Raw genomic sequence first — 71,892 nt, forward strand, 5'->3', positions numbered from 1 at the left:
GACAAGAGTTTCAAAGGAGGCACTGTATTCGAAGAATATCCAGATACCAAGAGAACCAAAAAGTTAATATATAGCATACAGAGTATTACTACAGAACCTTAAAGGCAATTAAATATTCAGTTAAGGCAGGTCTATTAAACCAACATAAAGGCAGTAGTTGGAAAAATCTGGATCCATCATACATTTGACAGATTTCTCCAAAGACTTTTTAACTTCCTGTAGCTTCTGTTGCAGTAGCCCTCCCTTCCCCACTAAGTCCTACTATTTTTACTTAAGGCATGTTCTCCCCTTTGCAAGACAACAAGGCTCCCTTCCAAACCCTTTTTTTTTGGAATGTCACATCAGTAGCTTGTGTCATGAAGCTTCAAAGCCCAACTACATACATATAAACTGTAATGACTTCCAAATGCTCCATCAAGCAGATTCCAGCCATTATACTTGGGTAACAATACTACAGAAGCAGTAGTACTCAGACCTTGAACACAAGGCAGGAATGACGCTCACACTGCCTAAATACATTTTATGTTACCTAAGACTGGACAATTTATAAAGGAAGGGCCTTTATTTAGGTTGTGGTTTTGGAAACTGGAAGTCTAAGATGGTGTGGCTGTATCTGAGAGAGAGAGAGAGAGAGAGAGAGAGAGAGAGAGAGAGAGAGAGAAAAGAGAAGAGAAGAGAAGAGAAGAGAAGAGAAGAGAAGAGAAGAAAGAAGAGAGAAGAGAGAGAGTGCACTGAGAATGCCATATTGCTCTTATAACAACCTGCCTTTGGGGGCTGGGAATATGGCCTAGTGGCAAGAGTGCTTGCCTCGTATACATGAATCCCAGGGTTCAATTCCCCAGCACCACGTATATAGAAAATGGCCAGAAGTGGCACTGTGGCTCAAGTGGCAGAGTGCTAGCCTTGAGCAAAAAGAAGCCAGGGACAGTGCTCAGGCCCTGAGTCCAAGGCCCAGGACTGGAAAAAACAAAACAACAACAACAAAAAAAAACAACCTGCCTTTGCAGTAAAGACTTCATTCCTATGAGAGTGAATCTGTCCCCTAATTATATAATCATCTCTTAGAGGTCCCACTACATCTCAACTCTATGACAATGGGGATCAAATTTTTGATGAGTTTCAAAGGAAGCACTATATTCAAATGATAACCAGATATCAAGAAAAACCAAAGCAACTAATCTGAGAGAGAAAAGGAGATGGTCCAAAATAGCTACAATAATTAGCTCTCATATGTTTGTGGGAACCAATGGCTATTTGTGGCTCTGGCTCTTACAGATGCTTGATTATTGTACTAAGACATAACACTGGATGAGAGAGGTTACTGAGTTGGGGACATTCTTCTTAGATACAGGATTTACTGTCCTGAATAGAAAAACCACGACTCCCCAAAGATATCCAAGTTCTCATCTTTAGAATCTGTGAGTACTAGGTTTCATAGACAAATAAGAATTCAGATTTCTGATGGAATTTATGTAACTAATCAGCCAACCTAAAAATATGGTGATTATCAAGGTGGCTACAATGTAATCACAAAGTCCCTAACAATAGGAGAGGGAAACAGAAGAAAGATCAGAGGAAGAGATGGTAAGATGGGAGACCGGTCAAATAGATGCTGTGTTGCTGGATAGGAAGAGTTGATAAGGGAAACTGCCTCTACCACCAGTAAATCCTAGGAAATATATGTCCAGAAAAGAAAGTAGCCCCAACTTGTAGCCCAGTGCGATCTCTAACCTACGATCAGTGTATGCTTCTTTATTATAGTGGCAATGGCAAACTCTTACATGGTCCTGTAAGGTTCCCAGAGGATGGTGAAACCTACTTCCAGGGTGGTACCTAGAAATATGGACCAAGCGATGGCCAACACCAAACCAAGCCAAGAGCCCTGAATTACTTATGACAGAGATCTAAGGGGACAGAAACATTACAGAGAGAGCACAACGGAGTGCACACATCCTGCAAGGCAAGAGATCCACCTGAGCGTCATTGCACGGTGACTTGATGGCTCCACCAGGACCAAGGAGAGGCCTTGGGGTGAGAGACGTCTGCTGATGAGGTGCGGCACAGAGAAGACCAGGGCACTGCTTCTCCAGAATCCATCGCTGAGGACAGGAGGCTGTTTGGGCATCGGCTGGCAGAGGGCGGGTCGGTACAGCTGACAGCTAACAACAATAGCAAAAACCCGAGAAACCACAAGGATGCTCACAAGCGGATAGACAAGTAAAAATGAGCAGGAATGACTAAGGGAAGTGAAACGTTGCAAATGTGTTCCATTTTCCGTGGAGGTGGCTAGTGTCTCAGGAGAAAAGATTTCGAGCACACCAATGAGTGTATACTGTAATATCCCTCGGTCTTTGTCCATACAGCACTAGGGACATTTACTTGGTGTCATGGAGGAAAGAGGAAGACCTAGGCCATTCAGAGACTTAAACACAGCGCCGGATTTGACACTGCACCTCAAAAACTCTCATCACAGCTCTGGATTAAAGACAAAGAGGAGCGGCGATGAGAGTAACAACGAGTCCTTGCAAAAGCCCAGCTCAAAACTCTCCATGGGTTTTGCAGCCTTACCTGATGAATCGATGAATCATTTTATTTGGTATATTGGCCAGTATTAATAACTTCCGTGATGTCCTTGACCTATGGGGTAAGAGTCAGTAGAGAGGCCCAAATAAAACTTCCTGACTTTGGGATGGCTCCCTACTCCACTTCCATCAAGAAAACAAAACCAATATTGTATCCACAGGCAGAGGGTGGCAATTAGTGCCACTCAAAAATATAAAGATGAAGCACTGACGATTTTCTTATGTTTGTTTCTTTTTTCCTTCCTTCCTTCCTTCCTTCCTTCCTTCCTTCCTTCCTTCCTTCCTTCCTTCTTTCCTTCCTTCCTTCCTTCCTTCCTTCCCTCCTTCCCTCCCTCCCTCCTTCCTTCCTTCCTCCCTCCCTCCCTCCTTTCCTTCTTTCCTCCTTTCCTCTCTCCCTCCCTCCCTCCTTTCCTTCCTTCCTTCCATCCTTTCTTGTTTGTGAGTATACATATGTGTGCACATCACAAGTGTGTGTGTATGTGTGTGTGTGTGTGTGTGTGTGTATGTGTGTATGTGCCAGTCCTGGGCTTCAAACTAGAGACTAGCTGTTGCCCTGAGTTTCTGTGTTCAAGGTTAATCTACCACTTGAGCTACAGCTCCAATTCTGATTTCTTCATGATTAATTGAAGATAAGAATTTCATAGACTTTCCTACCTGGGCTGGCTTTGAACCACAGTCCTCAGTTCTCAGTCTCCTGAGTAGCTAGGATTATAGGCATAAGCCACCATCACCAGGGTCAGGTTTCTAATTAATAGAGAAATTCACTTTGTGCATAGGGACTTCCAAAGCTCAGTTAAACATTTGATTAAAATGTCCTCAGATACATTGGAGGAGGTCGTTGATTTCTATCCAAAATCATGAAAGATCAAAAATACTTTGCATTGAACTGGTACGGACACCAACTGGTTTTAACCAGTTTTCGCAAGGCTGAGTTTACTGCCTTCTTTTGCCACACATTCTATAGAAATATTGACTATTAGATGTCTCATAAAACATGTTATCGCACTCCATTCATAACTTTATGTTGCACATGAAGGATGAGCAAAGGCTGGTTAACCTTATTAAAATGCCTACAGGGAGGGGGCTGGGAATGTGGCTGAGCATGCACGAAGCCCTGGGTTCGATTCCTCAGCACCAATCCATGGAAAAAGCAGGAAGTCTTGCTGTGGCTCAAGTAGTAGAGTGCTAGCCTTGAGCAAAAAGAAGCCAGGGATACAGCTCAGGCCCTGAGTTCAAGCCCCAGGACTGGTAAAAATCAATCAATCAATCAAATGCCTACAAATCAGAAAATAGCTAAGCTTCCAAGAGATTCAGGGCACCACTACCTCACCAAAGTTTTAAAATGTCAGGAACCTTATTTTTCAACATAAGACAAGTCACTGCATCTTTCATCTCGTCCTTTAAGGCAGAAGAGAAGCTTGGCTCCCTACATAGCCCCTCTGTGTTCACAAAGGAACAAAAACGTTAACAGCTATGGTAAATACAAAGATGTTAGTGAACTTTATTCTAAATGGAATTAAAAGAATCAATTGTTTTGTTGACAACAATGACAATGTATTGTGAGGTTTATAACCCAAAGGAATAAAATGTATTTCCAAAAAAAAATAAAGAACACAATAGATGAGAAGAAACAGAAATTCACCATTAAAAGGTTCTTTATTTTTAGTAGTATTACTACCTAGAATACCATCAGCTGGGCAGCTAAAGGCAGAAAAGATTTATCTACCTATCATTTTAGAACCTAGACATCTGAAATCAAAGGTGTTGGCTTCAAAGCCTGTCAGGGAATATTCGTCCTTGCTTCTCCCAGCTTCCTTCTAGTATCTATCTCTGGCCACTCCGCAGCTGTGGTATCTCACTGTCAACATATCATTCAAACTTTTCTTCCTCTGTATGTCTATGACTGTGCATCTCCTCTCCTAAGGAGGGTAGTCATTTGGGGGCTAGGGTCTTCCCTAATGAAGTGCGGCCCCTCTCTTAACTTGTTTACGTCTATAAAGTCCCTGTTTCCAGGGTCTTGAGGGTCTTGATGGACAAAACTCTACCTGAGAGCCCTCAGGAACAGTATAGAGTGATGTTAAAGATGACGTGGTTAAAGGTCCTCCACCTTTTCTAGTCTGGTCTGAGATAAAGGTTCATTGGGTTAGGTAAAAGGATCCTGATTTTCAGGCTTTCTAACCTCTGAGGGCTCTCTCTAAGCTTCTACTCCTCAGACTAAGAACCTGGTTTCTTAGATCAGAAGCTATGAGATGTTCTGGAAGAAATGTGCTCAGTGGGGTTGCCTTGAAACTGGAAGCAGGAGCTCCAAGCTGGCTGCTCCTTTCGAATCTGCTCCAGCGGGCTCCTCCTGGGCCTCCACCCTGAAGCCAACTTAGAATTTTAACTGTAGGACCTGTATTCTTGCCGCAGCCATCTGCCATCTGGCCTTGTAAAAGCCTTTTGGTAGACAACCGTGGAGCTGATCAAGCATAGTGACGCGAAACCATTTGTCTTAGCTTCCTTCGCTCTTACCACACATACCAGAAGACATAGATTCAACAATCGCAGTGTTTCAGCAAGGCTCACGTTGTAAGCATGTGGCAGGATGGGATCAAAAACACGACTCGAGTTTCCTAGCTCCAAATGCTCTGCATTCCGTGTGATCGTTGCCTGTGGCTCCTTCATTTTGCCCTCAGTGTGGCTGGGCTTGGCGCTGGGCAGCTTTGGGAGGTGAAGGTCGGGATGTTAGGCCCTTCGTCAGTAGGATTACCACTCTTGTAAGAGACAGGAGAGGGCGTGTTTTCTGTCTCTGTCTCTCCCTTTCATGTGAGGATATAGCATGAACCAAGCCGGGAAAGCGAGTTGTCCTCAGATACTGTATCTGCCTTCATCTGGGTCCTGGATTTTCCAGGCCTCAGAATTGGGAGAATAATGGTTGCTCTTTGAACCACTGATACTGTAATGTTGTGTAGTCGTAGCTTGATCGTCATCAAGTTTGATCTGCTTCATTAGTGTAATATTTGACTTTTAAAACCTGGCCACTGTGTGTGCAGCTTCTCCTTGAGGAGAAAAGATGATGCAGGTGTTCAAAGGTTCTGTCCAAATCAGGCTGAACCTGCAAACAAGCTCATAGAAAGATGGAAGTACCTCTTCTTGCCTTAGGGACCTTCCTCCCAAGCCCTGTGTATTCCCTTAAGTCTGGAGACGGCTGAAAACATTCTTGGGATGGGTGTGAGAGGGAGGAGAGGGGACTGGCATCGCTCCCATGTTTTAACATTTCCGTCTCTGAATTGAGAGGGATCCAGCGTAGGACGGCTTTGAAGATTGGGATCCCTGGGGTCAAATAGAGGGTTTGCCATTTATTAGCTGGATCACATCCCTCCATTCACTTCATCTCTGAGTCCCACTTTTCTCAGTTATTAAACTTGCTCTCTGCCTTGAAAGGCTCATGTACGCATGAGAGAGGCGTTGGCTTCTGTTTTGCCCTTCTTTCTGTTTCTGAAGTTGGTTCTTTGTTTCGGCTTTGGTTTCCTGCAGTGACACCATGTTGACCTGGGTACAGAAATGACAACAATGCACAAGGGCTGTTCATGAGCCCAATGTGGGGATCAGACTAAAAGTTAGACGTTTTTCTTTGCTGCTGGGATATACCTTTAGGCATTTATACCTAACTATCAATCATAATTGTTGCATATTATTATATACCCCCTCCACCCCCCCCAAGATGGGCTGGGTCCGGGGAAAAGTTCATGGTGAAGAGAGCCTTAGATTGGCACAAGAACTGGATGAGAAGCCCTGGAATTCTGGAGTCCTGGAATTCTGGCCATCGACTCCAGGCTCGCTCTCTCCAGTCACACTCCCTCACCTGCTTCTCTGGGTGACTCTGGTCCTTTCTGGGGCTTTCTGTTTTCAAACACATCATCTTGATTACGTTCACGTGCTGTAATAGAGTAACGTAGACTGCTATTTCTCACAGGTCTAAAATCAAGATGGCGACAGATTGGGTTTGGGGGCTGCAAGTGGGGTGGGGGCAGATCAGGATGGCACCTCTGATTGTGTTTGCACGTGGAGGAAGGGCCCAGGAAGTTTCCTTGAGCCCCTTGTGCAAGGTCACTGAGCTTCTTCATAAGGGTGGAGCTCTTGAACCCCAAGCACTTCTCCCAAGACCCCCACCTCTTAACACCATCATGTTGGGTGTTAGTTTCACCGGAAAATTCAGGATGCATTCAGATGGCAGTACACATGTAGGTGCAAAACCTCTCGCATTCCATCCTGTAGATCTCTACACTAGAACTCCTTACGTACGACTGGTCTGTGGAGGGCTGCCTCCCCTCTTACAGCAGGGAGGGTCTCTCCCTCCCACCTCCCTTGATGGCACCTAATACAAGCTCAGTTCCAGAACCGCTCCCCAGGCAGAAGCTCTCCACCCTGCTCTTGGATGGCTGTAGTGATGGTTCCTATTCCAGCCGGGCCTAGTACTAAGCCCTCAACACCCCTTCATTGTCAACCCTCAGGACACCCTTGGTCCTCATAAAAGCTAAATGATTTTCCAGGTCACAGCTGACATATAAGAAGGGGGATTCGGATCTGAGATCTACGATTTCCCTATGCTTCCAACCTTGCTCCCCATGGCCCAGGCCCCTTTGTCCCATTCCAGGTCCAGACTGACAAGGAAGGGGGTGAAACTGTCTTCCAAAGGACTGGGGGATCAAAGCGTTACACTGGCCAAGTCCTGAGATGTCCAGGGGGCAGGGGAGAGGGTTGATCAAGCTCAGTTCATAGCCATAGGAGATCACTCTTTCAAAAGCCTGGTGTGTGTGTGTGTGTGTGTGTGTGTGTGTGTGTGTGTGTGTGTGTGTGTTTCTCCTAGCAACTCTCTGTGCAAATGTTTGACAGCATAATCCCAACAGGCTTTGTTAGGCAACAGGCGCGTTTCCACTTCATCACAGGCAGGGAAAGAACAACAGCCCTGCATCAGCCCATACACCTTCTAGCAGATGTCACTAACAGGCTCTTGTACAATGGCCGCTTTTGAAAGCTGCGAATCTCAGAATTCTAAGGTGAGAAGGAAATTTAGCAGTGTTGTGAGTCCCCACGGCACGAATGACGTACTCACGGAACACTTACTTAAGGAACACTTCGCGTGGGACAGGAGCTGGGTCACACGCCAATTGCTGGTCAGTCGCTGGGGGTATACAGAGGTGATGTTGTTATCTCTGTGAACTTAGAACACTGGAATAAGCCATGCCCCAGTGGCTCACGCCTGTAATCCTAACTACTCAGGAGTCTGAGATCTGAGGGCAGTGGTTTGAAGTGAGCTCAGGCAGAAAAGTCCACCAGCCTCTGATCTCCCATGAACCAGCAACATGATGGAAGTGGAGCTGTGGCCCGAGTGACCGAGCACCAGCCTTGAGCAAAAAAGCCAAGCAAGAGTGTGAGGTCCTGAGTCCAAGTTCCAGTACTGCCCCCCCCCCCCAAAGAAAGGCAAAAGAGGACTAAACAATGTCCTAAAGCCTTGTCCTCCTGCACATGACAATTCTATCTTTGTAGGGAGTTTGATGGCCCCTTGCACAAGTTGGGAGAGATGGTAATTCCAACGAACTGTACCAGTTCTCACGGTAGGTTCCCTCTTACCTAAGTCGCTTTCCCCCCCAGTTACCTCCCCTCCTAAGACACTTCCTGATAGACCCTGCCAGACTGGGTAGCCATCATGGAAGATGGGATTCCATTCTTCACACCCGTCTCGCTTCTCCATCCACTCTGGATTCAGGATGGCACCTAGCATCAGAGCTGACATGATGCAGGATGGCTGCTATCACTTGGAGAGTCTAGGCCCATCCACTCTGTGCCGCTCAAACGTCAAAGTAGCTGGGTAGACAGCTGCCAGTTATTAGCCTGTGGGTGTCCCCGGAACCTTTTCAAGAAGTTTGTAGCAGATGCCGCTTTCCCCACGAAACCCATGTGGAAGGTGGGAATATATATTCGTGTCTTAGGGAAAACCCAGTTGCTCTGGAGCTATATCACCACGCAGTCTCCGAGAACCCCTGAGCTCTCACAGTACAGCACAAGCTTAGGGCATCAGGGGTGGGGTACAATGATCCTATCCTCTGAAATTTTTCTTTTACCTTGGAGAAACTACACAATCTATTGGCTTTCCTAATCTATTCCCGGGAGGTAACCCATCCCTCCTAAGGTTGCTGGGGTGGTTAATCAGTGAGCTATTATATCTAGATTGGTCAGCACATGCCCAAATATTATGAAAGGCGCTCTTACAAATAACGATCGTGGTTCACCATGATGGAGAGACTGTCTAGGGAAACAGAGGACCTCCTGGCTCACATTTGGTAAACACATACCAGATGGCAAAAAAAAAAAATCATTTTTCCAGATCCCAGCATTTTAGTTAAATACGCACAATTTTATTGATTGAAGAGATTAGGACAAAAACATTAAACCAAATACAGGACAAAGCACCAGAGGCCATAGATCCACCATGCACGTCACCCATCCTTCTCCTACCGGGGTACTTAAAAAATAGGGGGAGAGGGAAGGGAACCACCAAGGTCCTTCTTGACACAGCACCGTCTTCAGAATGTAAAAACCCTCTCTCCTCTCTATCTTCCATTATCAAAATAGAATCCAGGGTAAATCCATGGTTGCCTTGTCTCGTGATTATGAATACGGAAGCTGCCCTCCTGGGGTGGGGGGTGGGGGCTCCAACGAAGCAGGCGTGAAGCATCCAAGAGTCTGCACATACATGCCACGCACTATAATGAAGCACAAATTCAAGTAACATTTACACACTAGAGTCCACGTGACACCTACCCCAAAAACAGGACCATTTCACAAAACATATACAGGCAGTAAAATCCGAACAACTGAGGTACTGGAAACACAAATATTTATGCCAAAGGAGTTCTGTATCATACAGCAATAGAAAAAGCCATAATAATAATAACAATAATAATTAAAAAAAAACATTTTGCCACTCGAGAAATCAAATAAAGCTATCTAGAAAAGCCAAATAATAAAAAAAAGGTTATTTTAGGGACAGAAATACTCCAAACAAGGGAGGGGGGGATTATAAAATGTTAACTACAGCATGTAACATGTTATCCCAAGTCGACCCGTAATTGAAGTACTGGCTTATATTTAATACATCACAATGTGACATTTTCCTTAATAAATAGAGGAGTTCTTGAAAACACAAAGGTGCGTATTGGGATATAGATAACTGTTTGTGTATTTATATCACCCTAGCTTTCAGCTTATTTATCCTTCCCGCTTTTTCTGTCCTAACCAGAGGGCCTTCCAAGCCAAAGGATCATTCTTCGTTAAAGAAAACTAAGTAGCTGCCCTGTATTTTATACATGTGGGACAACCTGCCTGGTTTCACTAGTTTCCTATAAAACAAAGACAAAATGTTTAGTTTTGAGATTAGAACGTCCCCAGGAGCTCACTGCCCTCTTGGGCTTTCCTGGCATGTGAGCCAAGAGGAGAGTTTTTCATCGTTCAAAAGAACAAAGTCAAAAAGGAGCTAGAATTCTCCTTCCGCTTCCCCTTTTAGAGCATGATAATAATGTAATGCATCTGAAAGTTCGACTGCTAATAGCTTCCTGCCACCAGCCAACTGAAATGAAACAGAACCGTCTGTGAATAGTACAGAGTTTTGTCCTGTAGGGAGAAAGCATTCACATGTCATTTCCTAGCCAGGATATTAAATAGTTTATTTGGAAGAAATGTGTTGAAGAGAGAGATTACGAGATACCAACTGAACTTCTCTTTTCTTTTAATTTAGCACCCAGGTTTCCCATCAGTCTGTGTGCACCGAATTATTTTCTAATTATTTTTCAGTAATTGTAGGTGGTTGGCTTGTTTCAAAAACAAACGAACGAAACAAAACAAAACAAAAATCCTCAGCCAATTGTTCCTTCTTCCCTGAATCATAACGAAAGTTAAATGCTAACAGTGCAATGCCAAGATGTGTGTTTGAGGCAGAGTTTCCATTCTATCAAGATCTGCAACTATCTGAACAAAATGAAAAGTGGGGTAGGTGGGAGGGGCCCAACTGGTAAAGGGTTGGGGGAGAGGGAAGGGGAGAGTCTCCCAGGCCACAATCGGGGAAGAGAAGCTTGGGGGGGGGCTCCCACCCAAGAGACCCCAGCCCCTGCCCCGTGACATCTTTCGCCCCAGTGCTACATGTTTAATCAGCAACTTCAAAGTTTTTCTCTTCTGAACCAAGAAACGTACGAGTGCGAGCATCTGTTTGTCTGTCTTGCTGCCCAGCCAGGCCATTGGTGTCCCCAGAAGAACTCCCTTGGTGGGGGCCCTCTCTCACTCCTGGTACCTGCCGAGTCTCCAAGGGCCGTGAGCTCAGTTGAAGAAAGGGTCCAAGTTCTCTTCCATGTTCACATCTGGCACTAGCTGGTCAGACACTTCCTTAGCACCGTATCCCGAATTCGAGACACTAAAATCTGTAGAAAACCAAGGATGGCCCAGGATTTCCTGCGAGGTCAGCCGCTCCGAGGGCTCCCGTCGCAGGATGCTGCGGATGAGGCACTTGGCCTTGGGCGACAGGGTCTCTGGAATGTTGAACTGGCCGCGGCGGATCTTGCTGAAGAGGGAGCTGGGCTCAATGTCATGGAAAGGGTAGCGCCCCACCAACATGGTGTAGAGCATGACGCCCAGGCTCCACACGTCCGCCGCCTTGCCCGAGTAGCTGCCAGTGGTGTTCAAGATCTCTGGGCTGACGTAGGCAGGACAGCCATGCTTGTCGGACAGCGAGTCGTCATCTCCCCGGAGGATGTAGGCATCTTCCAGGCTCTCCAGCTTGACCCGAGTCCTGTAAGGAAGACAAGATGGACGACGTGAGCTCCTAAGGGATGGAAGATGGTCAGCCCATGGAATCCAAAGATTCTTCACTCCCCTCCACCTCCATTCACTCACTCATCATTCACTTGACCAAGATGAACCGGACTCCTTGAGCGTCTTTCAGACACTGTTCCAGAGCTGGACACCCAGGGGGGGGTCACGGGACCTCTGGGGTCTTTTCAGAAAGCTTTCCCATCTACTGGGGAAGTCAACCAAATCTTGACCAACTCAACACACCAGGAACACGACACGACGAAGGAACAAGTGTTAGTCATTCCTCAAAGTCCCACTTTGACATCTGAACTCAGATTCATTTTTATTGCCATGTATTGATTTATTTTTGACAGTATGGAGTTTGAACTCAGGCTCTTACACTTGTCACTTGTTTTGCTTTACATTGCTTTAGTTTTGTTTTTTTTTTAAGATAGGGTTTCGAATTTTTTATGTTACCTTGACAGAGGCTGCAATTACAGATGTGAGCCACCACATCCAGCTTATTTATTGAGAAGGAATCTTTTTTTGTTGTTTTGTTTTTTTTTCTTTTGCCAGTCCTGGGGCTTGCACTCGGGGCCTGGGCACTGTCCCTGGCTTCTTTTCACTCAAGGCTAGCACTCTACCATCTGAGCCACAGCGCCACTTCTGGCTTTTTCTATTTATGTGGTGCTGAGGAATCGAACCCAGGGCTTCATGCATGGAAGGAAAGTACTCTAACACTAAGCTACATTCTCCCAGCCTCTGAGATGGAATCTTGATTAACTTTTTTTGCCCAGGCTGACCTCAAACCTGGATCCTCTAGGTTTCCATCTGCCAAGTCACTGGGATTACAGATGTGAGCCACTGCCCCTTGGCCTTGAACTTAGAGCTAAGCAACCAGGAAACCCACAACATGGTCCAACTCAAACCATTCACCCTGTCCTCAATCTTGCTCCTACAGTCTGAAGATCACCATGATCACTACCAAGAATGTGGATGTCCCTGCATACGCTGGGGAACAGAAGAGGAGGGACTGAACTCTGAGGCTCCCGGCACCATCACCCAGCAAGACCCCATGCTACCACGGGGTAGAATACAAATGAAGTCTGGCTGGATAAAGTCCTTGGGAAATGAGCTGACTTCTTATATTCAGCATACGAAATACACCGTGGAAGAAGCTGAGGACTGAAATGCCGTTAAACTTGAAGGTAACACCGAGGGTTGCCATCAACCATCACGCTAGCTGCTAACTCTCAATCCCGGCACCGCCCGAGGATTCCCGAATTGCCTTCCTTCCACATTGCAGTTCCTGAAATGGATCGCCCAGCCAGAGCATCTCCCCGCACGACTGCTGGCCCTTGGGCCCCACGAACTCAGCCCTCTGTATCCACCACACTCACCAAGGTCTGCTGTCAGGGTCACAAGAGGTGGAGAGATCAGCGGGATACGGACAGCATCCACAAGGCCCTCGGCACTCACAATGTTTTCCCCCTTCAGCTCAGTGGTCCACACCCAGGCCTCCACCCTGCTGAACCCCAAGTGCTTCAGGAGCTTAAGAGTGGGAAAAACACACCAGCCACCGCGCTCCCTAGTCAGAGCTTGGGCCCAAGTCTATCTTCCGCTGTGTGCCCTCCCTCCAGGTGTCACAGCCTTGCGGTGACAGAGTCCAGACTGTGACGAGACACCCAAAGCAACTGGCCAGCCACAGCTGTGGTGGTGAACTGTGACACTGATTCCACGAGCTTGTGGGTAGATGACAGGAACTCCAAAAAGCCAGGAGTGGCTGCTGCTCTGGATTTGTTTCCACTGACACATCTAGGGGATATAGGAGTATGGTTTCTAGGCCAGGCACCATCTCACGCAGCTGTGTGTGTATAGTCCCTAAGCCACTCAACTTCTTCACGTCTCAGCTTTACAGAGGATCCCTGGGAAAGGCAGGCTTTCTTTTATTGTTATTATAAACGATGATGTACAGAGGGGCCACAGTTACATAAATTGGGTAAAGAGTACCTTTCATTTTGGACAGTGTCACCCGGAAGGCCATTTATTTTTGAAGCTTTGATATGCTGACAGATATAGTAGGTATAATTCATCTTAACCATTCGTAAGCACAGCTTACAAATTAGCTCACACACATGACATGAACAAGGCAGTCCTAATGTCCCTGCTAGGCCTAATATCCTGGGATTCTGTAATTCACCACAACAGGTGTTTTCTGCCTCCGGATGCTCACCCATATTCTATTGTAATTGGGAGAGTACACCTTCTCCTCCTGCCCCTGGGTCTAATGCGTTACAAAAATAGGAAGGTCTGCTAATCTGGAATTGAGCTGATTAAAAACAAATCTTTCTTCCTCCTGCTTCCTCTAATCTTGGGTGGCCAGGGGCACTGACCCATCAACCTGGCCAGGTGTCCCAAGAAGAGAGAGAGGGGACTTTGACCCTCAGACCCAAAGGAAGCAAAGGGACTCTGGGCTTTGCTGGGCTGACATGACAGGATCAATGACCCCTTGACCCCTTCTCTGTCTACCTGGCCAATGGTACGTGGAGATGAAGACAGAGAGAGGAATGGAGGGCAGGCTTGCTAAACGATAATACCCAGGATGCCAGCAGGTGAGAAGAAAGTTGCATGGAGTTGCAGGAACTGGAATTGGCCCCTGGTCTGATCAGGGACAAAGCTCGCGCCTCCAGCTCTTTCTGCTCAGGCATGAAGCCTCGTTCCTGTAGATTCCCTCGGGGTTCACAGCTGCAGATTGTGCCGCTCTCCTCTGCACTCAGCCCCACCAGGCAGCAGGGTGCCCTTACACAAAGCGTGACCCCACCTCATTCTAGAGGCTTTGTTTCTGCATCAGATGAGGGGCTCCGAATAGATCCCTTATTGTCCCTCAGCTAGACGTCCCCTCTCTCTAGAGAGGGCTAAGAAGATACGCAGCTACCTAAAGAACTGAAGAATGAAGGAACATCATGATGCCTGTTCTGCGGAAGCTCAGCTGCCCCTGGGCTGATTAACGGGCCCTTTGCCACCATTCCCTGGGAGGCGCCGGGGCAGCCCTGTCTCATGCTGCAGTAGAGCAACCACAGGGACCAGGCCAGCTCAGAGAGCCACGCGCACGCTCAAGTCAGCCCAGAGCTCAAGTTCTGGCTTTGGAAGTTACCAGCGTCCCGGATCATCAACATGCCTGGCTCGGGCCAGGGGCTTACGTGTGTATTCTCTTTCAATGTGGAAGATTCTACGACAAGTACAGGAGTCCATGTGTGGACCAGGAGCCTAAGGCCCGCAGAGGTAAGGCGGCAAGCTGAGAGCGTGGGCACGGCTGACCAGGGCTGGCTGCCCCAGAGCCTGCGCGTGCGTGAGATGGAGCACAGGATACCCGGGACCTTCGGTGGATGAGAATCCTTCCAATGGAGCAGCAGCTGCTCAGGCTGGCTGGAGAGAACCCGGCTTGGGGCAGGACCCAGTTCTACACTTCCCAGCATTCCACGCGGCTCAGGGGAAAGGGAGAAAGAACCCAGGGAAAGGATAAAGAGGAAGTGCAGTGCTCACAGGCTTTCTTCTGACCTGGCCTCCTGCACCTGTTCACGTCACTCAAGAGGCAGGGCTCTGGGTTCTGTCTTGAATCATTGGCCTTCCAGGACGCAAAGCACGTGGAGGAGCGGAGAAGTCAGCCACGCAGCTGGGTGTCCGACCCGAGGGCCTGAAGATTTGCTGTGCAACTGCAGGGCAGCTGCTTTAGAGTTCTGGACACCCTCCCTTTTGGACTGGACTGCCAGATTCCTTCCTAAGGCACGCACGGGGGGGGGGGGGGGAGGGGACTTGAGGGGCAGGAAGTGATACAGGTAGAAAAAGGAACGGAAATGCACGGACAGTCTTATAATGTAACTCTTTTTTTCAGTCCTCCAAAACAATCTGGGGCGCATGCATTTCCCAGGCAAAGGAGTCTCCTTCCATGAAAACCCAGGGGATCGTCTGTGGTCCGAGTCATTCAAGTGTCCCACTAATCATTCACGCATGTGAAATACAATCACGGCATATTTACCCCTCGAGCTGCTCTTGGGACGGTGGGGATACAGCTCAAGACAAGCAAGGTGCCCCCTCATCCTCTTGCTCTTGTGAGGATCAGATGAAATAAGGCCAGATACGATCATGGTGAGGGCCCAGTAGAAAGTGAGAAAATTACACCCATCTCACTATAAAAAATGAGGCTCCATCCCTCAACCCCAACAGTAGAGGCTGGGGACGGGGGCGGGGCAGAGGAGGCTACATCAAGTGCAATGAGAGGCCCAGGCACGGGGAAGTAGAAGTGGTTTGGGACCTTGCCCCCATCTGGGACACACACCCCACTACTACCTCCCCGACCCTGAGATGTTCTTTCCTGGCTGTGTGCCCAGCTCAGCCCTGCATCTCATCTTGTCCCAACTGAGCTCATCAGGATGTGCTTTGCGGACGAGAGATGGAGAAGAAAGATAGATACCCCAGAGTGACCTGAACAGAGAGAGGGAGCGATTAAGGTGCTGGAACGGCTGTCAATGGCAGGCACGGCATCTCTGCACGAGGGAGGCTGGAGCCCAGGGCAGGCGGTTTGGCCGGAGAAGCCACATCCCTGTGTATCTTTTGCAGTCTGTCCCTGGCACAGGAGAGGAACAGCCTGCCTTGCTTTCGACCTGCTGAATGAACACAGTTCCCACGTGGGCAGTCCGTGTTCTCCATGCTGGCAGCCCGGTGCCAGGTCTCTGTCGCCGGATCTCGCCACCAGGTAAAGACGCCAGGACCAGCAGATGTTGACCATCTCCAGGCTCCTTCGGAGCAGCAGGAGGTACCCACATAGTCCCCCCACCCCCACCCCCGGTTCCCTCCACCCAACCCTAGCACAGCCTCCGGAGCTCCCACAACCACGACATCCAACCAGCAGTTGCAACCGCTGTCTCTCATGGCTGTTCTGCTCCCACAAAACAAGAAGGAATAGTTACAGGGCATAAACACAGCCCTTCCTGCTTCCAAATTCCCGACTTTAACATTCTCTTTCATTCTTAAGCGGTCACAAGAAAACACTTCCTATAGGGTATCCTGATGATCACAGTCAACATTCTCCTCTTTAGGAAAAAAAAAAAATCTCTTAACAATAGCAGCATCAATAACTATGTATTAAGAAATTTCGGGATGCTTGGTGTTCTTACAGCCTACTTTCATTCTCCCCGTCTCATAACAAAAGTGAAAGACAAGGATGAATATATAAACATAATCCCTAACATATTCGGAAACCAGTGTCCAGACAGTTAACATCCTAAGCTCACTGAAAATACTGGGAGCAAAATCGCTGTCGGAATTCTTCTTACCCCACAGGGTCTTCTCCAAATATATCCTAGCCCCAGAAATACTTCATGGTCAGAAAAAGGCCTTCAAAGGGTGGGGTCTAAGTAGACGAGGATATGATCTACCATATACATAGGTTTCTGGGGCCTTCCCACATACTGGAAAAAGAAATCGAGCCACAGAAGGCAGATGTGACCGGCCCATGGCTACTTTGCAAGTGAGGGCCAAGCTGCGAAACGATTCTAGGTTTTTACCTCCAATCCCAGCGCGCCATCCACAGTAGCAAAAATAGCACACCCACCACACACGAGGCTTTCAAACCTTTCCGTATTACCCCAGGCTCTTGGCAGGAAGAAAGGAGAAGAGGGTGGGCCAGGGTAGGGCTGAGCTGGGAGTTCAGCCAGACAAAGTGGGCAGGGCAGGGCAGGGACAGGGAAGGGACGGGAAGTACGGCAGCCTGAGGTCATTGAAGGCTGGCCAGGACTGACATCCAGGCAGGCTAAGGGTCAAGGGCAAAGGCAAATCACAGCCAGGTGTGGCCTTGCTCTGGTCTGTTCCTGGAAATGTGCCCTCAGTGGCCAGGCAAGCTAAGCAGACACAAGACCCACTAAGGCAAGTGCTAGAGGGCACCTGGGATAAGAAATATCCATGCCACCAAACAGACCCACAACCTCCCCACTGGGACCAGATAGGCCATGAATGTACACCAGTCACATCATCCCCAACTTGATCCTCAGTTTGATGGGGGTGTTGATCTCAACAGGCACCTGTGAGAGCCACCTCTTCTCCAGACCCTGTGTATTTCAAGGGAGCTGGGAGACAGATTTCAGTGGAGAACACACTGAAGGGTAGAGGGAGACAGGTCTAAGGAGGGGGAGGCCAGATGCTGTCTGGTTCTACATGGCAGAGCAGACCCTCAGCCACACACAGCCTGGGAGGCTGGTTTGATGTACAAGACCAGTGCAGAGACACCCCCCCCCCCCCCAGTAACTTAGAAAATGAACGCTTTGCCAGGAAACAGCACAATTGGGATGAAAAATCCAAGCTGGGTCCAACACACAGGTATTTTCTGCAGGACCATCTGCCCAGAGACAATGAAGCTCCTGCATTGTGGATGCACCTGACACACAAAGGCCACTGGTCCGAGAGGTGAAGCCACCCCACTCCCCAGGAAGACCCCCCCGTGCAAGAGCAATCTGTAGACTGCAGAGATTCTTGACTCCTGTTGCCATGGAAACGGATGGGGAAACCCAAGCAAGGAGGCAATATCATCTGTGCCCATCGTAATCTTCATCAACATTCCACTCACCACCTGCTCCCCGTGCCTGCAAGTGGCTCCCCGAGGATCCCTCCTCCCCAGATCTGTTGACTGGCCTCTCGGAAAAGCGTTGTTACGTTCAGTCCTGGGGCGGAGTAACTCACAGGTGCTGCTGTTCACTACTCAGCCTGATATGGGGTTCAGAAAGCCCCTCTTCAGGCCCCAGTGCTGGGTGATGGCCGGCCTCCCAGGGTGCCTGCCATGAGCATACATGGATCTGAACATTACCCGGGGGGTCAGACCAGACCACCGGAAACCTCGAGGTGGGGCTCGCCCATGGGCTCAGACACATGCCGAGCAAGCCAGGAGCCAGAACACCTGGTGAGCTCTTGGCTGTGCCATTGCCATGTCTGGGACCCCGAGTCAGGCCCTTCCTTCCTGTCCTGGTGGATTTTTTCCTAAAGCTTTTGACTCTCTCACTCATCATGCCATCCGAAGGGTCTCAACGACCCAGTGCTGGAATCAAATCCACTTGTGTCACCCCTGTTCTATCCTTCACACATATTTATTCCCAGAATCACCTGTTTAACCGGTCGCCATTCTCCCGACAAAACCCATCAGTGGCTCCTCCTGGGCTTCAGGTCAAGTTCAAAGTCAGGATGTTTTTCTTGTAGGCTTCACTGCTCCTTCTCAGCACTTACTTCCTTCCTGTCCCCTGGCTTTGTTCACCTTGGTGTCTCCTTCCTGCCTGCCTCTTGGCTTTGCTCGCCTTTTGGGCCCTTCCCTTCTATGGACTGACCAAGGCCATGGACAGGTGCCCAAAACCCACACCAGGCGTGGTCACTCGCCCCGGCCTCCTCTCTACTGCTGGATTGTAACATGACTATCTGCCACCTCATCCAGCCCACTGGCAAGAACTTTCCAACATCGATCACAGCTACCAAGATGGAGGAAGTATTTAGCAAGTGTCTGCAAGACAGCATGACTCCCACCTCAGGCCTCAGACCTCTTCCATTCATCTGGGGTCAGGGGCATCTTGGCCCAACTCTGCAGAAGACAGGCAGTACACACAAAATGTTCACACAGGCTGCTCTCTGTTCTATCACTTAGAGAAACCTCTACGTGCTGGAGAAAGAACCCGGACAATGTGTTTACGCTCACTGCTTCCAAATCCAACAAATCGAAGCCTTTTTCTCTGTAATATTTATGAGAGGCTATGTATTCAGACATGTGTTTTTTTATCAACTGTCACTCATTCACTAAGTACCTGAAACACCAAGACCGTGTAAGGTGTGGGGTTCTAGAAAGACAAACGGAATCCACCCTACAGTTCCATGGAAGAAACAAAATCCATTACGTAAGAGGAAGTAAAAGGGCACAAGAGGGCTGCCCAGGGGATGGGTTCACTGGTGGCCCTGTGCTTGTAGGTTGTAACTGCTCGGAAAATGACAAGGACCCTATTCTTACAAAGTTCGGGGAGCCAGCCCTCTTGATACATACTCCTTGTTGTTAACAGCATGGGAAAATGTCTTCTGAGATATGAGCCCCAGAGATATTTTACCTAGTATCTACCTGCAGATTTGTACCGGAAGCCCACCTAGTGTTTGAGAGCCATCTTGGATACAAAGCCCAGGTCTGCCACTAATTCCTTGTTAAAACTCTGTACCTCAATTTCTTCATCGATAAGCCAGTAGTAACAAGGATCTCTTCCTTACTCACTGGGTTTAAAGCAAATAACTTGAGAGTTACTAAAGGGAAGTTAATTGGATAATGCAAAGCATGTAGTCAGCTGTGTGTGGTGGTAGGCCTAGGTAGTACTTCCTTGATATGGGGGGTAGCGGCTGTGAGAGCCATTTCTGTCTCATTTAGCATGCAGTCTCTACCATCTCATAGTGCCTGTACATAACAGGTGCTAGAAAAACATTCCCTGCATGAATAAATATGAGCCTATGGATTGTTAGGTTAGGAGGCTCAAATCTAGCAGGCAATGCTGAAAGCAGTCATGGAAACTTTGTTTTCAGGACCCGAAAGGCAGTAGGCACAGTAGTGGGAAATTCACATAGGTATTTTTTCTAATTATTTTCAGAGAAGAAGGCTGAGATCACACATATACACAGGGGAATCAAAATCCTTACCATTGTGCCCTGTCGGTTTGCCTAGACCCCCAGACAAGCAAGCCATCAAGTAATTGACAAGTGGTAAACAGTCCAGCCAGAAATCCTACTCAAGGTTACCCATAATTTCACACATTTTTAATCAAGGAACCTTGGAGAAGACTGGCTTTCTCTAGCAGTGATTAGCAAAGCCCTTCCTTAAAAAAAAAAAAAAAAGTATAGATGCATTTACACTCCTAAAACAAAGTCTTAAGTCAATGTCACTTCTGTATAAGTCATTTCGTCAAAATGGCAGTGATGGGTTAATTTCTCACTTGATGAGCAACTTTGAAAATAGCTCTTTGCAAAGGTGTCTCCATGGGGATTCCTAAGTTTTCTGGGCTCCAATTCCAGGCAACGACCTACATTTGAATGATCTCTATTTATCCCTGCCTCTCCCATCCTGCCATGAGCATCCAACCACCGCTGCTCCTGCCCAAAAAAGGGAATCTTCATCAATTCAACAAATGGCAATGCCCATCGTGTTTGAGGCACAGTGAATGAGAGCCAGCCTCGGTCCCCAGGAAGCTCCCAGGCCGGCAGAGGATAGGGACGGGCCAACAACGTACACGAAGACTCGCAGAACAGCAGAACAGATACCACTCAGCAAGGCTGCACGAAGTAGGGGGACCCTTACTCAGCCCCAGAAGCATGGAGGGAGCTAACTGTGACCAACAACTGGCACAGCCGCAAGCACATACATCTTGAAAAAGAAATAGGTACGGCTATGAATGAAAGGAAAGCCGAGTCCGATACCTGCGGCTCCTATACCAGCTATTGGCACTGTGGTGGATACTGCAGCCTCAATGGAGGCAGGGGTAATCTGAAGATCTAAAGACAGAGACAGACCAAAGGGAAGCCTTGACATCTATGGGAGTGGAGGGGCAGACCTCCCCACACAACGCGGAGGGAGTCACAGGAGGCCCCTGAGTCCCTGCCCTTGGTTCTCAGCTCCTACTTTGCAGAAGCAGGGACAGACTTGGCAGAGGAAATGAAACCTGCCTCCTTGGTAAAGAGATAAGAATCGTTTAGCCCAAGAAGAAACATGAAAAGAGGCAAATGTTTCTCAGTCCTCGCGAGGCATTTATTTCTGTGCCTAAAATGTCCACGATGAGCTAGCACGAAGGGGGTAAGTGAGGCCTGAGGGTAGCAAGGCCTTGTACCCAGGCAAGAAAAGCTGCTGGGGCCAAACTAAGTAGGATTTGCTATAGGAAAGAAGTTCCGATGCCTTCCTCAGGCAGCCCAAGTGTGCCACCAGCATTAGAGACGGGAGAGGCAAGGCATGGAAGACGTTAAGGTCAGGGAGCTACCACCTCCCGAGGTTGATCATAGGCCAAGCATTGAATTTACTGGTGTGGATACCTTTCATTTCACGAAGAAGTTCTTCTTGTTATTTTCACTTCAGATAAGGCATTCTGGGCATGGAGGTTAGGAAACCCGCCAAAGGTTAAATTTCCTAACAAATGCAAGAGCAGGGATTGGAATTCAGGTAGCAAATTCGACTCTATGCAAAGTAATGGGCTCTTCTTCCAACCCCAGGCCTTCTCTAAAGGCCTAAACTAAAACGCAGCCCTCCGTCAGCTGACAGAGCAGACAACACCCTTTGGGGATGTAGGCACGCTTTCTGCCTTTTGTCAGATTCAGGGTCCCAGTTTGCAGGCGAGCCCCACTGGTCCTCGCAGATGTGCTTCAGGAACTTCGAGGGCATAGGCTGGGCCAAGGGCACAGTGGTAGTTGAGGCGTCACTTCCCCAGCTGCTGCTACTCAGTGCTGGTGAGTCCTGAGGTTTTCCCTCTTATACAGTCAGCCAAAGAAGAGAAGGGAGGCTCTTCCCTGTAGGAACATCCCCGGGGCCTGAAGAGGAAAGAGCAGCACAAAGTCCACAAGACCACGGCTGATTCAGGCCATCTTCCCTTGCACACATCTGGTCGACCTTCCAGTCTTTCTGAGTCTCAGGCTCCACATCAGATGCACTTGACCTGAATGTTACCCTTTCTTGCATTGACTTAATGATTATCATCAAAGAAAGGCGGATGTGGCCTGAATCTGATCCCCTCAGTACCAGGACACTACCCTTCACAGAAAAGGCTACCAAAAAAAAAAAAAAAAAAAAAAAGAGATTTCATTCCTCACAAACCCTACAAGTCTTGGGCAATGCTCACCCAAACTGAAACTGCTTTGTGTATGACTTCAGGCCCAGTTGCCTCTTAAGGATGCCCAGCTTTGCACTTGAATCACAGAATCATCTCCATTCACACTCACAACCACCTTGGATAAATGTTATGAATAAATTCTGCCTTGAAAAACTGCAGCTCAGAAACATTAAATGACACATCCAAGCAGGTAGCTAATGAATAGTAGAATGAGAGAATCTGAATCCTGACCCTAAGTCAAAGTTGTTTGTTTTTGTTTTTGTTTTAAGTAGAATATGGCTTTTGCTAGCTCAACACAACAGACGGTACACTGCCACTGTGTCTAAACATGACATGGAGTGTCATCTGCATATAATATTTGCAAAGCTACCCAGGAAACCAAACTTAGGGTGCTGACAGTTCCACCAAGAGCGTCCTCCTGGAGGCCCCTCCATGCTGTCACAGATGGTGGGCAATCTACCGCCTAGGCACGTGGAGTCGGCATTTAGGCAGATCTTGTCCTGCACCGTGTAGGGCCCCAGTCACTTCTGCCCTGCAATTCTTTTCCACTCTACCCATCACCCTCCAGATCCAGGGGGAACAAAAAGCACACTACCAACCAAGATAAAGAAGACCGACGTACAGGGGGCATTTCAAGCTCAGTGAAGCAGGATTGCCAAGTGGCTTCAATGCGCTCTTCACAGAGCCCATGGAAAAAGGATTAGAAAGCAGGCGCAAGTTTTCAGGTTTCAGAATTCATTCAGATTTACATCACTGTTTTCCATACTTCGGATGTCAGGAGAGAAAGAAGCCTGAAATCTCCTAAATATGTCCCAATGAACATGAGAGCTGATTGCTCCCAGCAGCCTGGGGACTTCTGCTCTGTGGCTTCCTGCTCTGCTCCCTCCGGAAGACCTGGCCACTTGTGATGTGCAGGCCAATACAAAGGCCCAACAGTGGACTTTGCTGCGGACCTCCACATAGCCAGGAGGCAGAGAGGGTGAGTTGTGTTCTGTGTGACAGACCAGAAGTTTCCCATTCTAGGCTAAAGAGTAACACACAACAAGAAAACTGGCTACTGGACGTTAGCTGCCTTTCACAAAAAGCTGTGACTTAAGAAAAGTTGTTGTAAGTTACAAGGAACCCATCTCGATTGCCCTTGAACACAGACGTGACCAGTCCACACAGACCTCAGCCTTAGGCGAGGCACAGAGAAACCCCCAGTCTGGGAGCAGGAGGGGCTGGCTGTTCTCTGTGGATGGCGGTGTGGGCAAGCAAGGCCTCTGAATCCTCGCCCACTACTCAGACGGGTCTCCTTCATTCTCTCTGATGGATGGCTCCATGGGGCTCTCAGAGAAGCCACCAGGCTGTTCATGCGGCCCCACTGATGATAGCCAGCCTCCCTCACACTCCCTTCTGTCCTTTTCATAGGGTGGCAAACTCTCCTGTAAAGTAAAAGGGATTGAAAAGGCTTTCGTGTGTCTGCTCCAGTGGGCCGCTCTGCTTTCACAGTGGCCTCTGACCTTCCCTTCCAGTTTCCTTTGGAGAGGGTGGTAACTTGTCACAGGACACATATGACCGCACACCTCTAGGAAACCTCAGTTCTTATTTTGAGAGCTTCTTACACCTGGCGATTTCTGCCCTGGGTTCTGGGGACCAAGGACTTTGGCTTTTGCCATCTTTCATGCTATGCATTCTTAGGCGTCTTCTCAGAAAAGGGAAGCGAGGTCTGGCAGAAAAAAGCCCCATGACAGGGACCTGGAGTCTAACTGGTCGCCTTCACTGCCTGCACTGAGGCAGGCACGCTCCATCATGGCTGGCAGGCAGACAAGATGGCTGAAGCATGGGATCTCCGGGATCCACTCCTGCCCGATGTTTCACGATGACAGGACGTCCACACTGCTCTCAGTCACTCTCCAATTACACATTCGTGAAGGAGTGCTATCTCCAGACGTGCCACCCCAGAGCTCAATGATGCTCCTCTTTCTGACAATGCTTTACATAGGCAGGTCCCCGTGAGAGAAAGACTGGGTATTCTGGATTCTCCCAGGTGAATGAATTTCACCTGTGAAGATGAGTTTTCAGCGACATAAACTTCTTGACAGCCAAACCGACTTAGCAGGGAATCCCCTATTCATCCCTGGTGTCACGGAGACTGCCCAACCCTGTACTTCACTGCCATTGCTCCTCAAAGACCCACCAGTACCCCTTCCTCTCGTCTCCAAATTTGCAAGAATTAAATGAGCTCAACGATACACTGCATAGTCAAAGGTCAACAAACGTGACCTCCAGTTGATCTTTGTAGGAGATGTGGTTAAATCTCCAAGGAAGACAGAACACAGAGAGACAAGGACTAAGACCTTCTTCCTCTGCAATCTGCTGTAGCGTGATACACATTCATTCATCATCCCAAAGAAGCACAGACCCCAAGGTTACCATTGGAGAAGAACCTGGAGCCAATCTGGACCACAGACGAATGAGGAGGGTGAGGCACAATGCAAGGCTATAAGGTCACAGAGATTCTTTTTTTTTTTTTTTTTTTTTTTTTTTTCTTTTTTTGGCCAGTCCTGGGCCTTGGACTCCGGGCCTGAGCACTGTCCCTGGCTTCTTCCCGCTCAAGGCTAGCACTCTGCCACTTGAGCCACAGCGCCGCTTCTGGCCGTTTTCTGTATATGTGGTGCTGGGGAATCGAACCTAGGGCCTCGTGTATCCGAGGCAGGCACTCTTGCCACTAGGCTATATCACAGAGATTCTTGAAGATAAAATCGAGATAAGGACTTGGGTCTCCAGGCTCCAAAGGCAGAAGCACTTGCTTGAACTGATGAGCAGGAGAGGTGAGTACATTCCCATGCGCTAAGCTCTTGACAGCCTCAATGTAGCACAGTCAAGTGCAGATCATTACCCATGATCCCCCTCTGTGGGTAAAAATAGGGGAAAATGGCCAATATCTGCAGGTCCAAGAAGCCCAGAAGCCTGCTGTATACGCAGCTGGATTGCAAAAACCCATGACATTCTTCCATTTGGGTTAAGTAACAACAGGCCATTTTCCCTTTTTAATCTTCAAATGCTTGCCAGACATTTACATTACTAATTGGTTCAAACCACAAAGATTTCTCTTTTTGTGTCTTTAAAGCAAGCATCACTGGATTTCTATGAGCAATGGATTGAAAAATATCAAGCCACTAAGCGAGGCAGCCAAGGAAGAGGGATACAGAAAGCTCTGCGCAAAAGCTTCATGGCAGACACTAAAAACACCCACAAGAATCCAGGACCTCAAGTAGCTTCCTCATTGATTCTTGGAGCACACTGAGCAATGAGTATAACTTTGTTGCCCCCATCCCTCTAAAACAGCATATTCTTCAAAGGAAACAAGAGGCCCCATGGAGTTCTACTGGCAAAGTCAGACAGAAGAGAAAGCAAGGCCCCAGCAGGGTGTGAAAAAAAAATGAATTAATGGTTAAACCATCATGGAACCCCAGCGTCCGGTGTTAAACCATCAAGGAACGCCAGCGTCCGGCATCTTGTGCAGTTGTTTCCTGAGCTTTCATCCTCCCCTATAAACCCTTTCTGTAGTTGGGAATGGTGGCTCATCTCTGGGATCTGATTTTCTTGGAAGGTAGAGATTAATCATAGTTCCAGGCCAGCCTAGGCACAGAGGTTTGTGAAACTCCACCCCGATGGCCAGGGGCAGTAGCACGCACCTACTATCCAGGCTAGGGGGATGACAGCGAGTCGCAGTGTCATGAGAGCCACACAGGGAAACACAAGGGGGAGGACTATAGTCCGGGCTGGCTGTGGCCTAAACAAGACCCTATTCTGAAAATAACCAATGTGCATGCAGAAGCACGTACACACACACACACACACACACACACACACACACACACACACAAGGTCCAACATTTTTCACTCTTCGAGTCCTAGTCAGAACTAACACCTCCAACCCTCAGTTTTCACACGATCCAATCCTTACCTCTGGTTAGATTCTATAAATACTTCTTGTTTAGAGGGCCGGCCACTATCTAATTCATCTCAACACTCCCAGTCCAGCAAGCTGTGATTCATTCATACATAATATATGGCTAGGAGGCAGCTGTGGAGGGAATGAATAAAGGACAAACACGTGGCTCTAGGCAATGAGAGTTCTGATGGCACAGAAGCTTCAGAATCCTTCCACTCTTGGTATTCAATTTGCCACACCAGTTGCCAGTCACCTTCAGACTTCACATCAAACCACAGCCTATCTGGGCATGGGCCCTTGCACGTGGCACGCGAGCGCCATGCTTACTTGCTTTCCAAGGGCCTCTTGGGTCTGCCGTAGACTCCTGTTGTCCTCCTTGGTATCGTGCCCCTCCGCTGGACAACAGGCAGCCGGCACTGGTCACTACAGCCTTTTCAGGACAGCACCGGACCCGGTGTCTGTCCAGGCGTGAGCCTCACTTACCTCTCCTCATCCTTAAAGATGAATTTCCGCAGCTTGAGGTCTCGCAGCACCAGGCCCCCGTCGTGGCAGTGGGCCACGGCAGAGGCGATCTGGTAGAACAGTCTGGCCGCCTCCTCTTCCCTCAGCTTCTTGCAGGTGCGAACAAAAGAGTGCATATCTCCATAGCTCCGCTCAAAGAACACATAAGCTTTGGTCTCCCCCAGGAGGATTTCGGTGATTTGGTTGATGTTGCTATGGGCAGACAGGCAAAAGCACGGGGCCAGAGATTCCTGGTAGCAGCTGATCTCAAATACCTGGGTTAGGAGAAACAAAACCAGAGTCAAAGGGGCTCCCTACAAACCAAATCACAGGAAGCTGACGGCCAGCACAGGCTTGGGCTTTTCAGATGGTAGAGAGTAGCATTCTGCACTTAGACGAGGAACAAGGAACGTAACAGCCCAGTCTGCTACCAGCTGCACAATATCCAACAAGTGTCTGGACCTCTCTGAGCCACCGAATCCTGTGTAAAACAGACTAATGAAACTTGGCTCGATGCATTCTGGGAGAAAATGAAGGTCCTATGCACAGGAAAGTTGTATTGTTCTTCCCCTCTAGCCTAATTGCCTGCTTATAGAAAAACCAAAGACTACATCAGGTGACAGAGGTAAACATCTGACTTACTTTCAGAAAACATAAAGAAGAAAAATGCACGTTAACAGACATTATAGAACATACCAGAAACTCATCTATTTAAACTTTGCCTAAGGATTCCCTACATTTAATATGTTCATTTTGCAGATGTGGAAACAGAGGCACCGAGAAGCAGCTCTAACTCCTGCCCCCTGGTGGCAGAGCCAGGAACCAGACCGAGTCCCCGGGTCCGCAGGCTGGCTGCTTTCTTCCCTCCACACGTATCTAACTCAATGAAACCGTTATGCAATGATTTCCTATGAATCAGAATTAGCCTGTGAAATGCCACCTCGCTGCTGCTTAAAAAGAAAATGTATCATCAATATCTTTGGAACAAACCTAAGGGAAATGAACAGTACAGAGAGATCCCGAGGTTGGAAAGGGAAAGCTTTCATTCATTGTTAAGATTTGTACGGAACTAGGAATACTAGTGGCTGCAGATGGCTCAGCCCTGTAATCCTGCACTCAGTGCTCTGGAAGCAAGGACAGAAGGAAGGGCCTGTGCTACATAGAGACCCTATCTTACAAAAAGAAAAGAAAAGAAGGAAGGAAGCAAAGGAAATAAAGAGGTGAGGGAGAGGGTACATGAGGCGGTTTGTTAAAGAGCAAAAAGCAAGCACAATAGAAATAAATGCCCGAGTCTGTCTGTCTCGGTCTCTCTTTAATGATAGTGCTGGGGCTTGAACTCGAGGCCTGGGTGCTTTCTCACTTAAAGGCTGGCACACTCCCACTTGAGGCACAGCTAGCTGCACTTGGAGGATAACTGGCACTAACAGTCTCACAGACGTTCCTGCGTGGGCTGGCTTCAGACCTTGATCCTCAACGTAGCCTCCCCGAGTAGCTAGGATTAGAAGCACAAGCAGCAGCTCTCAAACACTGTGCTTCCCAAGTCACTTAGCGTCAGCAAGGTCAGGGAGTGGCTAAGGAGGTGGGGTGGGGGCTTGGAACAGCAAACCTCACTCATCCTGGCTGGGCCACCTATAATCTAGGTGGCCCACGTCATGTTAGTCTGAGATCCCTTTTCCACCTAGGTGCTGTACTTTCCTTTCATCCTGTTCCTACCCAGAGATCTGAAGGAGAGCTGTGTCCATCTCCGCTGACAACTTTCTCAAATGCGTGCACAATACTACATTTCTTTTCAGGGACTCCCCAGTCTTCTGAAGTCACTGAGAGCATTTAAGGGGGGAAAAAAAAATCTGTGAGTCAAACAGGGACAATAAACACCTCAAGGGGGCTGGTGCTAACTGGAGCTGAGGAAGCAAAGTTTAACAGTAAATTGTGAATGAACCATAATGAGGTATCTCAAGAAAGCCTGCAGCTGCTGCCACTACACCCTAGAATTTAAGAATGAATACTTCCACCTCTCCAGAGACCACAAATCACACTGGAGATTGTCAAAGGATGACCTCGCAGCAGTGACCTCAGAGGGCCGCTCAATTAGGAATCTGAAATGCTTGAGTCAACTCTCACACCCAGACTGCAGGCAACAGAACGGGTCAAACCTCAGAAATTTCATAGAGAAATAAACCCTTTGCAATAGCGAATGTCAACCCACTGCATTATATAATAAAGCAGAGCTGTTCTGAAGCGCCAGGCTGCAGGCCCCGTCACGAGGCCTTGCAGCTCTGATTATTTATAAAGTGTTTCCTGTTTCCAGTGGCCTCTACAGAAAAATAAAACAAATAAAAGGTGCCTTTTTTGTTGTTTGGTACATTAAACTTATTATTCTGCTCCACTGCTGAAAAACTGAATAACAGACTTAAAGAAAAAAAAAATCAAATGCATTAATGGATGCCTCAAAATTGCAGACATATGTACGTAGGAACCCCTTGTAGGAGAGACCAAATTCCAAGATGGTGGACAGAAAATGAAAAATAACAGAAGTACTTATATGTTTTTTTCCAAATGGGAAAGAGCCAAACTTTTATTGGTAGCTTTAACAGGCATTTATGGGCTTGGATTGGTTGTTAAACCATCACCTTCAAGTGCAAAATCAAGCCCTAAGCCTGGTTGCCAGCTTCTTTTTTAAATGTTTAATTTGGAGCCTTGGTTATATAATGTGACAGTTCAGATAAGGCAGTCAGATTAAGCCACATTAGTAATGTTTGCAAAAAACAGTGCCCATTCTGCCAAGACAGTAATTATGTCAATCTGCACAGTAGCTCCCTGCGTTTCTAAGAAAAGGATACAGCTAAAGACCCCTAACAGTTCTTTCCTTATTTGCCTTTCCAAAGTAGGCACACGGCGACAATTAAACTGGCTGATTATTTTGTCCAACTGGCCCTTGGAATCTCTCTCTCAGAGGGTCCTCGGCTATCCTTTATACACAGCTCTCTCTAAGAAACAGCATCTTTGCTTTTGGTCTGCTTTTGCAGACTTTCCTTTTTTCCCCTCGGGTCAACACAAAGCTAGGAAACATGAGCCCTGAATTCTAGGACATCAAAAGGATCTTGATTCAATCTGTGGATTTCAGTGAGCCTTGGAAAAGCATGCGAGGAGCCCAACAATTGTAGCCCAGGGCAGTTCACAGAGGCAGCCCTAAGAAAGCTCCAAGTTCCCTAGGAGCGAGGGAGCTAGCTTCCTGGGGTATCACAGCGTTGCTTGAAGCACAGCTTAGCTACATCACCTCTGGCAGAACAGGCAAGAAAACAGAAGCCTCTGTGTCTTAAAGTGATGACCTCTGCCAAGCCGAACAATGATACTGCATTTAATCCACTTGCAGCCACACAGTAATTGGTGAGGGACTGATTCCATCTTTGCAATATCTAAACCGGCAGATTAAGTACAGTTTTAGGCCAGAGAGCAAGTCCGCTAATGCCCCTGGAAGGTCAGCCCGCAGTGAAATATGTCTTGAAGGATCTGAAGGGAGAAAGAAAGAGCACAGGCCAGAGTCATCCCCGATTTTAAACAAAGAAATCACAGCAGGAGGGTCCACCAGAGTCTGGCTGCAGCCTCTTTACTTAAAAAGCATCTCCTGCCTTTGCAAAAGAAAAAAAAAATTAAAATTCTGTGCTGAAGTTGAGCATGAGGAGGGAAGACTCCGAGCTGGGGGGGGGGGGGGAGGAGGAGGAGGGGTGCCGTCTGCTAGGGGAGCAGCAGAGCTGTGGAATTCATTCATTTCAAAGGATGACTCTTCTATTGTGTAACCTTGCAGGACTTCTGAGAATTCAATCCAGCTGAGTTGCCTACTGAATTTTGCTTAACTGGGCATAGTTGCTCTGGGTCTGCAGAACTTGGAAAAGATGTAAATCACCCGAATGGCCAGTACAAGCAAAGAGCAATATTGAAAGAGGCCTCACATTTGCCCTTAAGGTCTCCACCAAACAATCACCAAGCTGACCGGCCATCTCTGCCAACCTGATTATGACAAGGGAACACTCTAGTCGAGTCGGAAAGAAAAACCACTCCACACAAACAGTCTGGTTAAAGGGAAGCGAGTGATGCATTCCGTGGGCCCCAGCTGGACACAGGACCCATTTCCAAAGCGGCAGGCATCCCCCCCCCTACCCCACCCCACCCCTGCCAAAGCAGCCCTCAAACCCAAACTTAACAATGGATTACTGATCCAGAGCCAATTCTGATCAGCACTGCGTTCTACTGGACTCCTTCATTTTATTTGTTGTTGTTGTTTAAATCAACTATTCCCTTATTGATCCCCTGGTCTGGTGCTCAGGCATGAGTCTACACAAAGACACACAGACACAAGCCAGCGGTTCAGGGTCAAAGACAAACAGGGAAGCGGACGTGTCCGTATCAGCGCTGGGGTCCCAGGTGTGGAGGGGAGGGGGTCGGCGTGGAGAGGGCGGTGTGTGTGGGGGAGTATGAGCGGGCAAGAGGATGCGGGTGGGAAGGAAGTGCGCCTGGAAGGCCGGGGGGGGGGGGGTGGAGGGCGCGGAGGGCTGAGTTGCGCCCCATCCCGCTCGCCAGGCTGCCGGAGGAAGCCCGGTCTTTGTGGAGCGGGGCCGGCGCGGGCGCACCTTTGTCTGTGCGGTTTAAGGGGCACCTTAGGAACAAAGCTTCAGCACCTGCCCGCTAGGAACAATGGCTGAGGAAGGGAACCGAGTCACGGTCCTCTTACAAGCGGGGTGGGAAGGGGGGGGGGTCCCCCTAGTCCACACCGGGAGGGGAGGGCGCTCAGACCTAGGGAGGGTGTCCCGGGCAGACCCGGCGATGCGCACGCACGGCACCGGGGCTGCGGGAGCCTCGGGGTGCACGCGTGTCCGCGCCCCGCGCAGTCCCGCCGCCCTCCTCCCCTCCCGGGCTCTCCCCCAAACGCCCCCATTGTCTGCACCGGCCTAAAAAAATAAATAAATAAATAAAACCAAACTTCACAACTAATCCAAGCCGGACAAATAAAACACGGAAGCCCCATGTAACCAGGCCACGCAGAATCCACCGGGTCCCCCCACCCTCGGCCCCCCTCCCCGCGACCCCGCGCGCGTCGGCCCCTTCGGGGAAGACCGGGGTGTGGGGGTGGGGGGGATCTTCCGAAAAGCCCAGATAATAAAGGAAAAGCCAGGACGCCGCGGCCGCCCGTACCTTGCACACCAGCTCCTCTCCGCTGTGCAGATGCACGGCGCGGAAAACGTGGTCCCCCTCCACGGGCTCCAACAATAAGTATTTCCCGATGCAGGAAACGCAATGCGACAAGTTGGGAGTCTCGGGCGGGCTGGGGGAGCCGAGGTTCGGGCTGAAACTCTGGCTGGGCTCGGCGGCGGACCTCACGGAGGACAAGTCTTCGAAATCCTGGGTTTTGTTCCGCGATCTCCCATACCTGGCTATGGCGATGGGGGTGGACCTGTGTATGTTCATGGGTGTGCGATCGCGCCCCGCAGACACACGGGCGGGCGGACGGACGGACGGACGCCGACGCCGGCGGGAGCGCAGACCCCGGAGTCCCCGGCGAGGGCGGCCGGCGGGCACCTCGGAGCCACGGGTTCAGAGAGCGAACGGGAGCGAGAGCGCCGGAGCCCGGGAGGAGGAGGGGAGCGGCGAGGGGCGACCTGGAGGAGGGAGCCTCCCCCTCCCCGCCGAGGAGGTGCGGCGGGCGGGCGGGCGCCCCGCGGGGTCCCGGGCCCGGGCTCCGGCGGCCGGCGGTCCGGTCCTTTTGTTAGCCCCGAGCGGCCGCCGCCGGCGAGGCGCAGGCTCCGCGCGCTCGGCGGCGTGTCCCCGTCCCTCCGGGTCCGACGTGGAGGAGGAGGAGGAGGAGCAGGAGGAAGCCGGGCTGCGGGCGGCTGCAGCCGGGCTCGGGGTTCCGAGCGCAGCCCCGGGCGGGCGGGCGGGCGGGCGGGCTGGCGGAGCCGCAGTCCCGGGCAGAGGAGCCCCGCCGGAGTTGGCCGGGTCTTCGGGAGCGCACGGCGGCGACTCGTTCCCGGCGCGTTGGAAACCGAACAACAACAAAAAAGGAGCTCGGCCCCGGCCCGCCGGCTCGCTGCGCGGCAGCCACGATCTGAAGGCACCCCCTTTTTCTTTTTTTTCTTTCTTTCTTTTTTTTTTTTTTTTTGGTGGAAAGGGTGGGGGGCGTGGAAGGAGGGGGTGCCGGAGAGGGCCGTTACCTACGTTTTAACTGTAGATGGCGTCTGAGGCTTTTCCAAGATCGCCAAAAGCTTGCTCTCTCTCTCTCTCTCTCTAAAAATCAAATTAAACAAACACACAAAAAAAGCGAGATAGCCGGGGAGCATTTAACTTGGAGCGGTGGGCGCCGCCGACTGGAAGAGGGTCCACGGTGCCGGGGGGGGGAGGGGGGGCGGGCGGGGACGCGGGGCCGGCCGGGGCGCAGGTGGGGCGACCCAGCCCCCCCGGGGGGGGCTTGGCCCGCAGCGCCGAGCTCAGCGCCCGCCGGGGCCGTCGCGGCTCGCCGGCGTCCGGGGGGAATCTTCCTGGGAGTGCGGCGGGCGGTGCGCAGCGCTCCGGGTCCCCGGCGCGAGCTTCCCGGGGTGGTGGTGGTGGGGGTGGTGGGGTGTCCCGGGGTCCCGCGGCAGCTGGCAGCCGGGCGCGCGCTCCCCCCGGCCCGGCCACCCGCGAGGCTCCTTCCCCGCGGCGGCCCCGGATCGCGTCCTGGATGGAGGAGTGTGCGGTGCGAGGCGCTCCGGCTCCCCGCGCGCGCGCGCGCAGCCTCGAATGCGTTGGGAGAACACGGACGCCCTCTCTTCTTCTTCTTCTTCTTCTTCTTTAATGATTTGCGAGTGTGTGGCTTCTTCTCCTTCCTTGCCACCCCGAGGTAGGAGAAGACTCTGTATTTAAAAATTAAAGGGGTGGGGAAGCGGGGGGGGGGGGTGTGGAGGGGGGAAAGGCCGACCGTGCCCGAGGCCAAACCCCGGCGCTCCGCACGCCCGCACGCCCGCGTCTCCCGGCGGCCAGGCGGTATTAATAGTTACTTACGTGGCCGGGGATCTCGGCGCGAGCGGGGAGCAGGGGGGGGGGGGGGGGTGTGCGCGTGCGCGTGCGCGCCCGCGTGTGGGAGCGCGCGCGCCCCCCGTGCGCGCGCCCGGCTCTCCCCCATTCAATGTCACCGACACGGTTCCACCGCGAGCCCCCGCCTGCCCACCTACTTCCCCTCCCTCCCCTCGCGGCACCTGCGATTGGCCGAGCCTGCCACGGGCTCCGCCCACTCCCGGCCTCAGCCCCTCGTCATTGAACCGGGAGCCCATCCATCATCAGCACCGCTGCCGGTCTGCGCACGGCTCTGGGCGCCTGCCGGCGGCGCGGGCGGCTGCAGCTCCCGGCCGGCCCGGGGATGCGGGCGCGGGCCTCGCCCCTCGCTCTCGTTCTCTCTCTCTCCTCTCCCCGTCTCTAGCCTGCTCGCTCGCTCGCTCGCTCGCTCCCTGGGCTCCGCGAGGTAAACAAAGTGCGATATCCTTCCGCGGCCCGGGGCTCTGCGGCATGCCCAGCGGCGGGGCAGCCGGGTGGATGAGGCCCCCGGGTGGGCGGCGGCTGCGCCCGCCTAGCTCCCAGCGAGGCGCCCGAGCCGGGCCAGATCCTCCCCCCCACCCCCCACTGCCCCTTCCTGGACCCAGAGCGTGCCTTCCCCCCGAAAAGCAAGCTATCTCCCGAGCATCCCGCTTGCTTCCTCGGTGCCAAGAAGGTGCTCGCGTCCGAACGTCTGCCTGGAGTTTGGAGAATCAGTTCCCTTGGAGTCTCCACCGCCCCCTCAACCCTGAGCCCCCCAACCTCCAACACCACCTCCACGACCCTGCACCCTATTGCAGCAGCACCTTTGACTCGGACCAAACGTAATCAGTAATTCTTCCCTTGCTTTTTTTTTGGCACCCACATCTCCAGACAGCGCTGCTGGCTCCCGGCCTTCATGAAGACTGAGAACAGCCGCAATGATGGGATCAGGCAAAGACTACACACACTTTTCAACCCCAGCAGCTTATGCTGAACTTCCTGGGGGTGGTTCCGGACCATTGGCTTGCGCAGACACCCCAGAGGAAAATTCAGACCAAGGCTTCAGACTTTGGCCTCCAGATCTTACCTAATCTAAGGCATCCTGGTCTGGGAGGAACCAGTGTAGCGAGAGGCAACCTTAGACACAAAGCCCAGGGCTGCGGAAAGGGTGTGGGCAGATCTGCGAGATTCGGTGAGCATTTTTACATGTATGCAGTAGGCCTTTGATCCTGCCACATTGCCTAGCACCACACACTTCTGTGTTGCTACTTGTAATGATGCTCACTCTGAGGAAAAGAGTTTGTCTGTTGGGTGCCAGTTCCCCCGGGAGGCAGGCATGACATGGAGAGAGGACACGGATGTACAGCCCTGGGAAGCTGGAATCTGGGATCCCTGCCTGAATCTTAATCCCTCATGCTAGGGTCATTGACATGGTCACATACTAGCCAGTCTGTGTGTGTGTCTGTCCCGTAATGGGGCTTGAATTCAGGGCCTCTCCTTTAGTTTTTCACTCAAGGCTGGCACTCTACCCCTTGAGCCACAGTTCCATTTCACACCTTCTGTTGTTGTTGTTGATTTTTTTTTTTTTTTGTAGTTCATTGGAGCTAAGAGTTGTATAGATTATCCTATCTGGGCTGGCTCCCAACTGTGATCCTCAGATCTCAGGCTTTTGAGTCTTTAGGTGTAAACTACTGGCTCTCAGCTCTAGCCAGTCTTAAGTGCAAGCCAATGGCCCCCTGCTTCAGCCAGGCAGACAAATGCCCCAAGGCAAGAATGGTCCCTGGGCAACCTTTGCTGATGAGTCTGGTGGAAAAGTCCTGGTAGTCACCTAAGTTGAGTGGCCACTCCCCCCGCCCCCATCTTTGCATAATTAGGTATTTGGAGAGACCTGAATTCCACCTCTAGCCTCTGATTTAATGTAGGAAAAAAGAACAGAGTCCTTGGGCTGGGAATATAGCCTAGTGGCAAGAGTGCTTGCCTTGTATATATGAAGCCGTGGGTTCGATTCCTCAGCACCACATATATAGAAAACAGCCAGTAGTGGTGCTGTGGCTCAAGTGGCAGAGTGCTACCCTTGAGCAAAAAGAATCCAGGGACAGTGCTCAGGCCCTGAGTTCAAGGCCCAGGACTGGCAAAAAAAAAAAAAAAAAAAGAAAAGAACAGAGTCCAGAGATTATTTTCTTCTCCCTAGGTCCCTGTTTCTTCCTCCTTAAAAAACGAGCACCCTAACACAGAAGCTCTGCTTTCCTCATGGGCTTGCTTTAGAATAGTGTTTGCAGTTCCAGGAAGTCTAGGAAGGTTTACTGTAAGCCAGGCCCTGGGCTCCATATTAAGCATCCAAGTTTGAGTAAGATCTCCTCTCTGCCACTCAAGGGCTCAGAGTCCTAGCCCCAGAGAAAGACTAGGAAGCAAATAATGTAATTGCAACAATGTGGCAGTTACAGTATTGAGGCCCCAAGGGAGCAAGTTTTCCAGGACTTGGGGGATTTTTTTCCATAAAATGGGCTGTTTTTTGGTTGTTTTATTGAGAGAGAGAGAGAAAGAGAGAGAACTTGAATTAGTCCAGAGCAAATATTTACTGAAACCTACTATGTGCCAGACACTGGCTATAAAGAAAGAACCATTTAAAATATATATGTCCCTTCTTTGTGGACCTTGAAATCACCTATGAGTCATAAAATAATATGAATAAGAGATTGTTGTTGGCATTTCAGCCAGAGAGAAAGGAATGTGGGAAAGCAAAGGAGTGGGAGTTCTGAAATTTCTAGTAACATATGTAACCTGCCATGCATAGCACTGGTATCAGTAGCCGGGTCTCCAGAACCAGACACACAGGCCGAGTACACTGGGGGTTAGATCAGAAATTGACTGGTTAGTACACCTGAAGACTGTTGTCACACTAGCAGTAGAGGCAGAATCAACACTGTGTATACATTCTGTAGTGGCACAGTTAAACTGGGCATTGAGGACAACCATGCTAGAGATCATATGGACTTAATACCACTGGGTTTCCAGGTAAAAATACTAGCTTTCTATGCTGTGTAACTGGTTCTATCCAGTACAGATAGTGAATTTACTACTCCTGATGAAATTACACAAAAGCCCTTGTCTTGACCCCTTCTTAACAGCCAAACTCACAAACTTGGATAATTGTGCTATGGGGCCTTTAAAGAATTCTTATGCCTGCTGACTCAGTTTCAAGCAGAAAAAAATTAGTACTAGGAAGATGGGTGGGAATGTTTATCAGCCTTTTAGCCACATGATCTTGGGCAAATTTGGAATCTCTTAGTCTTAATATAGCACGATTGCATTCTGAATTTTGCCAGTCTATGAAAATTATGGAAGATAGCTATGTATAAGTCAACTAATACAATGCTGTGTATAGAAAAGAAATTGAATAGTCACTGTCATTATTGTGAACAGTCACTGTCGTTGGAATACCACCACAGAAAGTAATCCAGCATGCAGTAATCCATAATAATAGCTAACAATGATAAATAACAGATAAAAAATGTTTATTTCATCAATACCATGTGAGGGTTTGTTAAAGCCTAGTTACCACAACCGTTATGTGTGTATGACAAAAAATGTTGTGTGGCGATTAAAATAATGTTGGTACAAGTACAAAGAAGTGCATTTTAATCAGGACCCACTTTATAGTGGTCATATCCATGTGCCCCAGGTTCCTAGACTGGTATGCATGTTTTCCAGAACTTTCTCTGTCTTGAAATGTAACTATTCCTTCATGCACTTCATAGCTCATTGGCAAACTTTCCATGGGGGGCTGCTACTTGTAAAATAGTGTCCAGTTTGGTGAGCAAAAAACTTTTTGAGACAGACTCATAAGAATACTATAGCATGATAACTACTGATGACCTCTCTCTCTCTCTCTCACACACACACACACACACACACACACACACAACAAGTGATACCTAGGCACAAATCTCTGTGGCCCACTTCCCCAGTGAGTTATGAAGAATAACAGCTCATACGGATCTATAGACAGTGGATCGCTCATCTCCAGAGAGCTCTAGAACCACTGCGACGTCAAATGGCCTCCCTGGAGTTCTGTGAAATGCCAATGTCTTAACCTCGTGTGCCTTCACAGGTGTGCCTGTTACAGAACATAAGAAACTATGGGTTCCTAAACACACAAAAAAAATATTTCTCACCCTTCTGGAGGCTGTGAAGGCTAAGCTAAGGCACCTGTAGATTTGGGATCTTGTCAGGATGCGTGAATGAGTTCAGGTCTGCAGCTAGCATTTCTTTACAACTGGTCCGAATGTGATAAAGCAAACAGAGCAGCTCTCGGGGGCCTCTGTGTACAGTGCTGATACTACGGTTCTGCTTCCCCAGTCACTAGGCTTGGTGAATGTCTTAGGTTTAAATGGCACATTCAAAATCAAAATGGCAGAACACAGTTGACAGGTAATGAGGAGTCTTACGGCAATAACGCCTGAGGTGCAATCCAGCAGTTCCTGATGATGGGATCCACAAATTACTTAGTGGCCAGGTCAGTAAAGATAGCTACAGAAGATAAATACTTCTTCAAACATTCTAACACCCTGCTTGGTCACATTATTAGTAGCTGGCCTGGCTTAAGCTGAGTTCTGCCCTTACCTTCTACCTAAAATTCGAACATTAGGGTTGCTTTAATTTGCATTTCATTTCATATTCCCTTGTTGCCCTCTGTGACTGTGGCAAGCAATTGTGCCATGCATTTGTGTGAAGAGAGAAGAAATTCTGGGAAGAGGGAGCCTGCCTATATAAGTGCAACTGCTGAGAACACGTTTGGCAAGGTTCACCAAGATCGGATACTTTACACAGAGCTGAGAAGCTGAGATTCACTTCAAGCAGTGCTGAATGGATGGTATCTAGGCTTTGGCATAAGTTGACTACATTAGCTTCATGTCATACGCTCCATTGCTTTCAAAATCTTCCCTGTTGTTAACTACGGTAATAGGCATGCATTCATTATGCTCGGAATGCTAGACATTCACATCTTTCTCTCTCGTTCTTAGAGAACACTTGAAATCATGATCCTACATTATAGATGTAAGGACCAGCCTAGAGACTAATATATCCCATGGTTAATTTATTACCTGGTAGCACTTTTACCAGAGCCTGGAAGTCTTGAGTGTGTGTGTGTGTGTGTGTGTGTGTGTGTGTGTGTGTAACAGGGAAAGAAAGGGAAGAGAAAGGAAAGAGGGTACAAAGAAATGAGTTACTATGATACTATGATTTTTTTCACTACACCATAAGGCTTATTATTGTTCTAAGGAAACTCAGTAGTGAGAAACAGAGACGCCATCACTGAAAAGGCCAAATTATGAGTCTCTATTGGAGAGACAGAGGATGATTCATGCCTCAAAGACCAGCAGCCCTGAAAGCAGCTAACACAAAGCTTATATAGGCCAAAGCCACACAAGGTGTATGGAATCAAACCCAACAACTGTGTTATATGTGAGCAAAGCAACCCAGAGAAGGACACTTAAACCTGACAGAAAAGCACACCATCTAGAGAAAGAATCAGGGGAAATCAAGGCCAATTATCTAGAGGAAGCACAGACCCAGTCTCCTTGCTACATTATAAAGTTTTCCAGAAGTGATGAAGCCCTTAGTTTAACTGTTTTTTCACCTGAAAGCCCTCCTGTAATGATGATTTCCTTTCTTGCTATCATTAAAAAATATATGATCAGCTGTGTATAAATACAGAAGAAATTACCATGTTGAGACTTTTTTCTAGGCTTTGGTTTTATAGCTCTTCTTCTATAGGAATAAAAATAGTTGCATACGCACAACTGAAATAGGAGACACTTTTTACAATTCATTCTCGGTTAGAGGAGGCTAGAATTTTCTGAGCATTGCAAAGGGCCTACTATCTATCTGCCTATTGCCTGCTGAGCAGGCAAGAGTGAAAAGTGAAAACAAGTACACTGAAACCAGCCAATCCAGGAAGTGCTCTAAAATTTGCATATTATCTATAGAGCTAGGTTACTATAAAAGGATTCTGTTTGAAGAATGTTCTGGTAAATTACCCTAGTTGCCTCTCCAACCTGTCCACAGAAAGACCTTGGGCCTCATCAACCTTCTCATAATCTTCAGAGTTTTAGTAGCACTTGACTTTTCTGCCCTCCGTTGCTTCCTAGGTAGAGTGGAGGTGATAATATCTTCCTTACAGAGGGATTTGAGCAAATCACACGGTGACTTACAAGTGCTTAAATGAACATGTGACAAATAGACCATGGTCTGAATAATGAGGAGTCGAGTTTCTCTCCCACTGTCTGGTGCCTCTATTCAGCGAATTGCCAACTTGGTTTTAGACAGACCTGAGATCTTAGATTCAGGTGTAGAGCAAGATGTGTGTTGGGGTTTGCCACTTTACATGGTGCTCATAGGTTATATTTTATTTTCTCCTTTCAAGGAAGTTTCCTTCATTTGACCCTTTCAAGGGGCTTTCGGTGGAGGAACTTGAAACTCAAGGAAGTGAGTAGCTTTTGAGCTCAGACCCAGACTTTCTGTTGACACATCCTGTCACCTTCTGATATGAAGCTCTCACTGGTATGCCTCTGCCCTTCCCTGGCTCTCTCCCTTTGTCCCTTTCCTTCTCTTTCTAGAACCTTCTGTGTCATATGCCATTCTAAGTGGGAAGACACCTTTTTTGTAGAGGGGCTATACTTTGAAGTCACTTCTTTCAGCTTCTTCCAACTGTCAGGAGGATACTAGAACATCCACAAAGTTACTGCAAGTACTCAGTGAGTGACCTGCGGGAAGCCTTTCTGGGTAATGACTTAACCACCAGTATCACCAACACCAGCACAACTCCTGTGATGTTCTGCGTCTTCTCTGTCTTCTCTTTCCCTTACTTCTCTATTGTCCCTGTCTTATTGACTTGCCTTTCAATTTGTTTCGTTTCACGGGACAAGAAAGTTCAAGATGTGGTTAGGCGTTCTATAATCTTTAGCTCTCAGTCTAGTGGCGGGAGATAGGAGCCTCTACCTTCAGGTGTAGGAGGCAGATCGGGGCATGTAGACACTGAGGAAAAAACCAGGAGCTTGCGATCTGAAAACTCACCCAGGGCAGGGCACCTGGGTGCTGCTGTCATGTTCTTTTCCACAAAGTACACTCGACTTCCCCAGGGAAGCACAAGTGAAACTGGCCAAAACTCGCATTTCGGAAATCCTTTATTTAGCTCGTCTTGCTTCCTGTCAATGTCTGTTATTAGATTCTGACAGAGAACAAAGTAAAAAATTCCCTCTAATTCCTGTAAGAAATCCCATAGAGGGATTCTGTATGTCAGAACAAAATGCCCTGCACACAGCTTGTTAGGACCTAGGGGACAGGACACTTTGGACTCGGGGACATTCAAGAGAATCTTACTCAGCTATTCACCCAGGTCAAAAAATCCTGGATTGCTTAGGTTACCAGGACTGCAACTCCATTACGGTGACTGAAGCACAGAACTTAAAGGGAATACTTAGCAAAATCAACCGTGGAAACAGAAAGATGTTGACTTCTACTGTGAGATGCCGATTTCCCTGTGAAATTCTGAGAGATTCATCCCTCTGACATACCGGCTTCACGGCTGGCAATCGGCTGACCCAGTCTCCGCCGTCTTGGCCTACCATCTCCTGACACCTGTACATTTCTTTGGACTCTAAGAATGAGCACATTACCCTACTGTGGAGATAAGACGGCTCTTTCGACCTAGGTGTTCACCTTTGCGATGTCCGTCGTTGTTAGGATGGTGATGGGTATGTGGTGATTGAGTCAATTGTGGGATGGCATCTTGCGGCTGCTGGGCATCCTACGCAAAGCCTGGACTTTGTATTTAGATGGAGAATCATGCAATTCATCCACATCCATTGATGTGTCTGCGCCTCTGGGTCCATCCAGGAGCCGGTTTATGTCTCAGTCCGTCTGAATGGAAGGAGCTACCTCTGCCAGCCACTCTTGAAATGCTCGTTGGATATTTCCAAACGATTACTTTTTTTAAGTCCACATTTCACAACTGAAATATTCCATTGTGTTCTGAAAAAAGTCCCCTTAATTGAATGTTCTCTTTGTCAACCAAATAAATGCCTCTCGTTTTGCAATAAGATTCCCCTGGCACCTTTCCTGGGAGGTTCAGTGTGAGAAATTAATTCGCATGACAACAAATGTCATGGCAAACTCTTGTTGGTTGTCTTAGTTCTGCTGCTTTGTCACCTTTTGTGTGTCAGGTGCTGAGTGCAGGAAAGTAGACCTTACCCGAACTTGTGGCATCATGAATATGCTCTTACACTTTGTTCTGTTTCCTCATTTGAATTTTTTTTTCTAGAGGACTCTGTCTTGGGCCATGAATCAACAAGATTTTCTTCCACAATTGAAGCTACCCAGAATAGAGAGAAAAGTAGACCAAGTTAAAATGATCATAAATTTTTCCTCTGTTTCTATTAGAACAGAGATGTCTTTTCTTTTAGAATCTGAACTGGCTAGTGCTGTTTGAAATGGCAAATAAGACACAGGCAGTTTTTGGTCTAAGATTTGCTCAGAGGAGTTGCAAAAATGCATGCTGCAATCTATAGTAAGATGGTATCTATTAAACACCAGTTGAATGAATTTCCACCCTTTCATTACCCAAAATATCTGGCTAAGGGACTATCTCCTTTCCTGGTGTGCGGAGCATTAGTGTGTATGACGGTTTTATACTGCATTCTGATTACTCAGACATGGTTGTAGGAAGTGAACTCTTCTCTCTCAGGGGGTGCCAAGCAACCAAGCTTCTGCCTATCTTTCTGAGCTACAGTGTAGCTTGCAATGTTGGGCCTATGTTCATGCTGTAATAATCAACTATTGAGGAAAGAATGTCTTCAGGTCTAAAGGCTTTACAACTCACTCTGTTCTCACAATAGCCCTTGGCTGTGGTTTAGGGAACCTTATTTTTATTTTCCCCTTGATCGCTAATGTGCTAGATGCCCACCGTCAAGCTCATTAGACTCAATTACCTCATGTCTGAAGTAAGGACACTGGGTCACATGATACCCAAGTCCTTTCTATCTCAGGTAGTCTCTGTTCTAAGAAGGAGCTCATGTATCCTTTCCTTTTACAAGCATTGTAGTCCACCTGCCAGAAAAACTTCATTGGGAAGTAGAAAGGGGCTCCATTTCTTGAAGAATGAAGACAGTAGTTTCTTTTCTTTGGGGATGTAAATGCCTAGAAACATCAAGATACAATAGGATGACTTTCCTGCCAACTCTAGTAAATGCTACAGCTATGGATTGGGTACCAATCGCTGTCGCGGGGGTGGGGGGGACTCCTGTTACAGCATAGGGGACCCCTAGAACCCTTTGTGATGTTCAGAAAACAATGCTGTAGCAATAAGAACTAATACTTCTTAACTGCTACAGATACAGCCTTATTTCCTCCTGTGTTGAAAGAGGCATTGCATTTTCTAGTAAGACATGATCATGCCCTTGCTCATCTGTCATAAATACCCTTCTCACCTTCAAGGGCTCTGCTGATCATTCAAGAATCCACCTTGGACACCTACTCCTTTAAGGATTCTGGTGTTGAGAGTTTCTTCCATAGGCATGGCTCCGTCTCAGCTGCACTTGCATTTTGTTGAAGTCATCTATACATCCTCCTATGTTCGACTAACACATTCAGGGTCGATATAGATTCTATCTTGCCCGTGGCCGCACATAGGCAGCTGAGACAGTGCCTGCGCATTGGATACGACAAAAGCTGGCCCTGGCATGTTGTGTGATGGATCAGAAGGATTTTCATCATTGTCCTTGCTGAACGATTGAACTGAGCCTCACAGAGGAAAGTGACTTTGCTATGAGCCACTGAGCACCTCCAGCCAGAGGATCCCAGAGTTCTTCTCCACATTGTGAATGCAGGGGAGGCAGCTTGCTCAAGCCTTCTGCTCCCCAGGGAACTTAGCCTTTGTTTTGGATGTCTGGGAAATGCCCCAGGATTCCCTGCTGTGTTACCCTGGGAGATGATAGCTGAGCCCCAGCAGCTTTGCTATAGGAAAAGGAAGGGAAAAAGTCATGCTGAATGTATCATAAGTACAATACAACATGAAGATTGCTAATGAGTAAGGACTCTTACTGTGCATGCAGTCGACTTTCAGTGAGGCCTAGCTCTCAATTTTCAGTGGGTGTAGCAGGAAGTGCAAGTGAAAAAACATAAAGGAAATTGTGTGTGTGTGTGTGTGTGTGTGTGTGTGTGTGTATTACGAGTACTGTTTCTATATAAAGCAATGGTTGGCCAAGATGGTGAAGATATGATTCACTCCTTGTTCACCAAGTTGCTAAATATTGTTTAGTGAGTGCAGTCACTGTATGGCACCACTGAGTTTCCTCAGGAGGCTGGATAAAAAATATGATGTTGGAGATAAAATTGGGAATTGTGCATGTTTCTGGTGCATTGAATCTGGTGAGGCTGTAGACCGCTAATTCCATGAAGCCCTTGTGCAAAGACTGAAATGTGCACAGCGAATGGAAACGGCACGGTTCTGCATGTGTCGCTCGACAAGGTTGATTTCTCGCAGGAATTGATGGAGAGTGGGCAGAACCACACAGCCAGACACAGATGCAATCTTTGAAGAAAAATGTGCGTGGGCAAGTACAGTACCAGCTGGGAAAGTCTAACTGACTGAAACCTATGACTCAGAAATCTTAAATTGCCTGAAAATTAATGAAGCTCTGTGGGGATGACTCAGTTCATTCATGTCCTTAGCTTGCAGGCTCAAAAGCTTGCAAAAGTGGCTGCTGTCCAAAGATTGCAAGAGCACACCTCATAGAGCAAATGTGGCCTATGCTGAGAATGAAGGGTGTGTACCGGTACCATGGGAGGGAGAGGTAGGTCAGCTGACTCCCATCCTTCCCAGCTATGGGGGACTTCAGGCACACGGAACCCCTTGTGAGCCCTTATTGGGAAACCTGGATTTCAAAGTTGGCATCTGCAATTGGATTCTGATTAGGCAGAGTCCCAATAAGAAACATCTCCCCAATATGTTTCAAACAAAGACATTTTACAGGGACTCCTACCAGATATGTAAAGAGAACAAATGAAAACTAGACGGCACTGAGAAAGAGAAAAGACAAAGAAAAATGTGACAGGAGCCAGTGAAACCCAAAGCTCTGGAGAACCTCCAAGAGAAGAAGAACCCTGGTCCTCAGGGCTGCCGGAGAATCAAGCTCAAGGAGAGAGCTGAGGAGAAATCACCAGATAACACTGCTAGTCTTTGATGGAACAAAGGGGGGAGGGAGCATCAGGGTGGGAACCCAGACCCCAAGCTGTACACCGAGGGTGGGCTTTACCTTGCAGAAACAGAGCAAAGAATGATGAAGCATGGGTCTGGATGAGTGAGAACAGAAAATCCAGATCATAGTTTATGCCCTTTTAAACGGGATTCTGCTTCTATCTTAGCAGAAAGCGCAGAACACATGTTCTTTTTCTGAAACAGCTGGAGAATGATTCCCCCCCCCCAAAAAAAAAATCACAGAGGTCTCAAGGGCAAGTTCCTGGTCCCATCAGAAACTATGTGAGGTATCATTCCCACAGATAACCAGAGAGCATCTGTGGAATTCAAGTCTGATCACAAATCATCATTTATAAACATCTATAAGTATATAGTACATGATGCACGGTAGATGGTTAGTGAATATCTGTTGAACGGATGATGGATATAGAGGTTCAAAACACAAGCTTTTCGATGAGAGGTTGTGCAAACATGGGGCGAATACTTGGACTCATTGTTCTCTTATTCATCTTGACTAGAATTCAGGGTTGCCATTGCACAGTCAGGATGAATTTCTTTTCCTATGAAAACGGGCCTTGCAGCGTGAAGTCATAAATTAATAAGCAAGGAAGGGCTAAATGAGACATCTTCTGCTGACTGTCAGTGCTCAAGAACTTTAGCAGGCATATACAGTCGATGTTTAGCATTGTTAGATATTCACGAAATCATTTCCTTCTGTCATGCAGTGGTACAGACCCGGGGAGGGGGGGGGGTGCTGCTGTTTTGTCAGACAGACAGAGGCTGGAGACCAAGCTCCAATGCCTCAGATCTCTGGCCTGAGATAAACACAGAACCTGGCCATCGATCCTGGGTTTCCAGTGATACCTGTCTCCAGATCAAGGGAAGAACTGTGTTAGAGCGTGAGTGTCCACTCCTGACAAAAGGAGTTTCGCTATCTTTAACTTTTCTCAGCTCTGTCTTTTTAGAAAGGTCATTACATTTCTCAGAGTTGATAAAAAAAAATAAGAGAAAAGATTTAGGAAATTACTGAGCACACACGTGTGTGTGTGTGTGTGTGTGTGTGTGTGTGCGTGTGTTTTATTTTTGTGCCAGTACTAGGTCTTGAAATCAGTGCTTCACACGCTCCACTCTCCTCTGGCATTTGCTGAAGGTTAGAAGAGCACCACACATCTGTGTTACCCGCTCCCTCTTTTGGGATTCACATCTAGCCATGTATTCTCTTCCCTGTAGCCAGAAGTATTCTAACCAAGAGCTCTTTTGCAATTTCTTCTGGGGTGGGAGTGGAGGGGGGGTACCAACTGGGCTTCTTTCGTTCCATCTATTTTCTACTGCACGCCATTCAAAGTTCACAGGTCAGAAACGACACCAGACTCCTCTGCTCCCACCATTGTTTATTTATCCATCCAACCCACCAAAAAAATCATCCTGTCCTTAATCAATTCAGCCTGTGTTTATTCGGCAGAACCCAATTCCTCTTGCGCGCTGGGTGGCTGCTCTTGGTCCTCAGAACCCTACTCTACATCATGGCACTGAGACTGAGTTGCTGGGGCCCCCGTCCTTGGCTCGTTGTCCTTCCCTCATTGTTTGTCGCCAGCTCTTACATCCTTGCTGACACTTGCCACATTCTAATGAAATCTATAACGCCCCGCCTGTGAGTTTCACCCCCAATGGATTCAACCAACCACAGATGAACACAAAAATGTGTGGAGACATCCACAGTCTTTGCTCTTGTCATTGTCCCCCAGACAACATCCTAGAACAGCTGTTTGCATCGTTTGTATATCGCCTTCAGTATTGTAAGGGACGGGCGGATGCTTCGAAGTATGCAAGAGAATGCGTGTGGAACCTGTGCAAAGACTACACCACTTCGTGTAAGGGATTTGCACCTGTGGATTCCGGAGTCGGCGCTGGTCCTGAAGCCTCATGGCCACTGAGGGTCCCTTCTGTACTTTCCCAAAGTAGGCTGACCTGTCGGCGGGTCCCTCCTCCTTTGTCCTCCTTAGCGTCCCCTCTCTTCTCCTCCCACCTCTCGTTTTTCAAACCTTTAGATTGTAAGAAAGTTCTTGGCTACCTTCAAAAGTCTTTGCTGGTCAGAATTTACTTCTGAACCCAGAGGATAGAGAAGAGCCACACACTTGGTAAAAAGGACGGAATGAGGCCTTTAACTTCCCAGTGCCCAGCCCAGAGAAAGTGCTTCATGTTTGCTGGATAAAACTTTCAAATGTGGTACAAAGAGAGAATATATTTTATTGAAATGAGAAAATTGAGCTAAAAATTTTTAAGTATGAGTCAGTGTTACCTTGTGGAACATGAAGTAATAGCGATGTTTCATAAATATGGATTAAATAGTTTATACTTGTGATGCATACAGAATTTACCATTTAAAATGTGGCATGCTTTGAAGTATAATTCTACTCTGGTTATTTTTTTCTGAATTGCATATCTGATATCTCTATAGTGTTACATGAATCATTTCTGTTTTTTACCTTATCAACTTTATCATATGTCCTGTATTGACATATAAAATAGATCACTTTCTGGAATGCCACACAGTTTTGGTTAGTATACTTGAGTGTGCACCCTTCATCTTCCTTTTATTCCCAATATTCTACAGTAATTTATAGATATTTAAAGATGCACATGAACTTTGAACTCAAATGGTGAGGTCCATAGACACTTCAAAGTTATTTTGAAAATGGAGCTAGAAAGAGCTGGGCCTAGTGTTGCTTGTCTGTTTTCTAACTCTGCTGTGGCTGAGGTCAGGAGGATAGCAGTTCCAAGTAAATGGGGGTGAGAAAATCTATGAGACTGCAGCAAAAAGGGTAGCTAGAGGGGTGAGTGCCCGTCATTCCAGCTACTGTGAGAAGCATTGATAGAAGGATTGCGGTCTACACTAGCCAGGGCATATTGTAAGACTCCATCTCAAAAAATAACCTGAGCAAAAGGTCTGGTTTTATGTGCCTCAAATGGTACAGCACCTGTCTGGCAAATGTGATGTCTTGAGGTCAAACTTCATTACCCTCAAAAAGAAAATTTGTGGAGATAGGGTCTCTCGGTGTAGCCTACATGGGCCCATCTAGTTTAGGCTGCACTCAAACTTACATTCCTCTTGCCTCAACCTCCCAAGTTCTGCTTTTATGGGCATGAACCACCACAGTGCAATACGGTAAATAAGAGCACTATTTTTACAACCAAATGCCCATAACTAAATAAATGATTTTATAAGTCTCTAGCTTGTGGTCTTGATTTTTTTTTCCATTAGTTTCCTTTCAGGATGGAATAAAATGATGTAAAACATGAAAAAGGGAAACAGGGATGGTGGCTCTTTGTGTTTATTCTTGTGTATAAATGTAGAAGGAACTGCAACATCAGTTTGTCCTCACAAGTGACCTGGAAAATCCAATGAAAAGATACATGTGCTTCCTGAAATGGAAAAGATCGAAACTGGGTGCATTCTAAGCTCACCAGCTCTGAGATTAGAGGCCAGAAGGTCACATTCTGAGAATCACCTCAATTAACTGCCATTGGATTTTTTTTTAAACAGTAGAGACGGAATTGTAATATAATGCCACTCTTCAAATCTAGCTTTTCCTTCTTAAAATCCTGTCCACCACCATCAGTAAATAATTTACTTCTTGGCCTATACTTAAATACTCATTCCCAATAAACTGTAACCAAACCAAAGATCCAAAATTCCAACCACTAGTGGTCTCCAAAGCCCAGGATGCTGTCTCAGTGTCAAATGGCATTTGAACTGCCATGACATTGACCCAGGGTGACTGACTGTCTGCACTTGAGGGATGAAGAACGAGTTCTAGCAGAGGCTTTTTCTCTATGGTCTCCAGAGCCTTGGGATGCTATTGGATGTTTGATCTTCCCATCTTTCTTCATTTTGTCTGTAAAATTTGGGAGACTGTAGATGACAAAATACCTTTGAGACATGGGTGTCTTATGATTAGGAAATAGAACCTAGGACCCAAAGATACATAGGTGACTCACACGTAGTCTGATTAAATCAACCTCAGCATCGTTCTCTGAGCTATTTTTAAAAGCTATTGACCTTGGAGGATTGATGGTTCCACTGCCCCCCCTCCCCCCGCCCCCCCCCCCCCCCCCCGACACACAAGAAGAGACAGAAATGACTAATAGAAGTATCTGGTAAGGAGCACATATTTTTATCATGAATGACTCACGGTTTATGGAAAGTACTTTGAGGTGCATTTATCTGCTGGTGACTTTGCACAATTTACCATGGCAATCAGGAAATACTGAGCTCTCTTGTGCCAGAAATTAATCACAAAATTCCCTGAAAGTATTCGTGACCACTGACTGCGCTATGAATTTCTGTAGCGGGTCCTGTCCTGAAGATCCTTAAGGATGACAGCTCTACACACAGTGGAGTGATTGCCTATGAACAGACAGGATACGGAGTTGTCACTCACGATATTGTTTTAAGTAACCTTCAGATTTTTCTGCAAGTCATTTGGAGACTGAAAGTGGGTACTAGAAAGTACTTAAGTGATATATATATATATATAATATAATATATATATAAAAATTTTGAAATGTATTCACTAAGTTTAGAACAGGGATGAACCTGTCAGGTACTTCTACACAAAACTGCTTTCAAAATTTAACTTATTTTTTAAAATTTGAAAAATTATAAAACAATGTGTATCTGGGAGCAGAAGAGAAAATGGCAAAATAAAATTCTTTATTTTGATTATCTGACACAGAAATAGCCCGGGAAGAATAATTAGTCTTGGAGTGTATTTTGAATATTAAGCATTTTCTTTTGTTGTTCTTGGTGGTGGTGGTGATGGTACTGGGTTTTCACCTAGGGCTCGTTGCTTACTCAGCAAGCACTGTTATTTAGCCCCCAGTTATTTAGTTATTTTTAGCTTTAGTTATTTTTCAGGTAGGGTCTTGAGCTTCTGTGTAAGGCTAGCCTTGGAATAAGATCCTTCTATGTATCTGTGTCTCTCACATAGATATGATTACATATATACCCATCATGCCTGGCTTGTTGACTAAGATAGAATCTTGTTACCATATTTTACCTGGGCTGGCTTTGAACTGTGAAATTCCCAATCTTTGCCTCTGTAGCAGTTGAGACTTCCAGTGTGAACCATTTTATCCATGCCCATGACTGACCTTCTTGAAACAACAAAACTTTAGTTAGGCATGGTGGTACCAGGTGGTACCAGGTACACTGCAGGAAGAACTGGAGTTCAAGGCCAGCCTAGGCTAGACAGTAAGACCTTATGTGTCTCAGCAGCAGCAGAAAGTAAACCAGAAATTTGTATTTTACATATAATTAATCCTATACTTTTGTTTTTGTTTTGTTTTGTTTTGGCCAGTCCTGGGCCTTGGACTCAGGGCCTGAACACTGTCCCTGGCTTCTTTTTGCTCAAGGCTAGCACTCTGCCACTTGAGCCACAGCGCCACTTCTGGCCGTTTTCAGTGTATGTGGTGCTGCGGAATCAAACCCAGGGCTTCATCTATACGAGGCACGCACTCTTGCCACTAGACCATATTCCCAGCCCCCTAATCCTATACTTTTAAAAGCTATTCAATGAATAAAAAAATTAATGCTTTATAAAATAAAATCATTCAAATACAAGTTTAGATTTACATGACATAATCTCAGACAATTTTCTGCACATAGTGATTTTCTTGTTTACTATCCACTGCTCCAAATGGTGGCCTTAGTACTTGGGAAACATCACTATGGCCCTGGTATATGATATGGCTGGCCACAGCTTCCAGATGTTCTACTACTGCCATTTAGGAATAGAAACGGTAAGATCCTTCCTAAATGCTGTCATCAGATGATTGCTTTTATTTAGGTCAAGAAAGGAGAATCGTTGTTTGGGGTTATCTTTCAGATGTAACTATTCATTGAATTTTTCTTGATCATGATCTTCGTGACTGCATAGATCATGGAAGAAGTTTTGTTGTATAAGCTCACTAGACCCAACTTAGCTTATATCAAAGCAACAACAAATTATAAATACTCTTTGAAAGAAAAAAAAAAGGGCATGATGGGATGGATGAGACATAGACACAAGATGCATAAATGATGCCTGTGGAACGACCCACTCAAAGCTAGTGTTCTACCTCTTGAGCCACAGCTCTACTTCCAGCTCTTCGGTGCTTTACCGAAGATAAGAGTCTCATGGATTTTCCTGCCTGGGATGGCTTCGAACCATCATCCTCAGATCTCGACCTCTTGAGTGGCTAGGGTTATACTTTACGACACAAATGTATTTCTCATTTGATCATCAGAGTTCTATGAGGGAAAGCAAATCACGATTTCTAACTGATAAAGAAAGATGCTGCGGCCTCAAGGACAGGACCCTTGGCCAGGAGCTAATGGCTGGCAGAGATGGAATTCCTCAGTTCTGAGGGATCCCATCCCCACCCCCACCCTTTCCTGTAACTCTCTTGTGCGAAGCCTCCACTTAATTGCTCAGCACAAAGAAATTGCTTTCTGGACTTTTGCTAGAAGTCCTGCTAGCATCTTGGAACACATAATCCTTCTCATCTGAGCGGAGTGTAATTATTGATATCATTTTGAGCCGCTGTAATTTCATTCCATTAAAAAGTCACAGCATGGATCTGAAATATCAGGAAGACATTAGGGCTAAGGCAAACAAAATGTCTGGAAACAAGCTGCCATCTGCACAGAATGCACGTGGCATCTGTGCGTGCTCATTACGCCCCACCGTTCTGCCTGCATCCAATTTGCTCCTCAGGTAACTCAAATGACTCATGGGGTTGAAACCACCGTATTCTGAAGGGCCAAGATTTTCTTCCAGCTTATTCTTGGCACGCATCTCTATTTATTTTACTTTGTTTCATACATGCAGACAATATTTCTCTTTCAAGTCAGCTGAGGAAGTGCTGTTTTTGAGGTACGTTTTACTTTTATGCAGAGTTTCATGTTTATGACTGTGTGGTGGAGGAGGACTGTAGGAAGGGTAGCAAACATACATCGCACTGATTGCAGAAGTGGAAGTTTGCTGGGATCTTAGCATTTGCTCCCAACTTTTCTGTTTACAGCGGAAGACCTGAAAGGCAGTATGAATTCCTAATGATTCCAGGTTAAGTAAATGCAAAGGTTGAATTTCACCACCAATCCTAGCCCTAACTATATTGGTTAACTCTATGTATCAACTTGGCTAGGCTATTGTCCCAGGCATTAGACCAAATACTAGCCTAGAGTTGCCATACAGGTATTCTGTGGGTTTGATTGTCATCTATAATCAGATGACCCAAAGATAATGGCCCTTGATAATGTAGATCAGACCCTTTTCATCCATACCCATGGACCACCACTAGAATTCATATCGTGAAAACACCAAGGAATCTAGAGATTCAGTGCAGTCACCGTTGAAATACCAAGCGCATTCTATATAGACAAAGAAAAAAATTAATCCTAAAATTCATATGAAAGCACAAAATACTGAATACAAAACAATCCTGAGCAAAGAGAGCAATGCTGGAGATATCACATTGCCAAACTTCAAATTATATTGAAGAGTCATAGTAACAGAATCAAGAAGATCAACAGAACAGAACAGATGACTCCAGAATAAACCCACACAGCCAGAGCCATTTGATTTTTGACAAAGGAACCAGAAACATGCATCGAAGGAAAGTAGCTTCCTTTACAAAGGAAGGGTGCTGGGGAAAATGGTTAATGACGTACTTTAAAAAAACAAAACAAAACACTGAGATGGATTCCCACATCTCTCACCCTATTTACAAATCAAAGTGGATCAAAGATCTTAATGTAAGATTTGAAACTTTTGAACCGCTGAAGGAAAATTTATGAAGGTACAGAGTAGGCAATTTCTTCCAAGTAAGACTCCAATCACCCAGGAAATAGGAGCAAGAGTAGACAAATGACTGTGCATCAAACTGAAAACTTCTCTACAGGAAAGGGGGGAAAATTAACAGAATTAAGAAAGAATCAACAGAAAGGGTCAGCTGGTTATTAGATCAAGAATTAACATCCAAAGTATACAAAGAGCTCAAAAATTAAACAATGAAAGAACAACCCAATTTTTAAACAGGCCAATGATTAAAACAGACAATTCTCAGAAGAACAAATGGCTAAAAGTCACATGAAAAAATGGTCAACATTCTTAGCCATAAAGAATTCTGTCTCACTTGGGTCAGAAGGGTAGCCATGTAGAAAACAAATGCTGGCCAGGGCGTGGGGGAAGGGAAGCCTTATACATGGTTGATGGGCGTGTGAACTAGTTCAACCATGAAACCATGTATGGGAGTTCATCCATAAAAATATACCTGCATTATGACTCTACTCTATCACACTTGGGTATAAATCCAAAGAGAATAAATCAGCACTGGTACCTGCACCACTCTGTTTATCATAGTCCTTCACAATGAGCAAGCCTGTGAGATCAGCCACAGCGGATGGGCGCGAGTGCGTGCGCACACACACACACACACACACACACACACACACACACACACACATTTACCTGACAGATTCACTGTAACAAATGTCTGACAATATGGAAGTAGCTTGGGAATCAGGGTGTTCAGAAGCTTGGAGTATATAGAGGTATAAAAAGCCTAGATTGTCTCGAAAAGATGGTTGGTCGAAACGTGGATGCAACTTTTGATATGGAGAGGAATCAGGCAGAGACACACACAGAGATTACCATGTGAAGACAGAGATAGCAGGGCTGGGAATGTGGCTTAGCGGTAGAGTGCTTGCCTAGCGTGCACGAAGCCCTGGGTTCGATTCCTCAGCACCACATAAACAGAAAAAAAGCCAGAAGTGGCACTGTGGCTCAGGTGGTAGAGTGCTGGCTTTGAGCACAAAGAAGCCACGGATAGTGCGTAGGCCCTGAGTTCAAGCCCCAGGATGGGCAAAAAAAAAAAAAAAAAAAAGACAGAGTGATGTTGCTGCAGGCCAAGGACCAAGCAAAGGCGCTGAAAATTGGAAGAACACTGGAATATTGCCAGGTGCCAGTGGCTCACATGTATAGTCATAGCTACCGGGGAGGCTGAAATTCAGAGGATCAACTGAGTTCAGCTAAGGTATAAATATCTATGAGACTCCATCTCCAATTAACCAGCAAGAGCTGGGCTGGAAGTATGGCTCGAGTGGTAGAGCGCTAGCCAAGCAGAAACAAGTCCTTGAGTTGAAACCCCAGGACCACAAAAAAGAGCATAGAATCTGCTTCACTGTTATGGCTTGACTCTATTTCAATGAATCTAATACTTCCATTGAATTTATTTCACTTATTTTCACCCCTTTATTCCAATAATTTGGTATTTTAAAAGTCAGAAACAAACAAACAACAACAAAACAACAGAAGACGTCCAAGTGAATGAAGTAAGGCTAGCTAGCTAGCATCAAGTCAAAAATCCTGGCCCAGGAAGTCTCCACCCAGTTGGCAAAGGTGAGTCACATCTCTGGCTATAAGCTTTCTATTGGTCAGCTGTTCTAACTGACAGAAGAATGGCCCAATGGGAGCTGTTTAATTTTATATACCTTGGACAACTCATTACAATGGTCTGGTTGGAGCCAAGCCCTGAGCCTGAACCCGATGCTTCCGGTGGTGGACAGTCCAGAACTTTGATATCAGACCTATCCTTGTAGGCAGAGGGCAGGCCAGATAATGCACAAGCCCTAGGCTCCGTGAAGCTGACACAACCTCATCCTTGTGTTTCAGTGTAGGAAGCCAGGAGGCAGAGTCTGGCAGACAAGCTCGTGAGTGTGTAGGGTGTGTCAGGGGCCAGAGGGGGAGGCAGGACTGGTAAAGTGGTGGGAAGAGTGGGGGCTACGGAAGGTAGGGGCTGAGACTGCTAATCTGAAATCAAATTGTGGATCCACAGGCGTTGACTAACAGTCGGAGCCAAGAGGGGATGAAGCCAAGAGGGGATTGTGAAACCTGGAAAGAAAGCAGAATAGAAGCAAGAGCTACACAGTCAAACTGGAGATGGCCTGGAGCCATTCCAGAGCTGGAGTGGGGGAGACAGGGGTGTCAGTTTGGGCTGTTACCACATACACTTGCAGCCACGCCGGGTGCACCGAGGAGCTGGAGCAGGGTGGACAGTGGAGGAGATGGACACAACGCTGCTTCTTTTCCACTGCCCATCACTGTCTCTCTCCCCCAGAGACTGGGCAAGGAGGACTTGGGTAAGGGCTACCTCATTCTCGGGGCCCTACTCACTTCCAAATGGCTTCACCAGAAGTCTTGGCAAGAGGTTCAGAAATCCAAATGCAGACTGAGAACTCCCTTGGTGCTCTGGGCTTGAGTAAATAAGGAAGCCTTTCGCTTTCAGGAGATGGCCTATTTGGGAAAGAGGCCTGTGCTCCCAGGGAACTGTGTCTGCTCGGGTCTTTGCATGGCTTCAAGCATAGACATGCTTCCACGAGCTGACCTTGCCCAGGGAACGCCAGCATTCAGCACGCCTGCACGGTCTGTCACAGGCACAACGCCCATCAAATCATAGTGGGCGGGGCTAGTTCCTCTCTAGATCATGATGCGCGGACCTACTCTTCTTTGTCCAAAGATAAAAACCACTGTCCTTCACTAACAGCTGCATTTCCACTGCAGGCCCATGGAGAGCAGTAACTCAAAGTTGAGTCAGGGTTGGCAAGAGCCCGCGGTGGGAGAGCTCCGGCATCTGCACGACCCAGCGTTCCCTGGCCTCATGCTATTTGCCATTTAAAATGCTTTGCAAACTGTAAAGCATTCGTAAATAGCAGCTCCCGTGAGTCACCCTTCATGGAACAAGCATTTGCTGAGCGCATGTCCTAAGCCAAATGCCTAAGTGCTGTCCAGGCAGGTGTGAGGATTCATGGTCACAGTTCTCGAGAATGCAGGGCGTTGGAGAAGAGAGGAGAGAGAGGGAATGCAGTTGACCAGGCCCACTCCATCTGCAGCTTCAGCATCTGCAGATTCAAACAACCACAGCTTGAAAATATTTGGAATGTAATTGCATCAATGCTGAACATGTGAAAAAAAAATGTTTTCCTGTCCTTCTTCCACAGACAAGACAGTCGAATGAGGACTTAGGTAGAATTCGGTGTTATTGCTCATCTCCAGGTGATCGTGTAGCCCTCAGGAGGATGCACCCAGGGTCTAAGCAAGCATGACATCATCCAGGACAGGAACATGCTCAGATTTTACCACTCAGGGGTGGTGTTGGTTTGATTCCTCTGTGGATACTGGAACTGTTTGCCTGTTCTCACCGACAACATCAAGTCGGCACCGATTAAGACTGCCACGTAGAATGCTGAGGTCGGAGGCCGGGCGCTCAGTGTTGAACGCCGAGTTCGAGTTGATTCGTGACAGTGGGGCAGGGACAAGAGCAGAAGCACAGGGGCTGAGCCTGACAGAGGCCTGCGGCAGGGCAAGGGCCAGTCCATTTGCATTCGTGCTGTACTGTACAAAAGGAGAAGTGAGGACAGTGATCAGAAGAGAACGCAACCAGGCCACTCCGGGCCACCAAGTGAGTGCTGTACAAACAAGTTCTTTCAAAAAGGGAGTTTGCTTGTTTGTCATCCATGAGGGAGCGAATGGCACAATTGGTTTTGACGGAGGGCTCTGAGAGAATCCACCGTGTGTGTGTGTGTGTGTGTGTGTGTGTGTGTGTGTGTGTCTTAAGTGTGTTCCTAACTTCCCCTTTATACAAGGGCACCAGTCTCTTAGGATTCAAACCTATCTCCACCCAACCCATTTCAATTTGATGACCTCCTTAAAGACCCCAATGTCTCCCAATAAGACCACGCATCCTCAGGGGCAGAGTTAGAATTTCATGGTACAGACTGGATGGGGGAGGGGGTGTCACTTAACTCATGATATCTCAGGATAAAAGTGTTCCTGTTGTGATTTCTAGCTACGACTGAACATGAGATGCCAGCCTGTGTGAAGGAGTGCCTTACCAGTCCCTCCTACCCACTGTCCCGTCGATGCCACTGACTTCCTCTGAGCCAGCCGAGAGGAGGACTGCATGCTCTGTGTCGCCAGCAGGAAGTCAGCGACAGAGCTCCTTCAAGCCAGGTGGTCTACCCACTGTGCTTTCCAGCTACCCATTATATTCCTGCAAAGGAGGAAGCAAGTCTGGCCCAGGCCCGAAAGCTCTTCCAGGTCTCTATAAGACCTGCATTTTTTTCTGGAGGAAAAGAGGAAAAGGCTTCTTTGGTTCTTCATTCACAGGAAGATGCAACTTTTCAGGACTCACAGAAAGGTATGCCTCTGTTGAGTGAGTAACAGACTCCTGGAGTGCCAGCTTCTTCCTTTCTAGCTTTTCTGAGTTGAAGAGCAAAAGGAGGAAGAAGAGGAGGAGATGGAGGAGGAGGAGGAGGAGGAGGAGGAGGAGGAGGAGGAGGAGGAGGAGAGGAGTGAGGAGGACAGGAGATTGTGTCATTCCTATAGGAAGAAAGCCAAAAAGAAAAAGAGCTGGGAAAATGCAAGCAGCTTTGGCACACAGAGAACTGCACAGCAGTGAGGTGAATGTTGAATGTGCCCTGAAATGGGCATGGACTGAGGAAATGGCTGTCTTTTGCAGTTTGGCTGGAGGCAACAAGCAGCTTCATAAATTATCAGCTCTTGTGCTCAGCTCGGCTCCTCAGCTCAGTTCGGCTGAGCTGAATCCACATGTACTCTGAGGCTCTTGAGGCTGTGAATTCCTACAGAGACAGAGTCCCTACTGTGCAGCATTTAGAGGCTCCAGGGGCTGCAGACCCAGAAAAGTCCACATAGCATCTGATGCATCAAAGGCGGGGGCATCGAAGGGGAAGAAGGCAGACTTCAGAGCAAGCCTGAGTAGGGCAAGAAGCCCAGGAGGGCTTCGTTGTTTTGTTTGTTTGTTTTTGTCAGTCCTGGGGCTTGAACTCTGGGCTTACACGCTGTTCTTGAGCAATAAGAGTCTCGCAGACTTCTCTGCCCAAGCTGGCTTGAGCCGTGATCCTCAGATCCCAGCCTCCTGAGTAGCTAGGATGACGGGGTGCGAGCCCAGCTCCAGGAGGCCTTCCTGTAGGATGTGATGATGAGTCCTCAGAGATGGGTAGCAACATGAGCAATGACACACATGCAGAACACCTCACACGGTGACCAGCAGACGGGGTGCTTTGATTGTGGCTGAAGGCTCCTCTTCAGCTATTAGCTGGAGAATGCCAAGCTTCTCTAGAGGGTTAAAGCACACACTTATCTAGACTCTTCCCCTGGCATCTTCAAGGATTGCAGGATAATTGGGACCCTCCCACATCGTAATGGTCTATCTAGGCCGAGACTCACCAGGTTTATCTTTAGCTGACTATAAATCAGAAAAATCAAAGTACTTCCAGGGAAAGATGAATTATTAAGAACAAGTCTATTAGAGCTTAGCACTTAGGAGACAGCTGCGAAATGGACATGAACAGAGCACCAAGGAGAAGCCGCTGTGCTTATTGGATTCTCATGCCTTATGACCTGGCGAAGTGTCAGCTGACCCAAGCCATCATGAGAGAAGTTCACAAAAACCCTGCTGGCTATTAAAATTCGTCTAGTGCCTTCTTTCAGGAACACCCAAAGATTAGCCAAACATTAGGGAACATATTCTGCATCTGAAGAGTTTTATGTGCTCCGCCCCCCCCCTCTGATCAAGCAAGGCTGTTTGTGGAAGTAGCAAGAGGCACAAATTCAGAACAGAGATTTTCTGTTTGTCTAAATAACCTGCCGGGCTCCCCACATTGTTCTTTGGTGACAGGGAGGGAGCTTTGTCGTGGAGATGTCCTTTGCCTTGGAATCAAAGGCTGTTTTCTTTGTCGTCGTGCCCCATGAGATTTTTTTTTTTAGAAGAAAATTAAACATTGATACACTTGTGGATGGTAATGCATCATAAAAAAGTTTTAAGAAAACATGAGTTTCTCCTGCAGAATGACCCTTCTTCCAGCAAATTGTGTTTTGAATGCGAAGTCATACATCTCGCGCGGAAGCCTTGCCCAAGGCAGGTATTTGAGAGACTGACTCCTTGACTAGTGCTGTTTTAAGAGCTGTAGGACACATGGCTTTCTGTGGTTTAAAAGTGAGCTTGGGTTTCATTCAAAGAAAACAGAAGCCACTTTCAGTATTTAAAGTAGGAGGAACTTAATCCAAGGAATGAACTCTGCTGGAGAGAAAATACTAGAGAAGCCAAACAGAACAGAACAAAGGGAAAGGGAAGTTGGGACCACCCAAAGTGCACAGGAGAGCGAAGGCACCGTCCCTGGCCTTGGGGAACACACCTGTATCACAAGTTCCTTAAAGAGAAGGGCAAGCCCGAAGCCCAGCTGTCCCTCCCCGGCTTCCTTGCCTGTTTCTCATCTGAGAACCCCTCGGCCCACAGTCCCCCCAAACCAGCAGAAGCTGGAGCTTTGGAGCTGCCGTGGGCACTGCCAGCCCCTTTACCATGTAGACAGGAGCAGAGAGAAAGGTGTCATCTGTCTATGAACCAACAGGCACAAACCAAGTCTACATAGCCTTGTATGACTGTCTGATGGTAAAGCCAGGTGAAGCCAGGAGGTGATTTATTTGAGCGGGAATGGTGAAGAGACAGAGAGAAGAATTTTAGGCACAAAGATAAGAGATAAGCCTGCGTCGGAGCACCCGCCTTCTCTTCTTCTCTCCTTCTTTCCCTCCCCCCTCTCTTCTTCCCTACCCCTGCATTTTTCTCTGCACTCCTCTGTGTGCATGTTTCCTGTTGCTCTTTTTGTCTGACCTTTTGTGCTTCTGCCATGCCTTTCAAAATTCTCCCAGCGTCTAGAGGGGCTCCCCTGAGGAGGGCATTTGTTGGAAGAAGCCAGGGAGAGCTTGGCAGGGGGGTGGCATGCATTAGATACAGAGGGCTGGGTTAACTGCACCCCAATTCTGGTCATTTGTCTTTTGCAACTCCTCACTCCTATCCCATCAGCTGCCGGCCTATAACTCCAGAGTAAATCCGCTGTTCACAGTGGGCCGCAGTAGCTGGGCACCATGTGTGCTTTGAAGTCACGATCGGAAAGCTGACTTTACTGATAACTATGTGGGCAAAAGCAGAAGGCCTTAAGTCCTTGAATTGCCATTTCTCATCTGAAGTCTAGAATACCTATTCTGTATAGTTTGTCCTTTCTCCCTTTTTCCTTTCTTTTTCCCTTTCTCTATCTGCTTGTTTCTTTTTTTATTGTAAAGGTGATGTACAGGGGGGTTACAGTTGCCTAAATAAGGTAATGAGTGCATTGCGTTCAGAACCGTGTTACCCCCTCCCTTGTTTTCTCCACTTTCCCTCCCCCAGACTCCCTCCCACCAAGTTGTCAAGTTCATTTCCAACATGGTGTCTTGTGAGCATCACTGTTGCATGGGTTCACCCTTTGTCCTTTGTCTCACCATTTCGGTGATTCCCCTTCTTATGCCGAAAGCAGATGAACTTATATACAATACGAAGGGTACTGAAATCAAAAGCACGTGACAACAGGGGGTAAACCAAAGAAGGAAAATTCGAAAGAAAAAAGAAAGAACTGCATATAGCACACTAAGAAAAAACAAACACACAAAACCCCTCTTGTTTCCATATCTTGTAGTTCATTTCAATTAGCATCATTTTATAAGGTTGTATGTATATAGCTATTGAGCTATTGTAATCCTCTGCTAGAACTGTCCTAGACATACACTAATGATTACAAATGAGAGAAACCAAGCAGTCTGTGTTTTTGGGGGGTATGGCTTACCTCACTTAATATGATTTTTTTCCAAGTCTTTCCATTTCCTTATGGATGGGGCAAAGTCATTCTTTCTGATGGACATGTAGATATATATATATATATATATATATATATGTATATATGTAATATATGTGTGTGTATTGTATTTTCTTGATCCATTCATCCACTGAGGAGCAACTGGGTTGATTCTCTCTCTCTCTCTCACTTGCTCTTGCTCTCTGTCTGTATGTCTCTCTCTCTCATGCTCACCTGCTTTCTCTCTCCTTTATTTGTTGAGACATGGTTTCAGTATATACCTCAGGCCAATCTGGAACTCACTATGTGTCTTAACTGACTTTGAACTTGTGTTCTTCCTGTCTGCCTTCTGGATGCTGGACTTAGAAGCATATGCCATCATTCCCAAGTGCACATTTTTTCTATGAACAATCCATGTGTTCATGGTTATCAGGCATATGCTTGAAGCATTACATTTTAATTGTTGATTTTTTGTATTCATGTAAGTTGCTGCGTAATGAGTGTACATGGTCACGGGACACAACATGCTGGCCCCAGAGATGAGGATGATGTGTGATAATGAACTCGGTGGTTCATACAGTGATCACCTCAGTGAATTCCATGTGTAGCTATTTTGAAGTATATATGAAACCACTGTTATCTGTAGTCACATTCCTGTGGTATCGCACACTAGAGAAGATGGGTCATTTTCAGTGCATGACTCTTACCTGGGTGACTGCAATGGCCCGTACGCTTCTGCTCTGTGCTCTGTCTCCCTCACATATCAGCCAAAGGCACCCTTTAGGCACAGCTTGGCCTCCACACTGCACTTTGCTCCTAGCCCTGCAAATGGTACCCATTAGGCTCAACGTGGAATCAGAGATACTCCCGAGATCAAAGATTCTCTGTATGAACTCACTCTGGCGCCGGCTGCCTCGCTCCATTCATCATCCTCTCCATTGTCATCTGGTCCGGCTCCATCACGCCTTCATCCCTCCCACTGGCTGTGCCCAGAGAGGACCTCTGTTCCTGGTGCACGTGTGGCCAGCTTTGGTGTCCTTCAAGCCTTTCTGTGCACATCATCCATTACAGGGCTTCCTCTAGATCTTGTGCTAAAACTGAATCTCTCTACAGCATGCTCCACTCCAGAGCAATTCTGACCTTTCTTCTTCCCTCAAGAGTTTCCATTTGTCCTTGGCACGTGGCTCTGCTCCCACCCTGGGCTATTCCCTCAGTGTGAGGTGGGGGTGAAGCTCATAAGCACACCTGGGCTCCGCTCTTGCCCCGCTGGCCACACGCCCCGCCTGGAATTCTGTGTCCTCAGCACCAACAGGGAAGGCAGAACTCCAGGAGCAGCGGCCTTGGGAGCTAAAGTTGGAGTGTGTTGCTGCAGTACACATTTGGAGGAGCCATCTGCTCTGTACGTGGAGTGCACCCGGGGTTTTCCTTACACACCTGTTCCTGTTGTGAGGCTGGAGACAGTGGCTTCATCACCAAATCCACAAGTGAGGCCGGACGAAGTAAGGAATCCCCTACAGAGCACCTGCAGCAGCCCCAGTCTCTGCAGAGTGCTGGCCTCCTGTCCCCCGCTCAGGCCAGGCCCCTGCTGCTCTTCCTCACGGGACAGCTTCAGCAGCTGCTTGAAGACGGAGCGGAGGCCTGGATGGCCAAAGTCCGTTCTAGAATAGTCTGAGATCCTGCTATGTGTCATTTCTTTCTCTAGTCTATTGTCCTAAGGGTGCTGGACATTTGTGCCAGGCATCTCTGGGTTCCTGACGGCTGCTCAGAGATCCCCAGCTATCTTGTTCTCACGCTCCCTTCCGCCAGCTCACAATCCATGACTGCTTAGACCTCTGCACACTGCCTATCGCCACCCTCATCGCTCTCTCAGGTGCTTGTGGCAGAGATGAGCAGTGCTCACTGGTAAGCCCGGATTCCTCAACACTGTCCAAGGTACTGGGTACTTGGTTAGTCATAGTCTGACCATGATTGGAATCCGGTGACATGAACCCCGCCAGCACGAAGAGTTCCCCTCTCCGTGCTCATCTCCCACCTGCAGCCAGTGGCAGAGGGTGAGCTTGAATCAGGAGATGGAGAAGCTCAGGGCCTTGCAGATGAGCTGAGCAGCTTCCCAGATGAGAACCATCTGAGAAGCACTGCTGAGATTGCCGGAGGCCTGCGTGGAGAGTGAGGAGTGGACTTCGTAGAAGCATGGACCTGGCCTATCAACACATGCACCTACCGTGTGCCAGGGACTGTGCTGAGCCCAGAGGAGGTAATCATGAATGATACAGACCAAGGACTTACCCATGGGTGTCTGGAGCTCGGTGGCAGAGGAGGAGGACTGTTCTGTGGTATTGCTGGAGGGTTGCTAGGATCTGTGGGGTTGGGGGTTGCTGTTTCAGGGGGCAGCCAGAGCACAGGGCATGAACATGGAGATGAAGGTCACCTTGAGGTTCTACCAGGATTCTGTGAGCAAGTGAAAGCCAAGGTAAGATCTGAGCTGGGCACTGCAGGGAGGGGGGGGCTTCCTGGAGGAGGGTCTGCGATGAGAATGCCCAGGCTGATCAACCACACTGGGCTGCTCCAGCCACACCCCAAACTCCCTGGTGGCAGTGTCTACCCTTAGCAGGGAGGAATAAATGCCAAGCAAATACATAAGTAGTTGAGCTTACTCTTTCCCTGAAAATAGGAGATGACCAAAGGAAGTCGGAGTAAAAGAAAACAAAGGGGGAGGGATGAAAATGTGGGGCTAAAAATTTCCCTCTTAATGAGGGTCGTGTGCACGTCTGTCTAAGAAGTTGTCCAGGTAGTGTGCTCTGCCCCGTCTGCCTTCACCCCAGCCTCACCCTTAAACACAGCCTGTCTTGCAAGAGACTGGAACTTTCTAAGGAGTCTGCTCTGCATTTGAGCTCCAGGTAAGCTCGGCCTTCAGAACCCAGTTGTTCCCCGATGGGTATTGGAACACTATCATTGGCTCAGCAGGCAAAGGAGATAGGCGTTTGCTTTTCATTTATACTATAGACTTGAGGGGAAAAAAATAATGATGAATGGGATCTTTGCAGCCATCCAGAGCTAATGTAAGTGGGGAGACCCCGTTGTCTATTTCTAGTCTGCACAAGTAGCTGCGAGGAGTCCTGTGTGTGCACTTCAGTGGTTAATGAATGGATAATTTATATTTCATGAGGTGAACTCTCAGAGTTTTCTTTCTGTAATGACAATAGGCTATACTCAGCTACCTTTGTGGAGGCAAAAATCCCTGTTGCTTGGGGCCAGCTGTAATGTGGGATAAATAATGTAGCACCAGAGCGCTCTTCGTTCTGTTTACAGGAAGTTAGAATTCATCCCCATGGCCAATGAGAAATAGCACTTAGCACCAAATCTATCTCCCTGCAATCCTGCTCACAGCGAAAGGCCGCCGACAATCCCAGACTTAACTCCGTGCTTGGAAGTTTTCTGCCCTCAGAATTAGCATGTGTCTCCCTTTTTCCTCCTTTAATATAATACCTTAATTTAGTTCAGTGTTCAATGGGATGCCTTTGGCTTTGTATCCCTGCATACTCTCGCCTCTAAACAACATGTCCAAGACAGAGTTTGGGAACTCCTGTTCTCTAGCTGGAGAGCCAATGACATGCATCAGCACGCATTGTACTTAGAAACTGATTTGCTGAATGGAAAGTTCTTTGTACAGCTTCTTAAATATAATGAAATAGACTTTTCAAAGTATATACAGATAGTAAGTAGATATTTACTGAATCTATATTTACTATATAGGATATTTATTCACTATGTATATAGGATATGTGTGTATATATACATATATGTATATATGTACATATATATCCTGTCCAAAAACTTTCAGATTATACAATAACACAAACAGCCAGAGAGGTCCCTTTACAATATGAAAATCAAATCTCAGGTGCTCTCTTGCCAGAGAGGTCCCTTTACAATATGAAAATCAAATCTCAGGTGCTCTCTTGCAGCCAAAATATTTAATTAGCATCACCACATTGGAGGCGGGATAGGTACAATGAATGCTGGGTCACCATGCTAGAAAAGACAGGTTGTTCTTGGCCTCATCCAACTTACATTCTACTGGGAAAGACTGTCAAATGCTGCAGATGACTCCATTACAGCTGTGACTGTGCTATTAATAGGTAACTGACAAGGTGACATGGAGCAGGGAGGGTGGGGGGGGGGCACCTCCTGAGACTGGAAGCCAAGGGAAGCTTCCCTGAGGAGGTGGAATGCAAAGTTGGAATTAACTGGGTCAAAGACAGAAAAAGAGAACATTTCACATAGAAGAGCCAGGGAGGGCAAAGGCCTCAAGGCAGGAGACGCTGGGACGCCGAAAGCCTTTCATCGCAGGGCCGGCATCTTCTTCAAGTCCAGAATTCATGCTCTTATCCTGTTGTACATGAGGAAGTTTTGAAGCCGTTAGTCTGTAGTGGGCTGGGAAAACTCCCTTGACCTCCCAGCAAAAGCTGTTTTTAGCCTCTCACTTCAGCCTTCCTTAGCATGCAAGTTGCTCTGAGCTGGAAGGGATGATTCATAACAACTTTCACAAATATCCAGAGGCCTCTTAATTCACAGAAAATGTTAACAGTGTATATTTTCTGGAAAGGGACGGAAATTACAAGGAGAAAGGTCCACAGTGCCCCGTGATCTTCCATTTTAAAGTTAGCATGCTTGTCCGTAATTGATTCCCAGTCTCTCAACAACCGGTGCACGCATCCTCATTTTGCCTGAGGGTAACTAACGTTTGAAATATTGACTTGCTTTTTCTTGTGACGCAGGGGCGAAGAGGTGGAATGGGGACCCAAGACCTTTGCCCCAATTCTCTCATCTTCTCTGAGCCATCATGAGCTTGGGGATGAAAACGATGGACTCGCTGAAGTAGTGCTGTAGGCCAGGGAGTTGAGAAAGGAACTTTAAAGTCTAAGGACCACTGCCAAGGCTTCCGTGTGTGGACAAGTTCAAACAGCTCGCCAGAGAGGGGCATGGTCGGAAGGAGCATCTAAACAGAGTGTGTTTTTGGTGAGTGGAGCCAAAGGCACGTGTGTGTTGGAAAGGAGGCCAGGGGCACCAGCCTCCTCACTATGATGGGACTTTTGTCCTGGAGCTGTCAGGGCCACACGAAGATGTGAGTGAGAAGGAACTGGGACTGCATTCACATTTCTGATACCTGTTTCCATAGCCACAAGATAGGGAAACAATGACTTCCATGTGATTCCAGACTGTGGGTTCGCGGGTGCAGAAGCTGGTAGAAAGTGAGGGAATGGCGAAGTCAGCCAAGCCAGAGACCTGGAGGAGGTGAGGTTTCTAGATGCCCTGGGTAGGAGAATGTGGGAGGAGCTAAGGATGGCTTGGCCAGAGCAGGAGGTGGGGGCCTCAAGCTCCCTCCAAGGAGAAGCAGCAGAGTGACCGACATCCTGACGGCTCGTGGATTCGCATTTGGAAATGCCGGCTTTGAGCTAGTCCAGGAACTTTTGCAAGGAAGTTGTGGATGGCTGTGGACAGTGGGCAGGGGCTCGTTTTCACAGGAAGCATCGACTGTGAGCGAGGCCTGTGTCCCACAGAGGCAGAGCTCCTGACCTGGGTTCTTCATGGCTTCTAAGGCCTGCATCACGTTGACATAGCCACACCTTACCTTCCACGTTCCTCAGGTCCTCTAAGGGGTCAGGACTAGTATAGTCCCACCTGCGGGGAAGCAAAGATAGCCTGAGAGACACAAATTAGCTCACCCAAGACACTCAATGAATTGTGGAGCCAGGACTCACACAGAGATTATGTAATGGGGCTTGCATGCACAGTTGACATCTTTTACTGCTTAGAGCATCATTTCTGTTGCCCTTGAGTTTTATTATTTGATTGCTTTGCTTAAAGAAAGTAGAGTGGAATAGATAAAGAAAATGTGGTACTTACGCACAATGGAATTTTACACAGCCATTAGAAAGAATAATATGTCATTCACAGGTAAATGGATGGACCTAGAACAAATCATGTTAAGTGAGGTAAGCCAAGCTCAGAGGGACAAACAGCGCACGTTTGCTCTGAAATGCAGAAGCCAGGTCTAAAACACACTAGGGCATGATAAATTACATAGGACGCCAGGTATTCCCACAGTGAGACCAAAGGAGGCTACCCTTAGCAGAAGAACACAAAGGCACAGTGACTCTGTGGCTCTGATCACATAAAATAGTATGTATCAAAACGAACTTCAGGAAATGGAAACAAGATGGGTTGTTTTCTAAGGAGGTAGGATGGAACCTCTAGCCATATAAAACTATATTCATGTTGTTGAAGAAACAGCACCCTAGACCTAAAGAAAGGTCGGGCTTATTTCCAAGTGGACTGACAAGTCAAGTAATGACTCAGAAGCATGTTCTAAGTTCCCTCAAAACTCCCCCAAGATATAAACTCCTACATCCTAATGTGTATGGTGCAGCAGTAGGCACGAGAGCTGAGTTGCAAACAGAGCCACGAACCTTAGGGGCACCACCCAGGTCTCAGGAAGCTCGGTGCCTCGAGAAACTAAAACATGAGATTAGACGGGCACCAAGGTGAGCTATTCTCAATCACACCTGAAAAATATCAAGCTGCACAAGGGACTTTCTGACCTGGTCCCCTGACGGCATCCTCAGGGGAGAGACTCACTCTATGAACGCACTGGAGGAGGGTGGGGAAATCACCTAGGAGGGAAAGAGCTTAGGATTCTACACAGTCACTAGTAATAGCCAACACTTTCATAGCACTTACTCATTACTACTACTACTACTGGTGCTGCTGCTACTACTACCATTACTATTATTGCCAGTACCATGGTTTGAGGTCCTCACACTTGCTTAGCTTGCTTATTCACATAGCATTCTTCCACGTGAACCATGCTTCCAGTCTGGTTTCTTGGCTAGTTAGCTTGGAAATGAAATCTTGCCCTGGATGGCTTCAAATCATGATCCTCCAGAGTTTGCCTTACTGAGTAGCTCGAATTGCAGATGTGAGCTACTGGCACCCAGCTTACTTTCATTGATCTTTGTAGGTCACTAAGATGGGAAGCCTCTTTAGCAATGCTCTGAGACTGTTTTCATTCCTCACTCAGGGGGTGAGAACAGCCAGGCTCACAGAAGGAAACCGACGTGGTGCTGGACGGTGAAAGGGAGCTATCAATGCAGGCTTCTAGCTCTGAATACCTTGCTATCTCTGGGTACCTGGCTTCTCATCCATTTAAGAAGACTTAGAAGTTGTCTTTTTTTTTTTTTTGAAATGCTTTGAGAGGTCTTCAGGGGCCAGGGGAGGTCTTCAGGGGTTACCTTCACCTTCAACTTCAGGTCAAAGCCTCCAAGGTTGCGGTGGGTCTGCTGTCCTCTTTCACTGCCTGGGAAAAGAAAGGCAGGAGATGCTGTGTTCCTGGGCCGAGGGTCTTTCATTCTGAATTCCTTGACCAGACAGGTCACCTTGATATTGCGTCCCTGTTGGGATCTGCAGGGATTTGTCATCGCGGGGAGCCCGCAGTTGTACTCAGAAGCAGAAGTTGTGCACAAGGTGGCCTGGGATGGTCCCTTGTTTCCGCAGGACCATGGCTGGCTCTGAGGATGCCACCACTAACACCAAAACTGGCCAGAGTCCCTGCAGCCAAGCTCTATCACTTTGTACGCCAACTGCAGCCGGACTTACAGCGCCCTGTGACCTTCACGCACGCCTCCCAGTAACTGAGGAGGTCACAGGTATCTTTCCTCAGTCCCCAGGCAGGAGACGGGCCCTCAGTCCCAGCCACATGAGCCAGCATGCAAGGCCCCGATGTCTCTGCTTCTGTACTGACTGCAAAATTTAGGGATTCACCTTGCCCAGCGTTGTGCTCTCAAGGACAGAGGAGAGTTAAGAGCTCACTCATCATGTTTGCCATGTGAGCGCCAAGTTGGAAAAATCTGGGAAAGCTACAAAATGGTGCGATCCTGCAAACCACACTCCAGAAAAAAAACCCTTCAGATGGCGAGGAACATGAATCCATTCATCTGGAGACTGGCTATGGAGGGTAACATTCATTATTCCACACTCTCGTGCTGAAGGGGTTGGATCCAAATAGATACCAAAAGGAAATGCTCTTGATCGATTATGCTCCAGAGAACCCAGTGACTCCCTCTTGCTTCTCTCTGCCCGGCATGTGTCAGCCCAGCAGCAGAGCCTTGTGCCTCGTTCCCCAGGAACAACAGTTCTCTGCCCACTCCCTGTGTGCCTGTGCGAGCTAATGAAGAAATGGAATCCACTGACTCCAGTGGGCCGGAATTGAGCACTGCCCTCTTAAAGAGTCACCAACCCAACTGTGAGTTCCAGGATGATGGGGACTCCCCTTGTATGTGCACTTGGACTTGAGCCCCCTCATCTAGGAACTGGGTCCTAAGAGGCACTCGAAGGCTCATCTTTGGAACAGAATACAGTAAATGGGAAGTTAGGTGAGTGATACGTTTCGAACCTTTTCCTGATAGCATATTAAATTATTATAACGAATGGTCAAGGCAGAGCATAGGACACTTTAATATAAGGCTCATTATATCCCACAAACACAATAGATGGATTAATTTTACTTTCTCCCTCCATATAGCCATTCTCTGGGCATTGATTTTGCAAAGCGTGTACTGTATTTTGTGCTTTGTACTGGGGCTACAGTGATTCATTATCACCTCCCCGCATAGATCTCATCTGTCTCTGTCCAAGAACTCGATGCTCAGCTGGGAAGAAAGACAAATGGGAAAATAATTGCAGTATCCAAAGGCAAATGTTTGCACACATGCCCTTCTTCGCATGCTTGCACACCTGCACACACACACACACACACACACACACATCTGTATTATATAAATTAGAGTAGACAATAATTCTGATGAGAATCTTGGTAGAAAAGTTCTCAGCCAATGGGATAGTATGGTTATATATACAATGTGTTTTTCTGGTTCACTGTTAAAGGTGAACCCAGATGTGTGTGTGTGTGTGCGCACGCACACACATGAGCACATCTGCTTTTCCATTATACTAATCTCCTGGAAGAGGCAGAACCAGTGCCATTAAACTATTGGGTTCCCAATGGCGCCTTCATGAGGCAATCTCTGGGTCATTGTGTAGCACCACCATGAGCTGGCCCTTGAAATGCACTCCTAATGTCTATCTAATCCTTGAGCAATTCCTCCAAGCACTTTGAGACATAGTTTGCTTCTCTAAAATAAGAGATGATTGTTATCAAATTCTGCTAGTTAGACAAACAACTGCTATTTATGTCGATTGCCCAGCATGGCTTCCTTCAAGTTATTGGCACACAGCAGAACACCTCCTCTCTGCTATCTTCCTTGGTTTGCAGACCACATAGTGAAGGTATGTATGCTAGGACCTAATCCTCATAGAGTCTACAGGAGAACACAATGGATTTTACTTATCCGTTAGAAAGAATGTTATTGCACTGTTCATAAGGAAATGGAAAGACTTGGAAAATTTTATATTAAGTGAAGTAAGCCAGACCCAGAGAAACATGGGTGGCATGGTTTCCCTCATTTGTGATAGATAGAAGGTACCTATAAATATATACGTAAACACACTGGGTGGTATGTAAGTGGTTGCAAAGGAATGAACTGAAATATATAGACTCTATGGAGAACACAGATAGTATTTTTTTTAAGAAGGACTAAGTCAAAGCCAAATAAAATCAGCACCAGGAAATAGGTACATGCAAGAGGGGGTGTGGAACCAAGGGGAGAAGGGTAGATGAATAAAGGTAGGAAGTAGAGTGCAGTCAAGAATTCATTGCATATGCCACAAAATAAAGAAAAGCGAGGGAAGGGCTGGGTAGAAGGGAGGTGGCAGTGTTGAAAGGGCAACACTGATCTAGATGCTACTTTGTTAAATACTTCCTTTATGCATTAACATGTTTGTAAAGGTGAAGGTCAGGACTGTCTCGCAGATCTTGTCTGAGTAGCCATGAGAGGCCAATGAGGGCACAGAATTCCTTTCTAGAGAAACCCTGGGGCCCAGAGCCCTTGCTACTTCCATCCCATCATCCATCTGGAACACCAGCTTTCAACCAAATCCTCCTCTGGAGGCCATTCTCAAGTTCAATAACACCCTCCAAGATAACCCCACCCCCACCCCCAAGGACACCTGTCACTCTGGGAGCGCCTTCGCATCCCAGTTCATCGCTGGTAGATACTGCGTGCTGGGCCCGTACAGGTCCTACCACAGACATAACAAATCAGAAGTAGTGAGATACGTCCAGTCAATGAAGGCTTTTAGAGGCTTTGTAGAGGTTATCGTGTTCTCAACGGAATGGAAAACAAAAAATAAGCTACGGAACAGAAGTGAATGTAGTGAATGTGATGATGTGAATGCTTTACAACAACATCAAATGTCCTTTTGGCCTCGTGGCTTCAGAATGCTCCCCTCACCCCTAAAGCCATTTAATATGGAGGCTACCTCGTCCCTGAGGGCCCACTGAGGTTTGGTTATGGACGGACCCATTTCCATGAGCAATGGGGCAAAGGAGTAACACCACATACGAACAAGGGATCCCAAAGGGAGAAGGTGGTAGGGACAGAATCGGGACCCTCCGAAGGCCAGCTTGGCAGGGGCAAAGCAAGGGACCCCCAAAAGATCTCTGAGAAGGTGGATCCTTCCTTCTGATAATGTGGGCTATGAGACCAGGGTCTCCATCATTTATCATGCAACCCAGGAAGAAGAGGAGAAGATTATAGGAGTGGAAGAAGATATTACATTAAACCGTATTTCTGGCAAAGCAAGGCTGTGTTTACTGACCAGAGAGAACCAGACTACAAGACTCTCTTATTGGCTCCATGGAGTAGGGCAAATAAAGCAAGAGAAAAAAAACAACAATTCTTATTTGGGTATACTCATTTATTTGGTACGAGATTGATGCAGCTCTGTAAAATTTCCACAGATATAATCTCCATTTCCTAGCTACACATTCAACGTCTTCCACCCCCAGACTGTAGTTTACCTCTTCTCTTGGTCTTCACAGGCAAAACTCTAAACACATAGCACCTTGTCATTCCCCCCCCCCCCCCCCACCGTGTGCTTTCAATTCAGTCCATTGCTCAAGGTTCAGCTGAAGGTTCCTTCTCCAGACTGCCTATCAGCAGCATTTAGCAAGTTCTGTCTATTCGACTACA

At 47.6% G+C, this 71,892-nt stretch overlaps 1 protein-coding gene across 1 annotated transcript; it reads right to left on the reverse strand.

Moving 5' to 3' along the window:
* Window positions 1-8,958: 8,958 nt before the first annotated feature.
* On the reverse strand, window positions 8,959-33,620 carry Trib2 (tribbles pseudokinase 2). The gene is made up of 3 exons (XM_048353402.1): window positions 31,911-33,620; window positions 26,703-26,995; window positions 8,959-11,403 (listed from the first exon to the last, which is right to left on the reverse strand). The coding sequence occupies exons 1-3, from the start codon at window positions 32,181-32,183 to the stop codon at window positions 10,935-10,937; spliced, it is 1,035 nt and encodes a 344-aa protein (XP_048209359.1). The 5' UTR covers window positions 32,184-33,620; the 3' UTR covers window positions 8,959-10,934.
* Between the last annotated feature and the right edge of the window lie 38,272 nt (window positions 33,621-71,892).

Source organism: Perognathus longimembris, chromosome 8 (assembly GCF_023159225.1).
Source record: "Perognathus longimembris pacificus isolate PPM17 chromosome 8, ASM2315922v1, whole genome shotgun sequence".
Taxonomy (NCBI): Eukaryota; Metazoa; Chordata; class Mammalia; order Rodentia; family Heteromyidae; genus Perognathus; species Perognathus longimembris.

Bases quoted from the DNA above. Each gene is read 5' to 3' on its own strand.
- Trib2 (XM_048353402.1), bottom strand. From the start codon at position 32,183: ATGAACATACACAGGTCCACCCCCATCGCCATAGCCAGGTATGGGAGA. The intron at 26,996-31,910 runs GTACGGGCGGCC...CTCCTAACCCAG, and splicing joins GAGAGGAGCTGGTGTGCAAG to GTATTTGAGATCAGCTGCTA. The intron at 11,404-26,702 runs GTAAGTGAGGCT...TCTTCCTTACAG, and splicing joins ATCTTTAAGGATGAGGAGAG to GACTCGGGTCAAGCTGGAGA.